Consider the following 54,953-nt stretch of genomic DNA (forward strand, 5'->3'; position numbering starts at 1 on the left):
TGAGTGATAAGGGTTGGTGAGACAAGTGTTTACCTGATAAAGTGTCAGTATCCAAGGTCTGTTGTGCTTCATCTTAAACAAGATTTGGAGTGTGTTCCATGATTCCAGCTGTGTCTTGAGAGTGGCTATATGTAGTTGCTAGTTGTGTGAGATTGGGAAAATCATTTACAGGGAAATACACAACATGAAAACTTTCAGAAAGAATGTTAAAATCTCTTTTACTCACAGACTCTCTTTTGTTGAAGTTTGGATCATTTGAGAAGGGAAATGAATTCTCATTGAACTTAACACTAGCTGAAATGTAGATCCTACCAGACTGACTCATGCATACATATCCTTTATGTGCAATGCTTACTCCTAACAAGACACATTTGGAGGTATGAAAATCGAATTTATGTTTGTTATAGGGTCTTAGGTAAGGAAAACACTCATAGCCAAAAACTTTTACTTGAGAGTAGTCTGGTTTAAGAGAGTACAACAATTCAAATGGTGTTTTGTTTTCTGTTACAGGTGATACCAGTCTGTTGATGATAAAAATAGCATGTGTAAAAGCTTCTTGCCAGTATTTCATGAGCATTTTCACTTGAGCCAGCAATGTAAGACCAGTTTCCACAATGTGCCTGTATTTCCTCTCAATTTTGTCATTTTGTTCATGTAGGTAAGGGCAGGAGTGTCTTAGAGTTATTCCCTCTCTTTTAAGATATGGTTCAAAGATTCTAAATTCTCCCCATATATCTGTTTGTAGTGTTTTGATCTTTAGGTTCAGTTGGTTTTCTATTTGTTTTTTGAAAGTGATGAATGTATCAAGGGCCTGAGATTTTGTTGTTATGGGAAACAGCCATGTGTATCTAGTTTTATCATCAACAAAGGATATATAATATATGTGTCCTTTGATTGAGGAATTGGTGCTGGTCCCCATGGGTCTGTGTGGATCAATTCCAAGGCTGTTTTGGTTTTGGTCTCAGTGTTCTTAAACTGCTGTTTTGAATGTTTTCCATATTGACATGCACAACAAAATGAAGGAATGACTATTTTATTTCTCTTTAACTGATTACAAGACAGCAGGGTATTTTTCAAAGCAATAACATTGGGATGTCCTAGTCTAAGGTGACAAAGGTCAATCTCCTCTGCAGCTTTTGAAATACTGCTGCCTGACTTATCAGCTATACTAGACTCACTAACACTAGCAGACTCATTACCATTTAAGCTAAAGGATAACATGGACACAGGATCACTAATGGATCTTATTGACTAAGACACTGAAGATGCAGATAAACAGGTAGCATTTGAAAGTTTACTTTTGCCCAAGTGAGCAGGTAAGCACAGCAGTTCATACAATCCATTTCTAGCCACTCCTTTCATTAGGATTTTCCCTTGCTTCTTGTCTTTGACAAAACAAACAGATTTGTGAAACTCGACATTAATTTCATTATCATGTAATAATTTGGATATGCTGATAAGATTTTTAGTGATGTCAAGAACATATAGGATGTTGTTTAGTGCAATGTGTTTGTGTGGATCACAAGTGGGCAGAACAGAACAGCCAATATGAGAAATTAAGAGTTTCTTATCATTTCCAACAGAAAGTTGGTCATTACCTTGATACTCAGAATTCATGCTGATGTTTCCAAGTGCATTTGTGACATGGTTGGTGGCACCACTGTCAAGGTACCAAGCTCCACTGCTTTGATCATCAGTTGAGGCTACATATGCACCTCTTGTCTCTCTTCTTCTGTTTGGCTGGGGCACAAAGTTCTTCTTGAACCTGTGCCAGCATTCAGCAGCTGTATGTCCCATCTTCAAGCAAATTTGACATGGTCCTTTTGAGTATGAACTGTCATTATTTGCCACAGTTTTGCCTTTTCCCTTATCCTGAGGGTTATGACTTCATTGGTTATTTCTAGCTCCACTGCCAGGGTTTCTGAAGATTATTCCAGGTTGATACTGGTTTCCAAATCTGTCATTATTACTTTAGTTTCTTCTCTCATTTCTCATTTGTGTGTAGTTGGCCTCAATAGCTCCTGAGCTCAAGTTTTGTTCAGTTCTATTCTCTTAACTGAGCAGCATGACATATACTTCAAAGATTGAAGGACTCTCTGGCATGGAGTTTATATTGGTAACTATCGAGTCATATCCTGGTCCTAGCCCAGCCAGCACACACATGACAAAGTCATCATCAGTCATGTTATTCCCAACAGCTCTAAGTTGGTTTAACATTGATTTCATTTTGGAGTAATAGTCATGAATGGTGAGTGAGCCCTTTTTGGTTGTTTGAATTTGAGTTCTAAGGTGTAGTATCCTACCTCTAGTTCTAGCATCAAACTGATTTGCAAGGGTTGTCCAGACCTCAACATGAGGTATAGCAATCAACCACTGTGCCCAACACTCCCTCACTCAATGATGACAACAACCAACTTAGCAAAATGTGGTCTTGTTTTTGCTAGATTTGGTACTCATGGTTAAATGTGTTTATGGTGGTTCCATTTGGTCCTGAATTTGTGAAAAACCTAGGAGGGCAAGTGTAGCTACCATCGACAAAACCTTCAAGCTCATTAGCCCTGATGCTGGAAATCACTTGTGATCTCCAGAGCATAAAATTGTTTTGTGTGAGCTTGATAGGAGTTGTGAAAATGTATGTGTTGCTGGTCATATGTTGTATGGGAGACTGATTAATTACTGCTGAGTTTACGGCATTTTCTGTGAGTTTTGATTTGGATTCAAGTTTTCTTCTTGATCAGTTGGATTTATTTGTAACCGATTTACATTCGTTTGTGCATTACTACTGCTGCTTGCCATAGCTCAAACTTGCTCTGATACCAAGTTAAACTTTGCTAGAAATTGCTTATGTATGGCAAGCAAGCACAAATCACAAATATTTCATTAAAGATAAAAACTTGATGAAATGAAATACAAGCTCACGTTTGTTTATATACAGAGAAGAAAGACAAAAACAGCTGGCACAGAGGGTAGCAGAGTAAATGAGCAAATAACTAATTCATGAATTCAGCCAATCATATTAAGCTTCTAGAAACGTAATTCCTGCATGCATATGTACTGAGATTCCTCTGCATATCCATTTTGCCAGCTTAGCAAATCCATCTCATCTTCAACATTTTCATAATATAATTGAGTGCAGCTGAGGTGGCATGCCAGCTTATCATTGAAGTCAGCTGTTGGCTTTTCACAATCACTAATTTCAACATGATGAATGTTCCAAGCTGCATGTAGATGATGGACCCATTTGCCTGGATAAATTCGTGGAGGTAACTGCACCTTTTCATCATGAAGTAAATCAAACGGAAGCCTTTTTTAAGGATATTCAAGTTTGGGATGACTGCATTTACATGTAAGCATAATAATCTTAATTAATTTTATCTTAATCTATCAATGTTTTTTACAAGCATACTACTATAGTAGTATAAATACTATAATAAAGAGAACATGCGCCATCCCTATCCCGAAGCTTCCTTTGATTTGAATGAATGAGGAACGAAGGCGTTTTTCTACTGTCTTGAACTCATTAATTCTATACAAGATAGACACGTACAATCTTGCAACAATGAAGAATATAAAGAAAAATAATCAGAAATTAGAAAAAAACCACTAACGCTGCGAAGAGTGTCTTGGGTGGTAAAATGAGAAAGCCAACTCGCAAAGACAGTTCAATAAGGGTCACCAATGATCAGTGGCAGACTCATAAATTTAAATTAGGGGGAGGGCTTAGTTCAACAAATTTAAAAATTTAAGGTGTTTTTTTTAATGTTCACTTGAATACGTTTTAAGTCTTATAAACTCAAATTTTATTACTTTCTTTTAAATTCTAAATAATAATAGTAATAAGTTATTTATTTTAAATGCGTGAAAATATCATTTTTTGAAGTAATTTCCACAAAATATTTAAAAATAATAATGTGACTATTGAGATTTGAACCAAGACTTTATATTTTAATATATAAAAAATGTGTACAAATTTTTTTTATATAACTTTTTCATAAGGAGTTTGAGATACATTTAAAAGAAAAATTAATGGCTCAGAAGGGTCTGAAGCCCCTCCTGGACCTTAATTGGGTCCGCGCCATGCCAATGATGACCTTGGGGATCACCAAGGGTCATTTGTGAAAGATTAAGACTAAATTGGTAAGGATTGGGAATACTTAGAAAGTTATGGGAGGGTGAAAAGGAGTGAAAGATAGAAGTTAGTAGATACAAGAATCCTACAAAGGCCCCAAGGCACGTTGAGTAATTTTTAAATAGCTTTATTTGATTGGTTATTCGACTTTAAATCTTGAGGAAGATAAGAGGTTAAAAAATAAATTTGAACTTTGCTAATCCCTTACATTTTATCTAAAAAAATAAAAAATAATAAAAAGGAGAGAGAGATAGAACAGCAGAGGAACAATACTACCACCTTGAATTGGATGATACGACTCGGCACCGAATTTATAGTCTTGTTTGGGAAAAGCTATAGCTGCTGTGGAAAAAAAATTATAATTATGAGACAAAAATTAATAGTATGTAGTAAATATAATTTTTAAATAATAATTTTGACAAAATTATTAAAGATAGAATAGATATTTTATCATCACTTGAAAAATTATATCAGCATAATTCAATTACAGCATTAATATTTACTAAACACTTTATTATTATAACTTTTAAATTACAGTTATCTAATTTCAATTCCAAACAGACCCTATGTTATGCCCACCCACCGACTGCAAACTTCTTTTAGACAATTGATCAAACACATGTATGAGCTTATAAGATTTTGAATAATGGCTTTATTGAGGATGTAGGTTTGAATAGACAAAGGGAAGTTGGGTTACATGGAAAAACTATTGAATAAAAAATACATGCGATAAGAAAGTGAAAATTTTTAGTTTTCCTGATTGATATATACTTTTTGTTTAAATAATTGTTAAAAATTAATACAAATAATTTATATACTTTTCATTAATTTTATTTTAATCACGTGTAATAAGTTTAACATTGTGAAGCGTAAAGTTGATCAGATTTTTTTTTTTTTCTTGAAAAGTCTCAAGTCTCATTTTAATTACGCCTTTGACATATGCAATGTATCAAACAGATTAGTATAACTTATATTTTGGACTTATTCATAAGCGGACGTACACGCTTAATAGTATTGAAATGTTGGAGGAAACTGAATTACACTATTGAGTAATTGTTATTTGTTACGCTAATTCTTTAGATTAATTTAGATGTTCTAGTATTGACATTCACATCAATCCTTTAGTTAGTCTATTGTCAAGTCTCAAAATATCAAAAATATTTGCTATATTAATCACTTGAACTATTATAGTATTGATTGCCGCATTAGTCCCACTACTATTCTATGATAGACCCCAGTAATACTTAAGAGTTTAATTTTTTGAATCTTGGACGTCAAAGTAACATTGTTGAATGTCACATTGTATTTTCCCTTAATCTGTACTCATTGTATTTAGCATTGAATGTCAAAGTTGTTGGGAAAATATGCTCTTTAAAAGCATATGTGTTTATTTAATTGTAATAAACAATTTTTCTGATTAATAAAATAAATGAGGTATTTTATTCAAATATCTTAATTGCATTAATATTTGTATTAAAGTCCATTTAATCATATTATATGTATTTATGTGATCACCATGTGGATTCACAGAAGACATAAATACAAGTTATCTTATGATTAAATAAATTTAGTTCGCAGTTGATAAATAAAGTTGGGCACTTTATTTAGGTATAGACTGTAATAAATTCATTGAATGATTTGTCTTAATCATGTATGAATTTATTAATGTAGTACGACTACATTGAACAGGATCACATATGAGATTTAATTAACTTTGTAATAACTGTCAGACTTATTAAATCTCATAGGCGTTGATTTTACTGTAATCTTAATCTTGAGTTAATTATGATTTCATGATTGTAATTGTTATTCCATTTGAGTTACCAATGGGCACGACACATTCTTGTGGTCAAGATTACCCGGTATCTTGGTGGGAGCAATTATGAGTATTGGAGTTATGGATTAACAATATAGAATTTGTACAACACATCTCTTGATGGGTTTTCGGCACTTGATCATAGAATTCTCTGGCCAGAGTGTGTCAACATATTTAGTATGTTGAAAATGATCATTAGAGAAAACCAGTAAGGATCAAGGAATAAGATGTTATTAAATTGATTGGACAGTTGAGATATCAATTTAATTAACGATGTGGTACAAAGGATTGTGCAGTAAAGAAATCAATGTGGCTTGGGACGAATTATTATTCGAGCATACAATTATGGAAGTCAGTTCCAATCTTTTAGTGGAGTAGATTTGGAATTAAATAATTGGGCTAGTTTAATTACAGGCCTAATTATTGTAGCCACTATTGTATGTTCTCAAATGATCCCTGAGTTAGCTCATTTAATTGACTGCACCACTACTGGACTAATAAGTAAGATAACTAGCGATTTGGGTCAAAAGCCTAAATATATCATTTAGTGGGAGGCTCCATTTAATTAGCTTTTGTATAAGGGGTCTTATGTTATTTTACAAGGTGGGTCCCCTATTGAAAAAGTAAATAAACGTGAGTTTTATTTAGGGCATTATTTGGAGCCTAGGGTTTTCACTAAAGGGAGATATATAAGGCTTATTTTTCCCTAAAGAAAAGAAGAGAAGCCACTTTTTATACAGATCAGAGAAAAAGATTTTTCTCTCCATTGTTGAGAGAAAATTTTTCTCGTGCTAGTTGCTTTGGTAGTGATAAAGGCGCCCACACGTCAAGTGCAGATCGAACCTGAGTCATAACCTGGAAGATCATTGGAGACAGTTCGTGATCTAACAAGCGTGGTGGTGACGGATCGTGATCTAACAGGAGTGGTGGTGGCGGATCGTGATCTAGGAGCCTAAATCACTTCAGCGGAAAAAGCCAACTCAGATTTTCAAGGTACGATTTCTGAATTACGTATTCCTATATATTATATGAGAGCGGTCCTTAAAAGGTTTTATAAAAATTTTAAAAACCTGATTTTTCCCCAACAAAAGTAACATCGTTGTCAATAAATAAATAATAATTCATAAAATGCGCTTACTTTAATTTAGTTTACATCTAAAGACAAATTAATATAAGCAGATAGTTCAATTTATATCTAAGAAAAAATTAATATAAGTAGATTGGCTAGTGTTACCATCGAAACAAACAAATGCATTAGTGGATGAAGTTTGGAGGGTAAAAGCTCATTTAGTCCCTATATTTTAAAATTAGTGTCCGTTTAATCCTTATATTTTTAAAAATGCCTCGAAAAATCCCTGCTGTTAAAGTATTGATATCCCTACCGTTACTTTTTATTTCTTTTGTCTTACTTTTACAATATTACCCTTTTATAATAATTTTTTTGTTTGGACATTAATAAAAATAATAATTAAATTACCAATTTAACCCTAAAAAATAAAATAAAAATTATATTAATTTTTTTGCAAGCACCATTTGCACACTTGGAGTTTGCATACAATTTTTGACAATTAAAAATAATATAATTTTTTTATTTTTAGGGTTAAATTAGTAATTTAATTATTTTCTTTTTATTAATGTCCAAACAAAAAAATTATTATAAAAGGGTAATATTGTAAAAGTAAGCCAAAAATAAAAAGTAACAATTTAATTTTTGACAATTAAAAATTAATATAATTTTTTTATTTTTTAGGGTTAAATTGGTAATTTAATTACTTTCTTTTTATTAAAGTCCAAACAAAAAAATATTATAAAAGGGTAATATTGTAAAAATAAGCCAAAAGAAATAAAAAGTAACGGTATGTGTATCAATACTTTAACGGCAGGGATGTTTCTAGGTATTTTTAAAAATATAGGGACTAAATGGATACTAATATTAAAATATAGGGACTAAATGGGCTTTTACCCGAAGTTTGAATGTCTATTTTTTAGATAATGAGATCAAGAATTCAAGATCTTTATTGTAACCAAAAAAAAAAAACATGCATCTTTTATTCCATCGTTCAGTCATATAAAGTGTCATAATTATTTTATTTTATTGTTTTTTAAACTATTTTTGAAAAACAGCTCCTACTTGCTTCCAAAAATTGCCGAAATGAATAATGTTCTTATTTCAAATAATAATAATAATAACAACTCCTATATACTTTATGAGTGAGACTATTGGCACTCCTCCAAATGCCTCTTAAAACCCCTTTAATTAGTTTACGATTTTAACCTTTATTAAAATTACATAATAGGATAATTTCTAATTAAACCCCCACTCAAAAGTCAAATAATTTTTCCTTAAAAAAATCTAACATTTTAGAAACTAGAAAGGTTGCCTTTTCCTCTAGTTTTCAAGTGAAAAATATATCACTAATAACTATAATAGAGAGAATGAAAATCTATTATTTTTTTCTTTTAAATGAAATAAATCCGGTTGCTTTCTGTCCGTTGCAAGGATAGTAATATCCACCATGCTTAGGAGGCCCTTCGCCGTGCTAAGTTCAAGTTTCCTGTTCGTCAAAAAATTATTGTCAGCAGGAAATGGGGATTTACCAAGTTCAGCTGTGCTGATTATCTAAGGTGGAAGTCAGAGAACAGGATTGTCCCAGATGGTGTGAATGCCAAGCTCTTCGGATGTCATGGTCCTTTGGCTGATCGTCAACCTAGAAGAGCTTTCCTGGAAGCAACAATCTAAGATATTTGCTGCCTCAAAATAACAGAGCCATGTCTAGTTTATTATTTTCAATTTCGTACCTTTTCTCAGTTGAATTGGATTTCTCAAGTTGAAGTGACATGTTTCTTTGGTTTAACTATGTGATCCTTGCAGTTGTCTTAGTGAATTTGCAATTTGCACTCTTAAAAAAAAAATAAAAAATAAATCTCATTGTTGAAATAGAGTTTAATAATAAAAATTAGAGAATGAGGTTTACACAATAAATTTTAATTAAGGATATTTTTGTCATTGATGGAGGTGTTAAAAGAATTTTATAATTTTTTAAAATATTTCAATGGGGTTGATTAAGAAAAAGGGTGTTAAGAGATATTTAGATGGGTGCTAATAGTCCCACTCATATTTTATTTATCTGTAAACTCTACCTTATAGATCATCTAGAAATATTTTAATCCGGAATTTTAAAATGCGGGATCGTTTGGGAAAACATATAAACCGTGCAGTTTAAATGTTTTAAGCCCTTAAAACTCCGCAGTTTTAAAGTTTTCAGAAACTTTTTCCACACTCAAATATCTTGGACCTGAAAACTACTCATGGATCATTACCTTGATTTGTATACATCATCACTACCCACAAATTAATTAGTCTCTAACCAGATAGATTAAATTAGGAAAGATATTAGACATAAGTCTTCTCGTTAATCATTAAGCCACTAAACATAACGACCGTGGAAAATCTTCCCGGTTCAATAAAATTGAATAACAAATATGAAATAACTCATTTGATCCGTTAAATAATTGACAGCGTTCAAACAGTTTCCTAAAAAAATGGCGAGAAAAGTCAAAAATGAAAGATTCCAGTAACTATTTTTCATACTTATTTAACTCATCTTTCCCAAATTTAGTTCTGTCTTTCCTGTTAGGGTTTCTATTTTCATTCTCCCAAAACAAAGGGTAAAAACTAGAGAAAAAAAAATAACAAAAGAAAAGATAAAAAACACGATTTTCTTTTTCTTTTCTTTTTTCCTCTCCGAGAAGCTTTTCTCTCAGCTTCCCATGGGATGTTCTTGTTCTTGCTCGCCTTGACATAAAGCAAATTTGCATTGAGAATTAAGGGAAAAATAATAATAATAATTCTAAAAACCTTCTTTATGGGAAGCTGCATATCTTTAGCCAGAAAAGGTGCCTTCTTCTCCAAGAAAAGCCAAGCTATTGGCAATATTGACAACACCGCCAGCACCAACAACAAAAGGAATGATGCCAGCAGCAAGAAACCATCTCCATCTCCCAAGCATGAAAGTGTATCGAAACACGCGTCCAATGTAGACAAAAAATCGATATCTTTCCAACTGAGATCTGTGGTTTCGAACCCCGCTGAGGGAAATATACTGGATAAGTATACGTTCGGGAAGGAGTTGGGTCGAGGTGAGTTTGGAATAACCCATCAGTGTTTCGAGATAGAAACAGGCGAAACATATGCTTGCAAGAAGATCGCCAAGGAGAAGCTGAAGACGGAAATTGATATCGATGATGTGAGAAGGGAGGTGGAGATTATGAGGCATTTGCCGAAGCATCCGAATATCGTTACATACAAGGAAGCCTATGAGGATAAAGATGCAATTTATTTGGTGATGGAGCTTTGTGAGGGAGGAGAGCTTTTTGATAGGATTGTTAATAAAGGGCATTACACAGAACGTGCAGCAGCTGCAGTTGGCAAGACCATTTTACGAATTGTTAAGGTATAATTATTTTTGTTTGATTCATTTTAGATGTTCCTTTAAATAATTTTTATTACATAAAATTGTGATCATTGCAGGTATGCCATGAAAATGGAGTTATGCACAGGGATTTAAAACCCGAAAACTTCTTGTTTGCGGATGGAAGTGAAAACTCGCAATTGAAGGCGATTGATTTTGGCCTCTCCATATTTTTTAAACCTGGTATGGTTATATGTTTAGCAACCTGCTGATAAAACTTTGTTGAGTACTATATCTATCGCAGCCGCAAAATCTGGCCATTTCATTCTATTTTTGATAGGGGAACAATTCTGTGAAATTGTTGGGAGTCCATATTACATGGCGCCGGAGGTCTTAAGGCGTAATTATGGACCAGAAATTGATGTGTGGAGTGCTGGTGTGATTATCTATATCTTGCTTTGTGGGGTTCCTCCATTTTGGGCAGGCAAGTTAAATGTGCTACAAAATATCATTCGTGTCTGCAGGAAAAACTTTTCATTAACATTTTGATTTTGCCATGAATGAGTGCAGAAACTGAAGAAGGAATTGCACACGCAATAATTAGGGGGAAAATAGATTTCGAAAGGGATCCATGGCCAAAAGTTTCTAAGGAAGCTAAAGAACTAGTGAAGAATATGCTAGATCCTAATCCGTATAACAGGCTAACATTAGAAGAAGTCCTTGGTATGTAGTGAAATCGAAACAATTTTTTCAAATTCAAGTAATGAAACCCCTTGCTTATTAATCTGTTTTTGAATGTTATGTGAAGAGAATCCTTGGATTAAAAATGATAATCATGCTCCAAATGTCTCCTTGGGAGGAAATGTGACATCAAGGATTAAGCAATTCTCCATAATGAATAAGTTCAAGAAGAAAGTCTTAAGAGTAAGCTTTTGAAAATCCTTTCGTATTACAGATATCTGATTTTGCATCGGGGTTTCTTGAGAGTCAAGTAACAAAAGTCTGCTGATTTTAAATTTGATTCCAGGTAGTAGCAGACAACTTGCCGCAAGACCAAATGGCACAAATCAAACAAATGTTTTACATGATGGACACCGACAAAAATGGGGACCTGACATTTGAAGAGCTCAAAGATGGCCTCAATATGATTGGACAAAAAGTTTCTGATCCTGATGTCAAAATGTTAATGGAAGCTGTAAGTTCCTCAATTTTATTTAGGATTTGATCGGACTAATTTTACTTAGCATTCGCAGGCAATATTATACATTCATTCTACAAAACTAAAAACCTTGTCTAATGCTTTCTTAAAGGCTGATGTTGATGGAAATGGCCTTCTGAGCTGTGACGAGTTTGTGACAATGTCTGTTCACCTGAAAAGGATTGGAAATGATGACATTCTCTCACAAGCTTTCAGATTCTTTGATAAGAACCAGAGTGGATTCATTGAGGTTGATGAACTCAAAGAAGTATTGTTAGAGGACAATGCCGGTCCCAACGGTGACCAAACAATCAGGGACATTTTGCGCGATGTCGACTTGGACAGGGTAATCCTTTTTTCTTTTTTTTCCCTCTTTTCTGTTTAATTTAAATTTTAAGTTTTTGGGTGATCATGGTTATCTTCAATAATTTATTTTTTTTTTTTGGAAATGATTAACAGGATGGTCGGATCAGTTTCGAAGAGTTTAAGGCAATGATGACAAGTGGCGCAGACTGGAAAATGGCATCTAGGCAATATTCAAGAGCAATGATGAGTGCATTGAGCATCAAGTTGTTCAAAGATAAATCTATGGAATTAACCAAATCTATGGAATTGAATAAATCAATGGAATTAAAGAAATCCGTGGAGTTAAAGAAATCTGGGCAACTAAGGATTCCCCATAATCAAGGTTAGACAAAGAGATGTTGATCATTTTAAGTTACATATGTTATAATTGTAAGATTTTTATGCGCGCAGTTGGTTTTTTTTTTTTTTTTTTTTTTTTTACAAATCTAAAAGGATGAATAGAGGAGACCATCTTGAGGGGAAAGAGGAAAAATATATATATCTATTTGATAATGAGGTTGTTGCCATCAGAAGGATCTTGTTAATTTGTTGTTTTTGGATTGTTTTCATTTGTAAATGAGGCACTTTTTCTTTAGATGTTGTTTTGTAAATTGTTTTGAAGGGCTTGGTATGAACATGTTTCCTTGGCACTGAAATTGAATTAAAGCTCGCATTTTGTCCTCCATACATATATCATTTTCAGTTCATACATGAAAAATTACATAGAATAAGTTTGGCTACCTCATGCAGAAGAAACTTTCATCAATTTTTTTCCCCCTCTAGTAATTGCTACTTGAATGCTCTTTCATTTCTTTTCTTATTTATTTTTTCCCATTTTTTCTTCAAGGACCCTCAAGCATTTGTTCATCCTTTCATCAAAAGGGACTAGGAGTTTATTTATTTATTTATTTATAACTAATATAATACCATTTATTAATAATATAATTAAAGTTTTGTTTGAGATTTAGATTGAAAGTTAAAATGATTTAATTTTACAATTGTATGTTGAAAAATATATTATATATTTATTAATTTTATCAAAATTATTATTTAAAAATAATATTTACTGCATATCATTAACTTTTATTTTGTAGTTACAATTTTTATTCTCATTTATTATCATAGAGACAATACAATTAAGGTTGGCTTTTTGGATGCCATTTGTTATCATGGAGACAATCAGCTATTCAGTTCAAGATGAACTAATTAGTCTCTCTAAATAAACAAAAATAAATAAATAAAAAGAATAATTATCCTCACAAGCTTATCTAGTGATCTTCAAATAGCTTTCTTTGCTGCCTAAATTCAAATTCTGAGTGAGATAAGGAACTAAAGATTCACTTACGATTTTGCCCACCCTACCATAGTACCATTTAAAATGGGAAAAAACGGTAAAGAAACTGTAATTGAAGCTGAAGGTTGTGACTTTGGTATGAAGTTCTCTCATCTAAAATTTCACAATAGCAACCGCAAGCATCTTACATGTAGTTTGACTATAACTCATTTGTCTTTCCATTAGATGCACATCAATATTTTATATCATCACAAGTTGTAGGAGCTCGTTATTGAAAATGATAACTTGATATATACATTAAACCACATAGAGTTACAGGCTCCACAAACAAGAGTTCAAGAAAGGCTGTTTTTCTTTTTCTCCATAACTTTTGGTCCTTTAATGTCCACTTACCTTGAACAAGTTAAACAAACAGCCTCCAAAAAGAAACTTAAAGATACAAGATTACATACGGAACCGTCAGACCTGTACCAGACTTCGGCTGAATTCACATGTTAACAAGAGAATCCCCGAAATGGTTTCCTTTCAACATAGATCCCACAACGCAGACAACTGATTTTCCGGGACAAAGCTGACACAATGATATGTACTGAGCAGCCCTCAAACCAAAAGAAGGGACTACAGTTGTGAGATCATCTGCCTGCATCGTGTGAACCACCAATTTTACCACTTCCTTTTCCCCTTCCACTTTTTCCCTTGCTAGCTCCACCCCCTCCGCCATACTTAGAGTTTGTCGTCTTGCTACAAGCTGCATGGGAGTCTACATCTGCTAATCCATTCTCTAGAGCTCTAACAAGGTTCTCAAAGTAATTTTTGGTAACACTGTTGCAATCAAAATGAAAGACATAAAAATACGTCCTTTTGACTGCTTTTTGCTATCTTCTAAGAATATATTTCCATTGACCACTGTATCATGAGCAGCAAAGTATATACATAACTAGATTCCAGACATTTTTTACGTTATTCACACAACCTGAAATAAAATTATTCATTTATTTATCAGTTTATTACAATTTGGATGCAATAAATACCTCGTCAATCCAGCTAGCTTCGTACGGAAATCATTGAACTCTTTTGATTGGCTCTCATCGTTTAAGAATTGTAGTAGTTCCTTCTCCGCACATTGATGAAGCCTTTCCAAACCCGACTCTGCTTCACCTACAAGAAAGCAAAGGCCATTATATCTCTAATGTTAATATCCACAATAAGTAACATGAAATTTCTGCAAGAATATTTGAAAGTATAAATACCTTGCAGGTACTCAAAAAACTGTCTCTTGGCATGCTCGTGCTCAGGTAGGTAATATCCATAAGCATAGGTCCATTTCAGAACTCTCCGACATTCAACTATCTGCAAATGTATTAAAAGAAGACAAATAATCAATTTACAGTACTTGACATTTCATACTCAAGCAGTTACAAGCATCTGCAAGAGAAATGAGTTTTGATGACTCAGTTACACTTTCCTGATACATATTCCTGCTAAGGTGAACGAATACCGACCATGACAAAGGATTCCCATAAATTAAATACCAATAATTATTAGGAAAGTGTAATGTTCAAAGAGATTGATCCCTTGAGAATGTATATTTTTTGGATGCCTCAGGAATAGGTGTCCTTGTGTAGATGTGTCTGGTGCATACTTTTAAGTCCTTTCAGCTTAAGTGTGAATAATTAAAGTACAATAGCCATCAGAATATTATGGACCCCAAACCATGGAGATTTTCCATCCAAAAGTTTTTGAGGTATTGTCGAGGGACAGATTATAGTGTATAGAGAGTCAGAAAACTCAGAACGTGAAACGCCTCAACAGTGAACATAACCCCTTTCATGTCCATCACTAAACCACATTTATAAAGAACAAAGACAAAATTAATGAAAGCTATAACTTTTTCTAATTAAACCATAAAAGTGCATGCGGCATCTATCTAAATTACAAGGTATTCTAAGAAAAAATAACCACAGACCCTGAACATCACTGACAATGAGTGTTGGATTTACCTGAAGCCACGCATCTATAATGAACTTGAGCTGAGACTCAGGCGTGCACTGGATGTCACTAAGCTTCTCGAGCTGGAAAAAAGATGGATAAAAAAAAAATTATTATTTAGTAAAACCCAAGTAATTCAGAAACAAAAATATCAAATTATCAAAATGCATAATGTAAAGACCTTCCTACACTGCTTTAATAGAATCTCAAACCAGTATTCACTTTGGTTTAACCAAGCATGCCAAAAACAATGCTCACATATTTCAAAATTCTCTATTGTTTCTTTTCTTGGAACTCTCAAAATAGCAGTGTAAGCCATCTATCTTTCAACCACCAATTCTTAAGGAATTGCATCAGCGTAATTTATCCAACGTATAATAAATATATTACTACAAATATATGATAATAAATTAATATTCGAGTTCAAATCAGAGTTCTATTAACTGCCAAAGTACACGTATATTTATTTGTGTGTGTGAGTGTGTGTGTATAGAAGAAGATCACTTACATGCACAGTCTGCATTTGGTGTAAATCTGCCAGAGCTTTTTGCCTTGACTGCAAGGTATGAAAAAAGATAACAGATTAATAACAAGTAATTTACATTAAACAAATGCTTTAAATTTGATAATCAGAATCACATGCAAGAGTTTCAGGAGAAAATGTATCATGTAGTGGAGTACAATGCCACACATATTTCTATAAAAGTTATCTATAACCATCTCCGAAGATCCTTACAAGCAGTAAGAAGGTATTAGTCAAAACAATTTTACTTTATTAGGATAGAAGGAACCAAAAGCTGAGAACTAAGACGGGAATTTCTGGGAAGCTTGTAAGATTTGAACTGGTTGTCTGTTTCAAACTATAAATTATTCCTTTTTTTTTCCCCTTCCGTCTGCCCAAATCCGATTCTTTGATGAAAAGTTAATACCAGATAATAACAACTAGAGGAATTCTAGCAATTATCTCATGCAGGCCTAGAAGGTTATATTAAAACATTGTCAAACTTTTCTCTGCTTTAGAGTTGCCTTCTTCTATTTTCCCTCTTTTCTGCATTTTCACCCAATTAATTCAACTTCAAATGATAAGACAGTCAGACATACACAGCATAATTTTTAAATATGGTCAAAATTTATTAAACACACTATGAACTAGTTGGCACATACACATGGACAAAGTTAATTACTACCATCTGTTTCAACTTTCAAGGACTGATAATTGCCAAAGAAGAACCTTTGGTACAAGAAAAGTGACAGGTGCAATTATTTCGAGCATTAAAAGTTATTTAGTTTTAAGTCATACTAAATGGTTCATAATATACTACTCCTATTCAGAACTGGCAAGTAGAAAACTTAATGACACAACCGGTATGATCAAAAAATCATGAACCAACCCAGAACGAATTCAGGAACCTTCTATGGAGGAAAATGAATGGATAAAAGCAACAAGACAAAAGTTTTAACTTAGAAAAATGGTGAATAAACTCCAGAACAGAGCACAGAAAGGGAGATGACGCAGAAAAAACAAATCCAACATACCGATTGATTGCTCGCCCAACGTTCATAATAATGAGTGTATTTCTCCAGAGAATTTTTGGCCATCTCTCTCCTTCTCTCAGTCTCATCATACTAAAAAAGATGATGTGAATGTCAAAAGTCAAAAAGCAAAACTCACAAAACAATAGGCAAAATTAAAACAAAAGATCAAAGTTCCTCTTACATCTCCCTGTTGCTTAGCAGTCTCATAACGGTTACAAGCATAGAAACCACCAGTTCTCTCACCATGATCTGACCATGCTCCAAGGCATAGCCTGTATTTTTCAAATGACTGGAGTTACAAACTAAAATTACGTGTCAAACAATAATTACTGAAGGGGAAAAGAAAACGTTAAAAATCCAAGTTTTTTTAGGATCTTGTAGAAGTCAAATTTACAAGGATACGTGTCTCAATGAGCCGCAATCCAGTGATCAAAAATTCATTTAAGATACAGAAACTAACAAATTAAGTTTGTCCTAAGCAGAAACTTACCAGCAAAATTCAAATTTACAAGGTGGAGAGCATGTCATGTGCATACACCCTTGATTTTTCTCAATCGGTCGCTTGCACTTGGGACAAGGTTTAGAATTGGCTAGTATCCTGCAGTTTGTTAGATTGAAGATTGAAATGGCAATCAAAAAGTACAAAATCAACATACTAATAATTCCACTATATCTCATTAAAGTTGTGTAATAAACAGACAATTTGAAATATCCATTTAAATTATATCTATAGCATTTCCTTCTTGATTATCTCTAACCAAGCTTGCAAGAGAAATCATCATATATTTTTTCAAACTAAAAGCAATTACCAGATAGTCTGTATCAGAGTTTTTGCTGACAGAAACAAGGGGGAAAAATACAAGTAATAAAAGAAACCAGGAACCTAAAATAAGGTTCCAAACAGACACTGATATAATATGGTAGGAACCAGTCAGTGTTGTCAGAAGCTGAAATCTGTCCTGGGTTATACAGCAGGCCAGAGAAATCTCATCACAGAATGCAACAAAAGATCTAGGAAAAGTACATATAGGAGAGTGGGGGAAAAAAATGCAACAAAAGATCACTCATCATATGGAGAAAAGAAATAACATATCCAAAAGACAGATCCAGGCAAGAATAATCACAAAACAACATAGAATTCTAAATGCACAAACATATATGTCCTACCAATTCATGTTTTCAGACTCGGCACAGTTCTTCAAAATCCACTTTGCCACAGTGCCGCAATCCACTGGACGGTGAGCTTCCTCAGTGCACTGCATTTCAGATCCAATGCAGCTCATCAATCTGGTCTGACATATAGCTAATAATTCTTACAGAATCTAACCATGACAGTTTCAGAGAGCGAAACTTACATTCCAGCAGAAGTTATATGAGCATAAGCAGGAAACATCAAAATTTCCACTTCCAGCAGCAAAATCAATAGCATGCTCGCACCCTGGAGCAGGACACCACTTGGTCTAGCAGTATGCAATAGAAAAGGAGGGTAAGAACTACATGGCTCAGAATTACAGAAAACATGGAAGGAAGCAAATAAAGTTACATTTTGGGTGCCAACAACTTGAGTAGGTTAGCACCTCTTCCCCTTATGCGAGGTCTCCCTATGATTGTAGGAGTAAACTGTTTTCTCTTTTTTTTAAAAAAAAAAAGTTATATTTTTTGTTATAAAAGATCCAAATGCAGGTTTGACATTCAAGACTGTACAATCTCATTAAAAGAATAAATTACAGAAACAATATTCAATTCAACTTTTCAATCTAATGAAAAGATATATAATAATAATAATAATAATAATAACATTGGACTCCAATCTCACTAATGGCAACAGAGGGGTTCACAATTTGAATGAAATCTACGACAATCATTGAGAACTTAAATGTTTACAATCATTCTCTATACTGCAGAATCATAAAGAGACACGAAAAGATAATAATTTTCAATGAGGAAGTGTGAACTATGTAATTGAAATGGGGTACTCCAGACTCACTTGTTGCCTGAAAAATAAAATAACATAAATCTAGGAAATACAAAAAGAGAACAATATCATAAGCATAAATGTCCAACGTAAACAGCACTGCAACATTGGTTTATAAGAATTTTTAATTTGCAACTACTCTCATCAGCATAAGAATATCCACAACAACTGGATCCTTCAACACAATAAAAAATCAAAATGAAATACCTAAGACAGTCTGTAAAGAAAAAAGAAAGGTGAATCTAAGAAAGGCGAATCTTACTGATATTCTTCATACTATGACCCAAAAAGAAGTAAAATCCTCAGAACTTTCATTTGAAAAAGAAAACCCACACAACTCAAAGTGACATGATAACAGATTCTAGTTAGTTCTCAATATCAACCTCAAATATACATATTATCTTTGCCAACCAACTCCTCTGATATATAAAAACATAATCCAGAAAATAAGTTTTCAACTCCCAATCTACAACCACCATCACCAGAACATTATCACCATGCACACTCTATGCATCCAAATCTATCTACTTTCATCTCTAACTTCCAATCAATTTCTTCGTAGAGGGAGGTGGAAGAAATGCTTTCTCGAGACTTCTTTGCCCAATCAGAAATCTAATATAGAGACCACTGCTAGGTTTTATAAGTTTTCTCAGAGAGATCAATCAGATTGGTTCAATTTCTATTAAAGCTCTTTCAATGACTTTGGGCATGGCTTCATAGTCAACAATGCTCAAGAGACTATTTCCTGGTTTAAACTTTTTATCCTTTGCTTCTTCAAGTAGAATATAGGTTTTGACAAAACATAAGCCTCTTTTGCAACTTATCTTTCTCTATCTGAAACTGCGTGTTTTCCCTCTAATTTCTCTCTTAAGAACTTCCAGTCTAACTCCATCACCAGCATTGAGCCTAGTAAATTGTGACCATAGAACTACATTTGGACTGATTAAAGCGACTCAAAAAATAATTAATCAAAATAAATCAGTCCAAAATAAAGGGAAAAGACAGATAGATATAGAGAGGATTTATGCTGAAGGTTTTGCTAGCCTGGACTTACTTCAGACAGTTCTCGCTAGTTTTTACAAAAAGGGTGCAAGAAGAAGGGTCTAATGGTATACTTCTTCCTGTTCTGTTCATGGGTTATATGGCCCTAAAAAACAGTAACTACAGAAAATGTCCATGGGTTAAAGTACAAAGAGTCACAGTTTACCCAAAAATAAATGGCCCAACCTCCAATTTAAGTTGTCAGCCAATACATACAAATGGATGATTGATTATAATATCATCAAGGTTTAAAATCCCATACATACCTTTCTATTGTCTTCGACATAAGATCTAAGAAGGTAACGAGAATACTTTTTCTTGTCTTCATCAGAGGCCAACATATCAATCATGTCTTGACCAACAGCAGCACAGCAAGATGGATCAGGACATCTAAGCATCAGGCACCCCGGACCATCATTAACTGTCGCACCAATATAACCTATGGTAGAAGATGAAATGTAGCCAGAAAAATTCATAAAAAATGTTGGTGGTAGTCAAAAAATTGAGAAGGAAATGTTATGTCAGGAAGATCAACTGCCCAGAATGTATTGGACATCTGCATATGAGTAATAAACAATGTATGCCATGCATTCAGGCAAGGCAAACTACAGATTACCATCTAAACAAACAACCAAGAAGTCAAATATAAAGATTAATACTACAACCCCAATTTGTAACAGAAAAAAAAAATGGTCAGGGTTTAATTGGGTAAGATAAATAAATAAACAGCCATTTAATATTGATGAACATAAAGTTCAGACTTTGAATATTAGTAACAGTTTATTTGTAAAGGATGAAGCTAAACTAAAAGGTATTAATAGAACCGCAACTCAAAAATATGAAAATTTGAAACCTTAAAAACCACCTAACATGAAGGTAGATAAAGAACAAGAGAGAGATCAGAAGCCAAAGTAGAAAAGGCATCAAAGACAAACCTCTCCAGCATGCACGGCAAAAGGGATGACCACAAGCCGCTGACACAACTTTGTCACATGAATAGGTATCAAAACAAATCCCACAAGTTGGCTGGCCAGGAAACAATCAGAGTATTATAAGTACAACACAGAAACACGAAAGCAATAAAACAAGACAATCAACTCTAAAATTTCACAACCATAGACCCAAGGCTTACTTCTCTAGCATTGGAGAACTCAACAACTGGTTTGTCCAAAAAGCCAACTGATTTCCGAACTGCATCTTCATCAGCGAACCATGCATCATGCACTTTACTAACACTCCTGAAATGACAAATTTCTTCAGAACATCAACTTGAACAGCAAACATAGCAGACAAGCACCAAATAGTGAATTGCTTACCAGTTATAATGGCGGAGTAGGATACTTGCATCTACTCTTGATATTGAAAGGACAGTAGAAACTTTTGTAATATCATCCTCCTGCTGACATTTTATATCTGCTTCCCTCAATACGGTGTAACTATGCTGAAACAGTAAACACCAAGTTAAAATACTTACAAGATACAAAAAGAATACACCAGGGCCAATCAACCACAAAATATGAGAATTTGATAATACATGAAAATGTAAGGCATTCTCTAAGGATCACAGTTATTGATCAGTCAAATGTTTGTTATAATTTTGCTCAACCTGAGGTTCTTAAGTGTGCATTCAGTCGTGCCAAATTAGCTTGCAAGTAATCTGGAGTTGAAGACATACAACAAGTCTAATAATCCAACTTCTTATATTTCCACTGGTTGTTTGTGGATGTACTTATACAAAACATTGTGCTTAACATCCTGTATCTTCAGATTGTACAAGCAAAGGAAGAAAAATGAGGGGGTTGCAAGGTCTGGAAACATCAAAGGAGCTGTCAACTCAACACCAAGATAAATAGACTGGTACCAGCTTAAAAGTGAATGTTTCGAATAAATTGAATCCATATCCCTTCTAAGAAAAACAGAAAAAGCAAAGCAATAACTTCAAAACCCTAAAACCTAGTTTCAAACCATCAGCTCTATTTATGATTTTCATGCAACTGAGTCCAGCATCAGAACTTGGCTTGATTTAGCTGATCTCTTCATTAAATTCAAATCAAAAACGAAATCACCAGAAAACTACTAATTGAAAAAAACCAAATCATTGGTTCAAATTCCCAAAATTTCCTAGCATCCAAATGAATCATTGCAGCCAAGCTACACACATACATTGCACCTCCACAGCATGCTACATTCATGGAAAAGCCTTTTCAGCTCTCACAATCCAATATTAATCTGTAATCAACTGTCTCATTCTATTCAATCAATTTTCCTGAGTAATCAAACTGACCTTTTCTGCTCTCACAACCCCAACACCAATCGATCGGTAAGCCACTGTCTCACTCTATTCAATTAATTTCCTAAGTAACCAAACAGACTTCTGTATGAAACCCCGGCTGTCACTCTAAGTCAATTTCCTCAGCAACTAACCAAACCAACACAATACTCCGTCATTTCATGAGAAAGAAGAAAGCAGAAACTATTTAAGCTTAATTAGGCTGCTTCGCATGGAAGACACATGAATAAAACACAACCACAAGCAAAAGCATGATTTAAAAAAAAAAAAAAACACAAACACTGCATATTACAATTAATTAATCAAATATAGAGGACAAATCACAAGACCACTTGATCAAGCAGGTTCTGATACTAAGTTAAGTTAGCACCAAAGAATTCATATCTTTCAAGTTCCTTATACCTACAAAGGCAAAACACCAACCCTCAATGCTTAAAAAAACAACGATATTTCTATCCTCACTCAATTAGTCCAAATAAGCATCATCGAGTACAACAATTTCTCCACAACTCGAAGCAAGAACCAAACAGAGAGCACAAGAAATGAAAAAAGCTAACAGCTTTTATGACTAAACAAAAAATCCCAAAAGAAATATAAATTAATAAACTAGATGAACAACTAAAATTGAGCAAAAAATAAACCTGCTGGCGACGGAAGGAGGCATTATCGAAATCATCATGATCAGGATCCTCCTCGATGAACCCGTAACCGTCGTCGTCGTCTTCGTCATCTTCGACGCCGTAATCGGCGGCGGCATCGTCGGAGTTGTAGTAATCGTTGTCATCGTCCATTGCCTCGCCGCTGTAGAAATCATCCTCCTCAGAATCCATGCGCCAACTCGAAAACCCTAGCGAAGGTCTTGTTTGGATGGAGAGAAAATTAAAAAGAAAACAAAAACAAAACAAAAGGAAAAAGAATTTGTAGCCCAATGAGACTCCTCTCGGCTCTCGCTTTACTTGGAATTAAGAGAATGTTTTTACTCCTCTTTTGCTTTTCAATTTCATTTGAAAAAATAATAATTAATTAATTAATTAATTGAGATTTTATTGTGTGTTATTGAAGTATTTTTGAGTTGGTAGAGGGCTGGAGCCTGGTGGCCGTGTTTAGTGACCAGTGTGGGTTTGTAAGCTCAACTACTTTTAAAGTGGGAAAGTTGAAAAAGGATTGTAAGTGGTAGGGCACTTAAGTAATTTTACCCACAAAGGTGAGTAATTGAGTTTGATATTTATTTAAAAAAAAACTTAAAATTAATTAATTAATACTTAATGGCCGAGTGGTTAGGACTGTTGCCCTCAAAGTGCAAATCTCCACGAGTATAATGTAGAGGTATTTAATATTAATATGGGTTAAAATTTAAGCAGAATTTAATGGTTTTTGGAGACTATAAATTTAATATACACATTTGTGGAATGAAAATTTACTTCCTCTCATTAAGTTAAATATCTATCTTGTCCACATATATGAGAGGAGAAATATTTGAATTTTTGTAAGAACTCAAACTCAATAACTTGTGTCTTTATTAAGAGGCATGCCTAGCATTAGACAAAGACATTAATGGCCTAATTCCGGACTTGGAAAACACAATTGCTGGAAGGGAAAGTTAACTATAACAATACAAGCGTCGTATTCTTGAGAAAAGAGTTGAGTTGAGTTTTCTTTTTTTTTTTTTTTTTATAAGAAAAAGAAAAAAAATATCAAAAAAATTATTTTCTACAAAATTAAATCCATAAAATCAGTGCAGGTTCACCTTTATTCTTCTTAAGTTGACTTGAGCCGGCTTTTAAAGAAAACAACATCCAACTTTAAATAGAAACAGTTGAGTGAAAAAGATTTTTCAAATTTGTGACGATGAAATTGTCCAAGTTCATGATGATTATTAATAACTATTTGGTAAAATTATTGTTGATTGAAAAACCCCAAGGATTCTTTTGTAGAATTTCAGTCATCCAATTTTAAGAAAGCTATATCGTGTATCAAATAGTTTGATTTATTGGTCCAACTGAATAGTTATTTATTAGAGGGAAAGTGGTAGATACGCCTCCAAAGTTTGAGGAAATGTTTATAAAGATTTCAAATTTTAAAAAAGAGACATTAAAACCCCTTTTTGGACAGGCTTGCTAACCTTCGGGCATAGTGACAAGTGATGAGAGGAGTTGCTCAGGAACCTACGGAACTAGCGACCGAAGCAAAGTCAATTCATATTAAAACCCTATTTTTAACCATTATACTTTTTGAATATAGTAATTAAAAAATTTGTTTTAAAGTTTTTTAATTAATACAAATAATATATTCTATCTAGCAGGGTAATAATGTTAAATTTACTTTTATATTTAAAGTACTATTAATTTTTTAAATTATTATATTTATTTTAATAATATAATTGTATTTATTATAAATATTTTAAATAAATTTTTAGCTTAAATAATTTTACAGTTGATAAAATATCTCCCTATTAATAATATTAAAATTATCATTTACATAATATTAAAAATAATTTTAATTTATTATTAAGAATTACTTTAATATAATAAAATAGGTCAAATGTATTGTAAAATATAAAAAAATAAATATTAAAGTTATTTTAAAATGTATATATTATTACATTTATTTTAATGTCATATCTCTATTCATTATAAAATTTTGGGATCAGTTCTTTTGAATTTATAGAGTTAAAGGGTATTATGATAAAAAAGGGTTTGGGCGTCATTCATTAAAAATTTAGAAGTTTTTATAATCATTTCTCTAAACCTTATGGATGTAAGCATCTTTTTTTCAATATTATGGGTGTAAGTATCCCTTTTTCAATATTGGAAAAAGAATAATCACACGGTTCGTTGTTTAGTGAAAACAATTACATCACCATGTACAGAGGCGGATGCAGCACATGACCAATGGGGGCTTGAGCCCCCATTGGCCAAAAAAAAAAAATTTTTTAAATTAATTTTCTAATTAGCCCCATTAAATTTATTAAAACAGTCACTATAAAATTTAAACTTTGACTTTTAAGAAATATAAAAATATATTTTTTAATTAAAAATAATGATAGCCTACTACTCGAAATATTTTCTATTCTAAAAAATATGGTTAATTCTTCCAGTTTATATAATAATAGTAGAACGAATATTTTCAGTAATAAAACTCATGAAAAATCATCTTTAAAATCGGATGGGATAAGTGATAGTTTGGTTGTTTATATAGGAAATAATAAATTTAATAATATTAATAATTAGTCTATTGCATAACATTTTTTAAAATATAAAAATGCGTAGAGACTAATTATAAATATTTTATATATTCAAAATTTTAATTTTTTATATTTTATTATTATTTAATTTAGCCCCCAATAAATTATTTTTTTAAATCCGTCACTGACCATGTATATTGTGATTACTATACTTTTAGGGTACCATATCCTAAAACCTAAACATCATTGGATTACCAAATTTTATTTCTAAGAGTACCTAGACTGTACGGTATTGCACCTTTAGAGTATCATAGTTCGACCCCACCATGTATATAAGAGAATTTTTAATATATAAATTTCTATTAATTTCTCAAAATCTTCGACTTAAAAAAAAAAGTGAGTTTAAGGATCTAAAAGACTACTTATTTGGGCTAGCCCATGTGCCAATTGCATTAGAGTACAGCTATTTGCACCCATTAAAAGTCCTCATAGAATCCTTTACTCAAAATACCCCAAACCATATCATTCAAAAAATACAATACTTCTAAACCCACGAAGCTTGATTCCAAAAAAAGTACCCTTGGCTTACACCCCAACTCCATTTTCACATTTTCGTCTTCTTCCGAATAGTTTATTTTGGAGTCCAATTCCACATCAGATGAAGACCATCTTCGCAACTTGAAGTCTTGAACGACAAATCTGATGGCTTCGGCTTTTGAATAATCAACATCTCTATTAAAGCTTGTACTTGTCATGGCTGTTGCCATAAACCCCTTCAATGGAGTTTATTATAAAAAAAAAAACCCATTATTAGTTATTGACATTTTGAGATTTGATCTTAAATAACAATAATAAAAGAATAAACTTGTATCAAAATTTAAAGAAATACGTTATAGCTTGGTTAATGAGGAATGTTAACCAATTATCGTTAAAAAAAAAAGTAGTAAATTGTTCACTTGAATTTTGGTTTCACAAAATTACAGTTATGGAGACAAGTGATTTGATTAAAATTTAATTTTCTTTTATCTATTATTGTAAATTTAAATATAGATAAACTTGTAATTATAGGAGAGGGGTTTGATGAGGATTTTTTGAGGGTGCCTATAATGCCACTCATTCTAATAACTTTGTCAAATTATGAATCCTTCAAAGCTAAGAGTGGAGCTAGTGGCACGCCTCTAGAACTTTGAAAAAAACTCTCTTTTTTTGGAAATTTACAATTTTAACCACTAATTAAACAAGTCTAGTTAAACCTTTAAGGGCTATTCAATATTGTTTTTGAATTAGTATTTTCTGAAAACAAAAATGAGAATGAAGATGGTATTTTGCAGTTGTTATATTTTGAATTTAAATATGCGTCTGATATTATTTTGTGTATCATTATTTTAAAATTAAAAATAATAATATTTATTCGGTGGAGACAATTAAAAATGATAAAAAACAGTAAATATATGTTTGGTGGCACTAATTTTAAAAACAGTTTACGAAACATTTAAGTCATATTTGTAGCTAGAAAAAAACTGTTTAACTAATATATACACAAACAAACCATAAATAAGTTAAATATAATAATTATAAAAAAATTACATGATGATAAAGTTTTAGTATTAGTATTAATAAAAACAAGTTTTATATTATCATTGTTTTATACACTAGAATTAAACAATATATTACAACGCAAATGAATTAAAATACGGGATAAAACTTTTAACAAATTATACCATATATGGAGTAAGCACTACCAATATGCACATTGGCTATAATCAAGCTATATGTTTTTGTAATTCCCTTTCATATTCTATTAACAGATACCATTTACTTCGTTTAGTTGATCATTTCCCAACCATGGTCTATATCATTCCATTTAAGGAAATTCGCATATGATAGTTCTTTTAGTTTCGCTGGTTCTGATCAAATCATGCTTGTAAAATTTTTTTTTCCATATCATGTGCATTGCCACGGATGAGTTTTGTTGTGATTTGTTGTTACGGCATCATGGACGGAGTCAAGAGGGCAGCAGTAGCAATTCAGAGAAAGCAGTAGCGGCATAGGTGAAGACGAAGCAACACCAGCAGCAAAGTTGAAGTAGCAACAGTAGCAGAAACACATTGCAGCAGCAGCAGCGGAGACGGAGGGCAACAGCAGCCTATTTGGGCATGGAGAGAGAGAGTAACAGCCACTGTGGTTAGATTAGCAGGAAGAAGTAAGAAGAGAGAGTCGTGCACAATTAGATTGGGATAATATTTTAGGGGAGGGGGAGAGCTTTTGGATTTTGTTTTGTAATTTATTTTTAAATTTAGTTTTGTAATACACAGAAAACATGTTAGAGATGTTCTCACTTTTTATAACTATTAAACTATTAAAGTGAATCTTAAATTACATGTTTTGTAATTTATTTCTTGAATTCAGGCCGTCGAACATGTATTATATTTGTATTCTCAAAATAAAAATGAAAACAAAGGCTCACAAATGGTATCGAACAGACCTTAAATCATCATTATTATACTCGTCCATAAATCTTAAACTAGTAAAAACTTTCTATAATAAATGAATTTTATTTTTATGCCATTTTTAAAGGAAAAAAAAAAAAAAAAGATCATAGGATTATTTGTGGAATTGATTTTACAACGCCGTTCACTCTTGTATTTTATGTTGAAAATTAGGAAGGCTAATCATCTAAAATTCAATCTTTAATCCCCATTCCAAATTCTCAATATTTTCATCAGGGGTTTAATTAGGCTTATTTAATCAGGGTTAAAACTATAAATTTTAAAAAAAAATTATGATAGTTTTTTTTTACATTAAATTATGAGAGTTTTAAAAGGGTGCCAATAGCTCCACTCTAAAACTAATTATGTAGTTCTTTTAGCGGCCTTCCAAGTATTCAACAGCTTTATAAAGTTAAATAAACAACTATACTCTGTACCAAGCAATTTAATGATTTTTGAAGCCATGACTTTTTATTACACATGTTTGGCTAAACTAATTTAGTTTGGTTGTTTGAGTGCAAAAGAGATGAATTGAAGTCGAAAATGAGGCATCAAAAAGATTTTCACCGAAAATGAAGCACTGTATAAATCAAATGGTTGGAATTAGAAATATTAAACGTTAATTTTTTACTTTAAATATCTATTCTTGAATTTGAATTTTATTTTTTTATTTTTTTAGGGTGCAACAACGAATCTGGGGTTGGCAAAATTTCCCTAATCTTGATCGGATTCAGGATCTAGCTCATTCCGAACAAGATTTAGGATAAAATTCTATACAAATTTACTATTAAAGTTGGGATTCCAGATGTATGAAAATTCTGATCGGGATCTTAAATGTCCTTAAATCTAGTTTTTGAAAATGTATCATAAGTGTCGATTATATTAGTATAACATGTCGTTTATTACATACTCTACAATGTATGACGAAAATATTATACTATGACACATTCTTATTTTGATTTACTGTACAAAATAGGATCAAAATGGGAAAATCCTGACCTGTCCCGTCTCGTTGTCAACCCCTAAACGGATCACAATAGAATTTTTTAGCTTATCCCTCTCAGACAAAGTGGAAAGACAAAGTGAGTTGTGTGCTTATTTAACTCTTGTGCAAAATTTAATGTTCTTACAATATATTATATGGACATGGCTACGGTGCAGAAGCTGCAAGTAACAGCTTCGAGCTTTCCCATTTCCATCACCTTGCATTGGGACCTCTTTGTCTCTCCTCCAGCACCCGTGGAAGTTCCCCATTAGCTGCTGTTAGTTTACAGAAGCCGTAACATAGACTTCTCCTATAAATAGTGGACACGTGGCATAAGATCAGTTACTTTCGATAGAGACAAGTTAATAAAATTTTTTCTTTTTCTAAATGAAAAAGGATCATGAAATGAGTTTGATAATACCGAGCAGGCCATGGTGGCATGGAGAATCCGACAGGGTTGGCAAGAAGATTTGTCATTATATATGTAATATGCATTAATCTCATGGAAGCAAAATAGATATAACACAATTTTATTAATAAAGTGACTGATGGTTAGTGACTGATGATTCTTCTTATTATAATTTGCCACGCGTCCTTATCCACTTGAGGTTGTCATCAATTGTTTGATACTTGGGATTGGGGAATCATATCTGTACATTGTAATATTAAAACTTAAAATTTGGCAATATTGGGACTCATTTGGATCAATTTTATTACGATAGAGTTTAAATTTTTAGTCTCATTAATTTAAAGAGATATACTTATTCTATTCATAAATTAATAAAAAAGAAATAGATAAATTTTAAATAATTTTTTATTCATTAATTATTTTCAAATTATTTTCTTTATTTTTATTATTTTTATATTTAACCAGAAGATAATGAAAAAAAAAAAGAATGAGTTGATGAATATTTTTAGTCTTCTTAATAAAAAGAGAAATTATCATTACACCACTTTTTTTTTGTCTTTTATTCATCCAACTATTACAAAATTCTAACATATTCTTTACACCACTTTTCTTTTTAAATTTGTATCAATTAGCCACTTTTACACTAATATCGTTAAATAGTTTAAACGAAATAACAATTTTATCCCTAAATAAATTAAAAGATCATTTTATCTTATAAATATTTTGAAAAATAAAAAAAGTATAATTATAAAAATACCCTTAAATTTTAAAAAATAAATCCAAAATAAAGGTGTCCGGTTGATTTTCATTAAATTTAGATTTTACAAAATTTTAATAATTATTTTTATTAAAAATTTATAATTTTGCAAATTTTAATAAAAAATAACTGGATTTATTTATTAAAAATTATAATTTTACAAAATTTTATTAAAATAACTGAATTTATTTATTAAAAAATAAATCCCAAAATTTTAATAATTTAGGGGATTTTTATTAAATCCCAAAATTTTGTAATTATTTTTATAATTATAATTTTTTATTAAAAATAAAATTTCTAATTTTTGGATTTATTTCTTTATTAAATGTAGGGGTATTTTTATAATTATATTTTTTAGAAGTTTTTACAAGATAAAATGATCTTTTAATTTATTTAAAAATAAAATTATCATTTCATTTAAATTATTTAACAGTATTAAAGTAAAAGTAGTTAATTGATATAAATTTAAAAAAAATAGTGTAAAAAATATATTAAAATTTTATAATAATTATATGAATATAAGAAAAAAAAAGTGATGTAACGATAATTTCCTCGATAAAAATAAAGAAGATAGTCAATATGAAATTAAGTAAGGAGAAATTTACGTCGACTTAATTATATTGGAAGGAGAAAAGAGTCCCAACTTTTAAGTGTTAAAGTAAGCTTGCATTATTATATTGATTACGGAATGGAGTCAACATGGTACTTGAAAGACGCCAAACAGGTGGCAAAGCCGCAAAGGGTCGGTGAATTTAGTGGTGCATGCTCGCGCCAAGTGTTAAATTGGCAGCGGAAACCAACTTGTCTTCTCCTTGCGCTTTCACGTGCAGCGAAAGCCAAGTTGTCTTCGGTCTTCCCCTTACCCTTTCACATGCAACAGTTTGTTTTCTAATGTGGGATGCAGAAACTGATGGCGAAAAAGCCAGGCCATTTCATTTTCGAAGCAACCACCAAATTTGTACAGAAAAAAGTTTGAGCAACTAATTTCATGGTTTCTTCTTCTTGATGGTGACTGCGACGAAAAGAGATTCACTGTTCGGTGATTAATTATTTCTCTGATTAAAGAAAGAATCAATGTTGATTGATAATCAAGGAGAGGTAATGGAGCAACGACCGTCGTCCGATTACGCCAGACTACCCAATTTTAGTCAAAATACGATAATTAAAGTCTAATTAAGATGAAAGCCGATCTAGTTACGTCATACGTGACTATCATAATGATGTTATTGTCTATGCTTAATAAAATAATTTTTGGTAAAATTCATTTTTATTTTGGTTGAGAACTTAAAATGACATGATTTATAAAATTGAAGGACCACCTTTTATTTACGTGGCCTTCCCATTGATAGGAAGAGAATTAGTTGCAATTGATGTGAGGGCGTGTCTCCTTCACTTTATTTGAATATTACCTTGGACAGTGCAGTACAAATAATTCAATATGTGTGTTGGGACTTAAAAAGCCCAACCAATGTGTATGTGCTGAAAAATGATTTATTTAAATTAAAACTCAATTAAAAAATTTAAAATTAAAGAAAATAAAAAATAATATGTTCTTTATACATTTATAGAAATTCGAATAATTAACCTTAAATATAAGATGATGCAATAGTAATTTTACTTGGGAGTTTATTAATTTTTGTTTAGAATACGTTTGTGCGTGAAGAATAGTATTGTACACTCTAAATTTTTTATCTTAAAATTATCATAAGTAATATGATATTTATAAATTTATTGGTAAAATAATATAATTAGTACACTTAAATATTATAAAAAATTATTAATTACTTAATAAATAATATATTATTTAAAATAAAATTTTGTCATGTGTATCATTGCTTTTTGTGTAGGAGTACGTACGGTCCGCATTAACTTATCCTCAAGTAAATGAGAACATTTCGTGTTCTTTTTAAAACCCAATTTGCAGCCACAAATTTCGGATCATGCACAAGTGAACCAGACGCAAAACCTCATAACACGGCGCGTGTAGCACACAGAAGGCGAAACACTTTGGAGTCCCAAGACTACCCTTGCGTGAAACAGCGACCCAAGGCTCAGCGAACCCGAAAAGCGAGTATCAAAATTAATGATCTAGCGCCAGGAGCGTGTGGGAGTGTTATGCCCTCGCGGAACTCATTGTCCTGAAAGCTTTATCTTTCTAAAATTCCACGTTGTCATTCGTTACTCAAACGAGTTGCTAAACTCGTAGACCAAGAACGCTGGAAAGACCTGACGTCCGGGACAACTTGTCTGGCCAAATGGTTGAAGCTCATTGGTCTGTGACTCACAGGCAGGTAATAAAACAATATCAATTTCCAACAAAGCTGTCTCCAGAAAATAGCCTGTGGGACACCTAATATTTTATGATTTCGCAAGGAAGGACATAGTTTGTCCATTTGTAATAAATAGGTACCTGACCAAGTGACCCCTAATGGCATAATAAAAGAGTAACACTACAAATACAAAAAAGTTAGAATATATAACATTTAATTTGTCATTTAATAAATAAATAATTTCATATCAATATTAATGCATCAATGATTGGATAATAAAATTAATAATTATTTAACATATGAAAATTTCATATTCTAATTTTAAATTTTTTCTAATTGTGCATTTCTAATAATTGTAAATTTTTAAATACACATTTATCTAAGAATCTACTTTTTAATTATATTTGGGTCCTCAAAATTTTTTCATCAAAGAAGACAATTGTTGAAGATAAATAACAATATACTCCTACCTAGGGGGAGATACAGTAAGCCTTATCTCTCAAAATAGCTAAAAAAACTACAACAACAAAAGAAAAGTTGAAAAAATAAACAGTAAAATAAGAAAAAAAAGTAAAAAGAATAATCTTAAGAGAAACGATAACTAAGAACTCAATTAGTATCATTAGAGAGAAATATAGAAATCTCATGTGGTGGATTATTCTACTAAATGTAAGTAGAGCATTTTAATCGTAGGTTCGCCAAATGATCTGTAACATAATTAACTTCACGAAAAGTATGACTAATTCTACAGTCCATCTGACTGAGGAGATGATAACAATTCAACCAACGGTTTTGTAAAATTTAATAAAGCTGAAGAGACTTATTATTAAAAAAATGTAAAACTAACATAAAATTACATTCTAGCTATAAAGTTCTCTAACATTTACTGTATGCAAGCTCAATTGTAAGGATAGCTGCAAAATTCTCAGCACAATAGGTTGTATGTTTGAATTGTCGAATTATTATTATTAATACATTGAAAATTATCAAAGTGATTGCTGAGGAATCGACCACATTCTCAAGTATGTCCTCACATTGTCACGGCAAAAGTTACATAACAAAACGGGTAGTATGGTCATTTCGGAGAGATAGGTGACTGATTTGATACAAATGCGTAGACTATGCAGTTATTTATGAAAACGCATAACAATGAGGATCCCAATCTTATTGCTGGCTGCCCACGTACCGTTTCCAAATTTTCTTTTAAATTTTCTCGCCGTCTGGCCTTGCTGTCTCAACAACCACTTAACTTTGTTTCCATTTCCTTCAACACAAGTTTCTCGGAAGGAAAAATATTCCCCCAAACCTTCCCGAGAAAATTTTTACGAACCAAATCAAATCTTTTCCTGCTCGCTTTACAAAGTTTTAAAGCCTACAATTCAGCTCCCACTTAACGGAAAACAAAAACAGAAAACCTTCGTCTCGGTTTAAATCGTTTAAAATTTTTCTATTCCTTGACATCGTCACTGTATCACCACCTTCTCATCTCAGCATTTCAAAATTTTACTGAGTTTTTAATAATTTCCTTGAGATTTTTTTCATCAAACGGCAGAAGTTCAATCCAATTCACTTGGCCTTCGGTCCATTTTGAATTAATCAATCTCGTCCGTACGATTCGAGAGCAAAGATGACGTTGACGTTAGAGTCAATACCGGGAAGCTCAGGATACTTGGACTTGTTTCCCGATAGGAGGATGTCGTATTTCAGTAATATGTATGTTCTTGGATTGACTGTTATCGCAGGCATTGGCGGTTTGCTCTTCGGATATGACACTGGTATTTTTTAAATTTTTATTTCTTTTCTTTCTTTTCTTTAATTTTTATTCGTTAACTTTCTTCTGTAGATGTTACGTTGGTGTAAATCGTGAGCGAGCTATTAACCTTTATTTAAATAAGATATTATATTTTATGTCATGTTGTATTGTATTATATTATATTATTATATGATAACCATCATTAAAGGGGATTGAATATGTTTATTCGCTAGTTTTGCAAGGTATAAAGTTTGATTATGATGGATCCATTTTTCCTTCAACTGCTGATGACTTTTAGCTGCTGATTTTTTTTTTTTTTGGGAATTTATCGTATATATTTGTTTGTAAAAAGATTATTAGATTTGGTCCTTATAAAATTCTTTTTTTATTATTATATGCGCACAAAGTTTTTTAAAAATCATTTGGTTAGGGGTTTCGGTTTACAGTAACTTTTTTTAAAAAATAAAAAATAATAGTAACCCCAAAAATAGTAAAAAAATCTAAAAACGACAACTTTTTTATAACTATTTTCTGTGAGATTTTCTCCAAATTATATTTAAAAAATCTAATTGTATGCTAATTTCTAAAAAATAATTTTGGATGGCAAATCAAGCTTCCCCTGAGTTTTATTGTTAATATATATTTTGTCCCATCTCTTTATAGTTTTAAAAATGGTCAACCTCATGTTCTATACAAAATACACTGAGGAATTTTTGTTCAATAAATAGGACTGCAAATCAAATTCTCCCTGGGTCAATAAGTCATCTTTTGCTCTTTGGGCAATGGAAATTGTCTTTAGCATTGTTATTTTAAGTGCACTTTAGATATCATTTTGGCCTGCCCTACAAGAATAAAATATGCTCCACATGATCCTCTTAGCACTACTGCTGATTTATCAGGAGCAATATCAGTTGTTTATGGATGCGGATTACTTATGCTTAGGGATAAGAGGGGAGCCATTCTGGAAATCTTTGTTCCTGCCTAAGAGAAAATTAGAATGGGTACCGAGTCTGTTAGGAACCGAACTGCAGACAGACTTTTTTTTTTTTCCTTTTACCGGCAATCTTTAGTCAACATTTGACTATTTGAGTGTAGTCCTAAAATGTTTCCTGTTGCAATTCCTGTTGCAGGTGTCATATCAGGAGCCCTTCTGTATATAAAAGATGATTTTGAGGCAGTAAATCAGAGTAGTTTCCTGCAGGTAACAAGCTAAGAAAATTTATATTTTAGCTCTCTTGGTGTGGATATGAATATATTATTTGTTTCCTGGAAAGGATCACGAATAGTAGATTAAAAGAGTAAGAAGGAAAGAAATAATTCACTTTTAAGAGTGAGTTTATGGTGGAGAAACAGGCATTGGTCTTAATGGTCAAGATAGCACTTGAATTCCAATCACTATAGCGGGGGTGTATGGGATAATTCTTTTTGGAATGGAAGAAGACAGGTGAGGGGTTTATCATGGGTTGCCAGACAAGCATGACTGCATGTTTGTGTGTGTGTTGGGGGTGGGGCAGCTGGGAAAAAAGGAGGGAAGAAAGTTTTGATAATTTTTTATTTTTTGTCATGAAACTTTGTTAATGTTATTAGCTCCTTTTGAAATATTGTGATCCTTCTGAGTTATCAGGAAACAATTGTCAGCATGGCCTTGGTTGGTGCAATAGTTGGGGCTGCATCAGGGGGTTGGATTAATGATGCTTATGGACGTAAGAAAGCTACACTTCTTGCTGATGTTGTCTTTACTGCTGGAGCCATTATAATGGCTGCTGCTCCAGATCCATATGTTCTCATACTGGGACGGCTTTTAGTTGGCCTGGGAGTAGGCATAGCATCTGTTACTGCTCCGGTATATATCGCTGAAGCATCCCCATCAGAAGTAAGGGGTGGACTAGTGAGCACAAATGTACTTATGATAACCAGTGGACAGTTTCTTTCCTACCTCGTAAATCTTGCTTTTACGGAGGTCAGATTTACCTAGCTTAACTGTTTGCTTTGCTTTCATAAACTTGCGATACTTGTGTCCTGTGTAACATGGTAGTAAGTAATAAAAACTTTTGTGAGATTTGGGTCTCTGGTTTAGCTATAGATCAGAAGATGAAAAGATGGATTTACCTTCTATTCTTATACATATATTGGTCTTGCTTTTAAGAAGTTCCATTGAAAAGCTATAGTGAATTGCATTTTTTCAAGAGAGAAGGTCTTATAAAAATAAACTTAAACCGGTATCTAAGGCATATTGGGACAAATATTCGTTTAAATGGTCTATTCGTGGGCCCTTCCCACTTTCTTGAAACCTCCTTTTGTAGTTCTAGATGGAAATTATTTTGTACTCTTTAGTTAAACAATAGAATTGTGAAAGGTGTTAAATATCTAATGGTGAATAAATTAGTTTATGTGGTGAATAAGAGTTTTATCTTTTTCTTCTTTGGAGTTTCTTCCTTAAACTCAGTAGTTAAAGGATTACCCTTTTCATGAAGTAAATTCAGTTGGCTTTTTAAGTGATGAATTGCTATGACGATTGTACTTCTATTTTACCAAAAAAGTTCTTGCAGGAAAAATTGTCATATCCTTGCTCCTTATACATCTCAGCTGGTGTGAAAGGTTTCTCTTCTGCAGTTTTGAAGAGGCACCACCATGTTATATATTGGGGTTTGCATTTTAAGAATTCCCCATAGACAAATCACTAAATGAATCTGTCATTTTTTTTTTGGCATAATTTAGATGATAATGGCAGTATGGTTGTAAATAGCATCTGATGTATTCAATATTTTAGTATAATTCTCATATTAGAGAGAAATAACATTTGCTTACTTCTGATTTTTGGGAAAAAGCAGCAGTGAAAGGAACTTGCAAAATAATTCTAGAAGCTTTTCTCTAAAAAACTGTGTCAGTAAAGGTGCAATTTAGTTAGCATTCTACAAGCACTGTGTTTTCTTGGAAGCAAAAGACAAGAGTTACTTGCTTTTTGAATCATAGTTTAATTTATTTATTTCTTTGATCTGTTTGTGATAAAAATCCTAGTAGCATTATTAACAAGTTTTCAAACCTCTTCTCTTGAGAAGGGTTATATTAACCTTCATTTAATACAAAATTTTCAAGATTTTTGGTTCCATAAGAACTTTTTTGACCCTCCGAATACTTTTGTGAACTTAGAATTAGTGCTCTCTACATGGGTCATTGACGGTAATTGATTGACCCCGTGGAAGAGTGCTTTTCCTTATTTCACAATATATTGCTAATGTGCTGTGTTTGATGATGCTATAAATCTGGTTCCGACTGCCTCATGTTTGGGTAATGGTATCTAAGGCTTCCACTTTAAGTATTTCCTTAACTCTTTTGAATTGTAGCTTGGTTGATTCTCTCTCCTTTCTGTCAAATATTTTACTGCCCCGATATCTCAAATTTTACTTTGCTGCAGTTTCTCATGTTCCGGCTTTGGCAGCTTTTATCTTTCTCCGCCACCATGGAAAAATTATTCTGTCCTGAGTCCTAACAAAGGTCACACTTTGTTGGTCTTCTGTATATGTGTCTCAATTCTTAAAACTTATTTCTGGCTATTCTGAAAGAATATGCATGGAATTGCTGCTTTCAAGCATTAATAGGGAATGCATTTAGTTTGGCTGGAAGGGAGTGAATTAGTTAAAATATCCTTGTGGTGTTCCAATTTGTTGTACTAATCTATTTAGAGATTTGATTTAATTATCTTGTCCCTCTTTTATTATTATCACACTTTTTTATGCTATTTGTCTGCATATGCTTCACAAAAGAGTTTTTGAGGAATGACTTGATCCAGTGCCCCATTTTGGAGTTAGTTTTTACAAATTAATGGATTTGGCTCAACTTAAGATGTAATGTCGGTAACTCTAAGATCTTTCATTGACAACTAAATTATAGAAATATGTTCTACCAATCAGTATTACCTGGTCGGGAAGTTTGGCCGGTGGTCCAATTCTTAAGATGTGTATCTCTAAGGATTTTATGATTCTAGGGTTGAGAGAGCGAGTAGTGAGATGGAGCCTTGTTGGACGATTGTTGGCTTTGAGAACACTTTAGCTTTCTGAGCATCTTTTAGGCCATTGTAGGTCTTAGATTTTCTGTTTTGAGGGTGTTCACATCCAGTTTTGTGTAGCTTTATGACATGTATTTGCTTGGGCAGGTCCCTGGAACATGGAGATGGATGCTTGGAGTATCAGCTGTGCCAGCTATCATTCAGTTTGTCTTAATGCTTTTTATGCCGGAGTCTCCTAGATGGCTTTTCATGAAGGTACACAGGTTATCTACCATCTTTGAAGGTTCTGGCTTGAGCTCTCTTTTATTTTTGGGCATATTATCATGTTAATACTCTTCATGTGCAGAGTGACAAAGAAAAAGCCATTTTGGTTCTTTCTAAGATTTATGACATTGCTCGGTTAGAAGATGAAATTGATCACCTTTCAGCTGCTGCAGAGGAAGAACTCCGAAAAAAGAAAACTGTCAGATACTTGGATGTTTTTAAATCCAAAGAAATCAGACTTGCATTTCTGGCTGGGGCTGGACTTCAGGTATGAATTGTCAGATTGATTTTTGGAGATACACTTGTCTCCTTAAGCAATGATGCTATTTTTTCTATAATGACCTTGTTCTGTCATCAATAATGTACTTTTCTGCTGCTAATTCCAGTCATCAGCATATATAGTAGCCCTTTTATTTCCTCTTGGGTGGAATTCTATTGCAATTATCATTCATTTTCTTCTTCTTTAACACAACACAATCCCCAATATGCTCTCTCAACTACGGTTTTGTGGTTGGGACTGTGACTATGGTTAGGTGGGTTATGTGACATTTGAAATGAAAAACAGCATAATTCTTCAGGGAAAGCCTGTCAAAAACATAGAAAAATTTATGTAAGATGTTCCAAGGATGATGCAGAGATTCTCCTCTGCCTTTCGAATGCAAGTAAGAAAAATGCTTTAGAGAGGTTACCTGCTGACTAGTAATGAACGTTGAAGTTTGCTTAAAATGACCTATCTTTCATTTTCCATATTTAAAGACTGCTTGCTCATTAGCATCATGTCTAAATGTAATTGGCCTTGAAGTAAGCAACCTTTGGGACCTTCTGTTGAACTTGGATAGCTCAAATGAATGATATAACTGATTGTTTTGTGGCCTAAGCTCAATGTTGGGACTTCAGTTTTTGAAGTTGAAAATAAGAACAGCCTTATTTAAAAAACAATATAGGACATATAATAGTACAATTAATTGACTGGTATGAACTCTAGAGCTTCTGACACCAAAAAGTGAAAAACAAAAATTTGATATTCCTTTCAGCTAAAAACAGTAAAAGAATTTCAGTCTTCATTCACAAATTAAATAGCATAATGAATAAAAGCTAGAGACATTACAGTGAACCATTGACTTAACATTTGATGAAATTTCCATTGGGGCTATTAATAACATTGAAGAGGGTCTTAAAGAATTTCAAACATTAACCAAGTGAGACTGAATTGAAATATGCAAGCCAGAGTAGGCTGGAGATAACCGTTCCAAATTTTGTTATTATAACTTCCTTGAGTTGCTGAGTTCAGGTTCATAATTTTCTTGAAAAAAGTTGTCAGTTTCCAATACGTGGACACGTGAATGGCACATGCAGGTACATATTTACTTGGAAGTAGGTGGAGTGGATAGTTTTTCTATTGCCACTGTAAGACTGACAATTTTCCTTTTGCCTTACCTGATCAGCCACCAGTCTAACCCCTAGTTTTACTCCCCAAAGCATTCTAGATATAATTTGTGCTCTGTATTTATTGTGGTGAATGGCATTAGGATTGAAGCTGAATGCCAATATTAGATATTGACTCAGAAATATGTGACAATGCAGGCATTTCAGCAGTTCACTGGTATCAACACAGTCATGTACTACAGCCCGACAATTGTCCAAATGGCTGGCTTCCAGTCCAACCAGCTAGCGCTTCTCCTATCTCTTGCTGTTGCTGGTACAAATGCAGTTGGCACAATTGTTGGAATTTATCTTATTGACCATTTTGGAAGGAAAAAGTTGGCCCTCTCTAGCTTAGCTGGTGTTATTATATCCCTCGTCTTACTCTCTTGGGCATTCATCAGTGGATCATCTGCTTCTTCAAGTGGAGTCTATGGTTGGATTGCAGTCATCGGGTTAGCCCTATATATTGCTTTCTTTGCACCTGGAATGGGACCTGTGCCATGGACTCTGAACTCTGAGGTGTATCCTGAGCAATACCGTGGAATTTGTGGAGGTATGTCAGCTACTGTGAACTGGATCTCAAATTTGATCGTGGCCCAAACCTTCCTGACGGTTGCTGAACTAGTGGGCACTGGAGCCACTTTCTTGATTCTTGCTGGCATTGCTGTACTTGCAGTTGTGTTTGTGATTCTGTTTGTGCCAGAAACTCAGGGACTGACATTTTTGGAAGTAGAGCAGATGTGGAAAGAGAGGGCATGGGGAAGTAGTTGCAACACAGAAAGCCTTCTCGAGCATGGAAACATTTCTTGAGACTCGTTGGTAACTTATGTAGCTTTGGAAGACACTTTCTACCTGTTTTTACATCATCAAATTATATGCCTATGTGCATTTACGATGATGTTTTTACAAACTCAAATACCCATTCCACTGAAACTATGGAATCCTCTTTTATATTCCATGGTTTAAGAAAAGTGGTTCAGGGGCATATAAACCTTTTGGGGATGCATTAGAGAAGAATAGTTGTGCATATTATGAATTATTTTTTTTTTTATAAAGTCAAAATATTTACTTTTTATTTATGTTGCCTAGCTAACAGTTTAAACACTTGAATGACAAGCAATTTATGAATGTTAGATCATTCTCTTCTCCCTACAACTTACAGGTACGCCTCTAGTCTAGATAACTTACCCATGTATAGTAGAGGTGTCCAATTAAGTTTTGCAAATTAACACTATTTCTAAACGCAAATTTTGGGAATGCTCTTATAGTAGTTCAAGTTACTGAGAAACTTCTTGAATAAGTTCAGTTTCTATTTTTATTTTTTTTAAAGACCATTTAGGTCTCTCTTAAAAAGTTAAGTTTATAATTTACTAGTGTGTTAAATGGTAGATTTTAATTCTCATTAACACATTCCTAGTCTAATGTGACGGTCAAGTTCTGTTCAAAAAGTTTGTGGCCTTTCTGATGGATCTTCTCCTTAATGATGGTGCTAAGAATTTTCGTCATACTGCAAAATCAGACGTTTTATCTCCTCAATGGCATCAATAATACTTTTATGATGGAGTTATTTTGACAATTTGTGGATTAATAATTTAACGAATTGTTAGTGGTATGATGGTATCTGGTGTGTGCAGTATATGCTAATTTTGCATGTCAAAATGTTGTTTTTGCTACAACTAGCAAGCAATAATTTGTCTCCCACCCACTTATTGTCTCATTAATTTGTTATTATCATTCCTAACCCAAAATTATCTTATTATTTTCACGAAAAGACCAAAACAATGTTTCACCCATGATTAATAATGAATCAAAAAATAAATTAAAAAAGATTTTGATTCTAACTTAATTAGAAATTTTTAATTTGGGCATCCATATAACAAATCTTGCAAATAAGGCAATAATAATTTTTTTAATTTAAGATTTCTCTTTCTTTTCCTTCCTCACTTTTGCTACCAAATAAACATTTATTTTAAAGAATAAATTTGTTTAATGAATATATATATATATATATATATATACAAGCCATTAGAAATCAATTAGATAAGATAGAAGCTGCTTCTTCCTCATCTAGCAAAGTTCAGATAGCCCCTGATACTCCTCAATCTACCAAGATTGGAGTATTAGAACAAGACCAAATGTCTATAACCTCTTATGATATAGAAGCCTTCAAAGAAGAACCTTCTACTCCTAAAGCCAACAAAATTCATTGGGAATTAGCCCTTCTCACTGTCAAGACTCCACCGGATCTAGCAATAGATAATAGACCAAGTGTATTAAATCAATCCCGATACAATGCATCTTCAGTCTATGAGTGGAATATTGACGGTATGTCCGAATACAATATCCTAGAATTGTTGCATATATATATATGCGTGCCGCTTGGTTTCCATTGCCATGAAATTCTTTCGACGGTTAAGATTATCAAATTTCACCCTAAAAAATATTATAGGTTTTAGAAAAAATTAAAAAAAAAATCAAACAATAAGTATCATATAATTCACTTTCTTTTGTGGTGATCTCTTTATTTGTTCACGAAATTACATTGATATATATTTTCTCGTTTTTCTTAAAAATCCTACGTAGACGAATGTCACCCTTTTCTAATATATAGAGAAGAAATTAAATATAAGTTACACCATTGTTGAATATTGGACTTGAGAAAAATTAATGTCTTACTTGCTGCAATGGATATAATTTTTATATGAATTAATTTAAGTGAAGTTGTGGGGCAACAGAACCGACGGTAGATAAGAACATCATAAAGCAAGCAAAACTAAGCCCCCCTACATATTCTTTTTGATCCATTAGTAGTATTAGAGTAGAGCTTTCAACACCCCTCTAAAATGTTTATAACACCCTCATTTTAACACTTGAAAAATACCCTTAGTTTAATGAGTTGGACTATTGGCACTCCTCCTTAATTCGTTTAAAACCCCTCTTCTATTATAATTACATTTTAAGACAAATACTCTAATATATCTCATATCTATTTTATCTCACTTAAATTATTTAGGTAATTTCGTGCGGAGTGTCAAACGGACTATTCTGAGCGCCATTGGAAGGCATATTCTTCATTTCTTCTTGATCCATTTCAAGTTCCTTAAGCCCAAAACCAGCGGAGGCCTGTCTATATAATAGAGATCAATAAGCTTTCGACACCTCTCTAAATTCTTTGTAAAATTCCTCTTTAATTGAAATTATCTAAGTAATTAAAGATAAATTAATTCTTTTTTCGTTTTGAATGAGAATTCAATTAAACAATTAAATAAGTTATCCTTTTAATAAATTTTACACCCACCCCATTTCATAATTCATACTTATATTTTAAAATTTAATTGATGTGGTTTTTTTTTGGAGAAACTTTTAAGAATTAAGAATTGTAAAGATAGAATTATGTAATAAGAAGAAAATAAGATTTTAGTACTTGTATATGTTTATAAACGAAAACTTAAAAGAGATTCTCTATTTAGGGTGAAATATAATGATAAGACGATTGATTTTACACATCTCTCTCTCTCTCTCTCTCTCTCTCTCTCTCTCTCTCTCTCTCTCTCTCTCTCTCTCTCTATATATATATATATATACATATATGTATAATTGATAATTGAAATAAATTTTTTTATTTCATTGGTATTATATTTTATTTTGTTATCTCAATATAATTAGTAATAATAATAATAATCTATTCAAATTTAATTATTTTATTTCTTAATTGAATAAGTATAGTTTTTTATTTTTATAATATATGTGAAGATGCATGTAATATTATATTAAGTATAAAATTAATTTTCAAAAAAAATTGAAAAACTATTCCTTAATTTACCAAATATGAGAAACCTGTGGTACAGCCGTTGGATGTCTGTGGATCCCACTAATTCAAGTGCATCTAATAACTGAATGTAATTATGGTACGGTACCACAATTGCACCGTAGCCTGATCCCAAATACAAACATTAATATTTAATTTTTTAAAATTGATCCTAAATATCTCAAAAGTAATTCTAATAAGACCTTTAGTATTTTACAAATTAAACTGGCGTATTTAAACGAACAGAATTTAATGGGGGGTGTTGCAAGTGGGTGTCAAAAGCTCGTCGTGAGATGATGCTGCGGCAACACACCTAATCAAACAGCGGGTCCCACACGTTAATTAAAGCTCACCAAAAATGCTGAATCCTGTTCTGCGCGAAATTATTGAGCCGATAAAGACAAGCCCGCCAAATCGGTTGTTGGCCCATTAACGTTATAGACTTCCACCGAATTACAGCCTTCCACGTGGCCCAACGTGCATCACGTCATTCATGCATGGGAATATGTCATGTCTTGAGAAATTTTTACATGCATGCATCGATAAACATCGTATCATGGCCATGTTGATAACGTGGATACGTGGGAGAAGGTGATTGGACCACTAATCATGCGAAAACTGAAACGCAAAGCTCGGCTGGCAGCTGGCTGATAGATAAGCAGAAGCATAAGCCACTCAAGTTATAAGCTGGAAAACGACATGATTTATACGTGTGTATATGTGGAGAGTGGATGCCAAAGCAAAAACCTGAAAAGAGATATTTTATTGGCTATCTCGTGCAATACCAAAAAAAATAGAATAATTAATAAGAGTTTTTTTTTATATAATATAATCAGAGCGCTATTGATATTTATAATAAAAAATCAATCAGAATTCTCCTAAATAATCTGATTATAGTACAGTTCGAATGTCAACGCTCACTTAAATCTGGAGGCCTCATTATTAATATTGAAAGGAAATTAATTTTACCCTAATGTGGGGAGTCTGCTAACTCCCATTATACAAAAAAATCAAGTCCCAGCACTGCGTGCCAATGCACTACTGACCCATTGACAATAATTAATAAGAGTTAGTTCATTGAATATTACAACACATTTTAAATTACGTATTGAAATTCTTTTACACAAATTGATATATTGTACTATTGTGTGTTATTAATTTCCAAGTGTAACTCGACAGTCATGCATGCATACGGCTCTTAAGTAATCATGAAAGATAAAAATTATTGGTCCACATTTTAAATAACGTCTCGTACACTATTTTTCATATATTAGCGGTTGAAATTAATATTTCCCACGATAGGCTAAGGAAATTTTAACATTAATGCCCCCCCCCCCCAAAAAAAATGATGCATTTTGTATTTCTTTGTTACTGAAATTTTGATAGAGCACGACATGTGCTGTCCGGAAGCGAACTATGGATAATACTCTACACGCATTCTTATCTTTTTTCCATTTAATTCGTTCTTATCTTTTTTGGCAATGACCAAGTCCATGCTAATGATTGAGGGAAAATCACCTGACTTTATGGCTTATATTTAATTATTTAATTAAAATAATTGTTATGATTAATTAAATTAAAATTCACTTTTTGTATCTGTTTCACCATGTCATCTATACAAGAATCACAGGACATATTGTTGCATATATATATATATATATATATATATAATTTATTTTTTGAAAGTATCAAGGAGCACATGCATAGCATAATATTATTGGAGAATCAATTTATTAGACTAAAGAGGACATTTTGAACTTTTTCATGTTAGTGATTTATACATAATTTTCTCTCTTTTTATTGGTATTTTTGCTGTGGAGGTTGTGGATGATTTCATAAGTGGTTCATATCCATGAAAATGAAAGTGGACCAAAAAAGATAAGGATGCAAGAAGAACCTCAATGAGTGGCCCCATATATATCCCAAATGAGAACCAGAGATAAATATTGCAGCACCTGAAATTTGTAATTTTTTTAAATAATAAAATTGTTTGAAATATTTTGTTATTGCTGTGATTTGTTCTTTTCAGAACTTGAAATGCTTCGTTGTTTAGAAAGGTATAGACAAAAAGAAGAAGATTCAAGAACCTAAATCCTTTCCAATGGTTTGATTTAATGGTGCTTTTTTTTTCCAATAAATTAATATTCATTGTGTATCATTATTACAATAACGACTACAATTTTGTACATTTTTTTTTAAGGAACACTACAGTCAAAAGAGGGTGTAGGTGCCATCCCGAATGAAAAAAATAAATATTTTCAAATTATTAGTTGTTCGTATTTGTAAATTTAATTAAATTATTAGTCATATAATTGTACTTAAATATTTCTTACTAATAATGTTATGCAAGTAATACAAGATGTCTCTCATCTATATACCGTGCGGTTTATAAAACTCACGAGTTTTAAAGCTCTCTTGAACTTTCCTACACTTTAAACTTCCCGTCCAGAAAGTTAGTGTGTGTATACATATAAACAACTAAAACCACCTAACACATTAGTATTTTTTGGATTATGATAATTTTCTATAGGTGACAAGACAAACTCTATCTAATATTTATGATGTTTCATTTGTTCAACACATTACGACTATCATCTATAAAGATGTATCTCTCATTCCAGTCTTTGATATGTCTCACTAATTAATTCCATGATTGTAACAAGCAAAAAAATATGCATACTATCTATAATACACAGCAAAAGATTTTCAGAGATTAATGTTCAATTTCGAGTGCCGTCGCGACCGGCCAGCAACTTGCATTAATAACATTGAATAAAGCAAGCAATTTGCCTCCCACCCATATATTATAATAAATGAGCTAGCTTCATTAATTTGAAGCTCAAAAAAAATCTATTTCTTTGTCCATGAAATTGTATTGATATGTCAATTTTATTCCTAGAGACCCCATGTGGAAGATAGATGAATGTCACCCTCCATTTATTAGATAGAGAAGAAGTTATACACATGGTGAACAAAATTCATATGTTACGTCACTGTTTAATGGACTTGAGAGAAATTATTGTCTGCTCATTGCAATGCATATAATTTTTATATGAATTAATTAAATTGAAGTTGTGTACATGTGTGTGTATGGCAAAACAAAAGAAATGACGAGAGCCATGCAAGATGAAGCAGGCAAGCCCACCTGCGCGAGCTGTTTGATATGAATTGAATGCCATGCATGCATCTTTTAACACAAAGAGTGAACGTATTTTCAATTAAAGGAAAGGCTCTTTTAGCCTAATATGTTATTAGCATGATCATGATCATACCCGACAACGCGGCTTATTATATCGTGAGAGCTCGATTGGACATGAAGATTTTGTAATCTTGTAATGATTCGTAATTGTGAATTAAATGATCACCGGAAATCACCGAATGATTGTTTATTAATTAAGTTATTACTAATTAACGAAAGAATTTATTGAAGAAAAAAAGAGAAAGTTGGACGCTTGTTTTGAAAAAAAAAAAAAATCAAGCATGTAAAGATATGTGTTGATCCGTATCATTCCATTTCAGTAAATTAAAACTTTGACAGAACAAATACAAAGTTGCAAACTCCTATTTTGCTTTCAACCAAAATTGAACTTATCCAAATTTAGATGAACTCTCATTATCTAATCAATAATTAGTCTTCTACACCACTTGTACCCTCTTTCTTGCGGATTCAGGAACTTATTATTATCCAATTAAAGACGCAACCCTCTTTTTGTCTAATTAATCAATTATTAATCTACACAAGGCCGCCAATTGCAAGTAAGAAAACAAAGAAAAAAAAAAGAATTGTGAATATTCTATTTTTGTGTTCTAGAAATCTTGAGAATGGGGAAGAAATCAAAGTTGACACTCAACAAGTGCAAGCAATCGAAGTATCGAATTAATAACAAACAAAATGAAAAAAAAAAAAAACTTTATTAAATAATAATTTTAGGCTCCTAATTATCATCTTTCGGGTAATCAGTTAACTGAGGCGATATCATAAGTCATAACCAAAAGCTCTTATCATTCCTCATTCATGCATCGTTTGATCAATCAATTTCTTGTTCTTTATTTCTACCGTCCTCAAATCACAAGAATAAATCATATCATATTTATGGACTCAGAAGCAAATATATGTTGTTTTTTTTTAAAGTGATTTAATTTGCAATCCCTATATTTAATTTCATCCGATCTTCATATATTTTATTCTGATTCGATCTAGCAGCTCATCGCATCAACCCCACATCACAAATAAGTTTTAACATCTATGAATAAACAAATGGAAGTATAAATAAATATTGATTTAATTCTCAAAATATCACAGCAAATCTGAGGTGTAACTTAGCTTTAGTACTTCTTGAGAGATTTCGTGACGTGCGGGGACATAAATTAAAATAAAAAACAATGATTGATTTGTTGAAAAGGTAACCCTATAATCTCTTTCTCTATCTAATTGCAGGTAACACAATTATTGATAATGATACAATATAATATATAATAAAGGATCACAATTGAGATTAAATATGATGAAAGGATTTGGTCAAGGCCACGACAAATTGATCAATGTTGTCTTTGAAACATGGATAGACCATTGGGGCATTATTATTACCACAGATGCCGGATCATAAGTTGCTTTCTATAGAAGCCAACAAAATAAATATTAATTTTGCGTTCTGAAAATTATATAGATCACTGATTTTGAATGAACCCAAGATCTATCGTACTGTCACATTCTGCATAGTGCTACATACATTTCTTAGAAAAAATGAAAATGAAAATGAATTATTGTTTTTGTTTGTATATGATATAAACCAATTTTATGGTGACCAATGCTTTCAAGGTCTCCCATTCTTTTATTCATACTTACCATACTCTATATAATTCTATATATATATATATATATATATATATTCATAATAGAATTCAGGCTAATCCTATTTATAGCTAAGAAATACTTAAAATAATGCCATTGTTTATCTTTTAATTAATTTTTATTGGAACTTTATCTTGGTCCAATAATAGTGAACCCCACATGGATTTTTTTCTTTTGGCAACTTTCGTGAGATCATGTAAGAATATTATAATTTATACATGTCAATTTATCAATATTATTATTATTTAAATGTTTTAATGCTTTTATTCCATTTCAAGAGTTCCAACTAATTAACTGCCCTTCATCAATCATGCAATCACATGCATTGCAGAGAAGAAATGAAAATGTCTTGATGCTGAGGATTCTTCGATTCAAAATATCTTTAGTGGGTCCAAAACAAATAAGATACCATGCACTTCACAGCAGTTTGTGTGCAGTGTCTGTTTTTAGTTTCTTGTTCTATGTATTCTGAACAACTAGAATAAATTTTATTTTAGTTTTTTTGGTTAATCAATACATACATAATTTGGAATTAAAAAGCAACCCAGAAAAAAGAGATGGGGTTTGGGTCTCAACTCTCAAGGGAATTATATTAATTCTTTTCTAAATCATTACATTTTTTTTTAATTTTAAGAATGAAATACAATTATCACAATTATTTTTAGTTAATTGTTAGTTTCAGCTAATTATTATTAAAAATGGTCATCTGGTAATCATCAAAGCCGTCACCACCATTGTGTGAGAGATATCATTTTTATTATTAAAATTTTTCATGATGATCTAATAATAATAATAATAATAATAATAAATTTTGGCAATTTAGTCTCCCATCACAAATTTATTTCTCTGAAAAACTAAACCACTGGTTGTGTGTTAGACTTTATCCACTCCATAACAAAAGGGTAAGGTTTCTGTGCATATACTGTTCTTATCCTTTTACAAACCACACGATTGCATATATACAATAATATATATTTATATATATATATATATATGGTCTTCAAAAGTTTGCATATCCTTTTTCATCAAACGAAATGTTTAACATATGTCTTAGATTGTGTTGCATATATAATTAACCTTTTCTCTATAATAGTGTCCGGTGCCATTGTCTTTTTTCTTTTTCCCACCCTATTATAGAGCATATAAGGTCCACTTACTTTCCATTATTACATTTGATGGATCATTTTATTCTACCAAATACGCTTTTTTTTTTCTTAATAAAATACTTAATATGCTTTTAAACCTTTTAATATCAGTAATTTTTAATTAAATTTAAAAAATAAGGACGTGGGAAAGTTTAATTCATTTTTTAGCCTATTATTTCTTTTAAGAACTAAGTAGAGACGCAGTTAATTAAATAAAAATAATTGAAAACCATTCAACCATGATTTAGATTTTTTTTTTTTCAATTTTCCTTTGAAATCGACCGAGCGACGCTCTATCAATCCGATTGATTTAATTTGGAATTAAAATATCTCTACTCTACGCTGCACAAAAGCTTTCACACCAAATTATAGAACATGATAGAAGAATGAACATGGTTTGTTGGGGCTGCTCAACCGAACCAAGCACATGACACGACAGTCCTTGCATTTTTGCACATTTTCTAAAAGACGAGTATTAGTTGATCAAATTGATCAAATTGGCCCATAATTGGTTTCAATTATAAAACCATAAAAACTAAAAACTATGTCCTTAAGTGAAAAGTAGCGAATACCTAGAGATCCGAATGTTATTATCGCATAACTTATTGGTACCCGGCTCAGTTGCTTGTTCACACAAAGTCTTCTTTCTTTCAAACAACTCTCTTCTGTTTTGCGTTCACATTTTTTCTTTTCTTTTTTTCATTTTTGGTTTGAGGTACAGACAAAAATCAAGGAAAGAGCATCAAACGCGCACGTGGTGGGTCCCACGCGTTCAGCCCCACCTTCGTCTTTTGTCCACTTGCCGAACCGCCTACCACCACGCGTCCTCTTCTGATTCTTGTCATCATCGCCCCACCACCACCAGCACAAATTGTACAGCTGTCCCTATCCACGTCATCGACCCCCCATGTACGCCCCATGTGCATTTGTGTTTTAATTAATCTCCATCCCTTCTAGGCTTCTAATTTCTATTTGTTGTAATAACAGGCTAGTCCCCTTATGTTTTGAAATATCACTTTACTCAAAGACTGGGTAGATTTTGGCCTGTTGACCCCTATAACTTCCCGTTGACCATTGAACACTCACAAATTAGTTTTGATATTACGGAGTTTTTGTTAAGTAACGTTCTAAAAGCTATGAAAACCTTTTTTTCTTAACTTTTGAAACTTTGTTACGTAAATAAGGATTAATTATATAAATAAATATTTTGATCATTATGACAATTGTCTTAAATTGACAGTATGATTTTACTGACTAAGATTTTCTATTCATGTTGACTTATATCTTAAAAGTATATGATAGTGATTGACGGTTGATAAAAATAAAAATAATGAAAGAATACATATAGATCATACATGAGTATATGACTAATCATCTATATGTGGCGAAAATTTTTAAAATGTTGCCCAAGTGTTATTTTTCTTATTTCAAAGTCTAGTTAATTTTTATTGGTTGTTGTTATGAGCTGTTAATGTTGGGTAATATATCAAACTTAAGAATAATGAATAAGCTTTAAGTTTAAGAAAATGAAGGTTTGACTGTTATTATGATCAATTTGAGGGTCCCAGTGTAATTTTACCATGTTAGAAATATGTATGAGAATATCATGTGTTCATGTTACATGCATTTACATGTACATAACAAAAGTGAAAAAAAACAAACAGAAAAAAAGAGAAAAAGAAAGTGCATTTTTCCTGTCTGGACACAACTTTATAAGCACTTTCTCCTCTCCTCTCATTGGCACTTAAAGAGAAACAGAGAGAAACTCTAAAAAGAGAGGGGGGAGAAATGGGACGCTTTTCTTGTGAAACTGAATCTTGGGTTGATTCTTCTGAAGCCATAATGGAAGAAGAGACCCATGATTTGAATCAAGAACCTCAGTTTTTGACCATAACAAGGAGTGGGTTTGATGAAGAAGAAAGTGAAGAGCTTTTAAAGAATGAAAATAAGAAGAAGAAAAAGAATCAAGTTTTGTTGGAGGGCTACGTGGAGACAGATTCAGAGGATGATTTGAAGAGAACAAAGAGCTTGACAGACGAGGATCTTGATGAGCTCAAAGGGTGTTTGGATCTTGGGTTTGGTTTCAGCTATGACGAGATTCCTGAGCTCTGCAACACTCTGCCTGCACTTGAGCTTTGCTACTCAATGAGCCAAAAGTTCATGGATGAGCATCAGAGCCAGAAGTCTCCTGAGAGTCATGGGAATTCTCCTTTGTCGACTGATCCTGTTTCCAGCCCCATTGCCAATTGGAAGATCTCTAGTCCTGGTGAGTTTTTGAAATCACCTATACATTTCATGATTCTATTTGTTGGTTGTACAGAATTGTATTGACTCAATTAGTCTGAGATCAAGCGTAACATATTCTTTTAGAAATGATAAATTGTTTCAATCATACTTTTTTTTGGTTAAATCCTGATATATTGTGACACTGCCACTAAGGCCTTGGCCTAGTCACCATGGGAGCTCAAACATTTCCTCTCCCACAAATGTGTGTATGGGTAGATATCTTCCCCTATATTAGGAGGTGCAGATTTCTGAGCTGATCTTGGTAGACGTCTGGGCTATAATAAGTGTATTTATTTAGTTTTGAGTAGACTTTAGATTGTAATATTTGTAGATTGTGACCAATTCTTTAAAAAATGCATAATATTGTGTTTGATGTATTGGATTGATTATGATTTTAAAATGTATTCAATTGGTTGTAGTTGTGATTTAAATGAGCATAGAGAATGTTTTGTAATCTTTTGTTGTCTTTCATTTACTTGTTTAGGCGATCATCCGGAAGATGTGAAAGCGAGACTCAAATATTGGGCACAGGCCGTGGCATGCACTGTTAGGTTGTGCAGCTGAGAAACAGATTTTAGGAATTTGTGGATTCATCATTTGAGTCAGTAATGAATGTACATTTTCTTCGCGATTATTCAAAATCAAAAAAATGGCCTGGACCTTCATGTAGAGCTTTTGATCCTGTGATCTACTTCGGGACAACTTCTTGTGGGAATGAAATTTCCAGCTATTATTTAGCTGGAGATAGACCTGCCATAGCCTGTCTATGATGGGCCGGCTGTTCAAATAGTAGAAGAAGAGGAGCAAAGAGAAGAAATGTCTCAGGTTTGAGATCAACCAAATACTCATATGAGTCTTGACTTAAATTTCCTGAGGCTAATATAAACTACTAATATTTTGTATCCATGACATTGGATAAAAAGTTATGTTATTGAATAAAGTTGTCTATGTTATTTTTGCATGTATTCATGTTATCGCTGTCTTAAATTTTTTGGAAATAGCTATGGATCCCAACCTTGCTGTTGGTTTTTATGCAGTGGTGAGAGCCTCCTTTAGAGCTTCACTAACTAATTGGAAAGAGACCTCTGCATTTGCTGAGGTAACTAATCTAACTGAGTTGATTAACATTACTCTGATTCCTCTCGTGTTATTGCTATCGATGAATGAAAGTTGCACGATCTTCGTACTAACAATGCGTTATAGTGCTTATGAGTTAACAGACTTGTGTTCCAGTCGTTGAATATACAAAAGAGCTGATTGCTGAGGCAAGTGTGAAGGGGGGAGAAAAATTGTGAAGGAGTAGATGTAGGAACATGTATATTTCTCGACTGATCACTAAAATTTCTCTCCCGATTCCTTTATATTGTATAGATGCTTTGGATTAAAGACATCTTGATATTTTGCCATGAATGATTGGATTTGAGGAATAAGAAACATTGCTTCCTTAAGGTGGTGATTGATTGGAAGGAGAGGATGGAGGAGCGAAAAGTAATTTAATTTAATTTTTTTTTCATTTCCGGTGGTTTGACGTAATGTATAAGAATTTAATTTCTATTAGTATTTAATATCCATCATAATGTAAAATTTGAATTTCACACTAAGGAGTGAGGAGTTTAAATTTCTCGGCCGTTGGAAACTAAAGTTTTAAAAAATACTCCTTTAAATTTTTAACTTGTTTAATGTAATCAAATAATTATTATTTATGATTTTATTTTATCAATTTTACATTATAGATAATTTTACATAAATTAAATTTAAGTAATGATTTAAACAGCTTGATAAAATAAATTTATTTAATTAATTAACTTGAAAATATAGAAATATAAATTTAATAGTCACCAAACCGTTGGACCGCCACCACCACTGCTGTCACCGAGGTGTGCAGTCTCACCACCAATACCATTGGACTTGGCCTTTTTTGTTGGTTTCTAAGTGAAATTTTAAAAATTATAATATGTTGATTAAGAAATTTTTTATATTATATTATAATTTATTTAGAAACATTAAATTAATAATAATTACTTAAATTAATAATAAAATGACATTATGTTAATAAATTTTTTAAAATAAAATTTAATCATAAATAAAAGTATGTTATTTAAAATAATTTTTATTAGTTATTTATGTAAATGTATTAAATAAACTTATTGTTTATTTTTTAAAATTATATTTATGATAAATATTGAAAGTTTTACACTTAAAATTAGAATTTTCTAAATTAAAGTTTAGAGATTTCTTTTCTTTGTATGATTCTGTAACAAATTAAACATTAGAAAAGTATTTCACGCTATGCTCCTCCCCTTTTTTTCTCGTTTCTTCCACTTTCCTCTCTTCTCATTTTCTCACATTTCTTTAAACCAAACATCACTTAAGAGTATTTGGTAGCTTGTAACTGTTCTGTTTTCCATATACATTAATATATCAGATTATATATGGTCTAGGTCTACCATCATGGTTTTGAAGGAGAGATAGGAGTCCTCATACGGTATTGGAATTTGGAAGTATATACATTATTTATAATTGAGGGTTGTTTTAACAGTTGACGTTGCTCATGACATACTGTTAATCTATGATTTAAACATTATTCTTAAAGTTGTCTGTGATTGAAATTGAAACATATGTATGTATACGCTCCTCGTACACTATGTAAAATTTATGACAATAATAATTTTATAGGTTGTTTTAATGGGTAACATTATGTATGTTATGGACAATAACTCGATGGTTGTTTTAATGAGTAACATTGTGTATGTTATGGTAAACGTCATTGTCACACAACAACACATTATTAATCTACCTAATACCATTGGACCACGGTTCTCACCTGGTACAGAAGCTGGTTTTGCATGGATTGTAAGGATGGATGTACGAACCAGCCGGACCAATAGATGAAAGTTACTTAATGCAAATTTGGACCTTTTCGAAGCCATTTAATATTAGAGTCTATTGGCAGTTTCTCACGCGCCATAGAATTTTCTTCACGAGTTTTTAATGTGAATTGGACTCTGAACAACCGGCCTCTCTTTCATTTTCAACAAAATGGGAAAGAAAATTCTCCTTCAAAAAGAGAGTTGTGCTTCATCTCCGTCCAGCTTTAGCGTGGAGATTTGAGGAGTTTGTGGACATTTTAAAATTGGACAAGCAGTTGTCGCAGTCCAACTTAGCTGAGCTAACAATAATTAAAGTTTTCAATTAAAAAAAATTATAAAAATAAAGACTTCGGAAGGAAGCTTCTTCTTTGAAAAGTCGTCACTCGTCCGCAGTGAAATTCATTATTCAATTGCTTTCATACGAT

The 54,953-nt window shown here is 32.4% G+C and overlaps 4 protein-coding genes across 8 annotated transcripts; 3 read left to right on the forward strand and 1 right to left on the reverse strand.

Moving 5' to 3' along the window:
* Positions 1-9,598: 9,598 nt before the first annotated feature.
* LOC102624859 (calcium-dependent protein kinase 24) lies at positions 9,599-12,713 on the forward strand. Its single transcript, XM_006494136.3, has 8 exons — positions 9,599-10,399; positions 10,477-10,600; positions 10,698-10,841; positions 10,928-11,080; positions 11,166-11,281; positions 11,385-11,552; positions 11,668-11,901; positions 12,015-12,713. The coding sequence occupies exons 1-8, from the start codon at positions 9,812-9,814 to the stop codon at positions 12,246-12,248; spliced, it is 1,761 nt and encodes a 586-aa protein (XP_006494199.2). The 5' UTR covers positions 9,599-9,811; the 3' UTR covers positions 12,249-12,713.
* A 749-nt stretch (positions 12,714-13,462) lies between these two features.
* LOC102619087 (probable E3 ubiquitin-protein ligase ARI7) lies at positions 13,463-23,114 on the reverse strand. The gene is made up of 15 exons (XM_006494116.4): positions 22,667-23,114; positions 21,052-21,176; positions 20,868-20,973; positions 20,671-20,761; positions 20,002-20,174; positions 18,075-18,179; positions 17,887-17,975; positions 17,210-17,317; positions 16,901-16,991; positions 16,720-16,809; positions 15,692-15,739; positions 15,195-15,266; positions 14,445-14,544; positions 14,226-14,352; positions 13,463-14,016 (listed from the first exon to the last, which is right to left on the reverse strand). Exons 1-15 carry the CDS (start codon positions 22,853-22,855, stop codon positions 13,827-13,829), a joined length of 1,704 nt encoding a protein of 567 aa, XP_006494179.2. The 5' UTR covers positions 22,856-23,114; the 3' UTR covers positions 13,463-13,826.
* A 10,195-nt stretch (positions 23,115-33,309) lies between these two features.
* Positions 33,310-40,642, forward strand: LOC102619380 (inositol transporter 1). Of its 2 annotated transcripts, none has more exons than XM_006494117.4 (6): positions 33,310-33,894; positions 35,003-35,073; positions 35,497-35,832; positions 38,026-38,133; positions 38,225-38,410; positions 39,727-40,642. In XM_006494117.4, exons 1-6 carry the CDS (start codon positions 33,747-33,749, stop codon positions 40,375-40,377), a joined length of 1,500 nt encoding a protein of 499 aa, XP_006494180.2. In that variant the 5' UTR covers positions 33,310-33,746; the 3' UTR covers positions 40,378-40,642. The 2 variants fall into 2 exon arrangements, with proteins under 2 accessions (XP_006494180.2, XP_052292964.1); XM_052437004.1 differs by lacking the exon at positions 33,310-33,894 and adding an exon at positions 34,593-34,873.
* Positions 40,643-51,049: 10,407 nt separating this feature from the next.
* LOC102619684 (hypothetical protein) lies at positions 51,050-53,106 on the forward strand. 4 transcript variants are annotated; one of them, XR_008053302.1, is made up of 4 exons: positions 51,050-51,638; positions 52,143-52,483; positions 52,696-52,757; positions 52,862-53,106. XR_008053302.1 is itself a non-coding variant. In XM_006494118.4 (2 exons), exons 1-2 carry the CDS (start codon positions 51,161-51,163, stop codon positions 52,220-52,222), a joined length of 558 nt encoding a protein of 185 aa, XP_006494181.2. In that variant the 5' UTR covers positions 51,050-51,160; the 3' UTR covers positions 52,223-52,619. The 4 variants fall into 4 exon arrangements, 1 of the variants encoding a protein (XP_006494181.2); XR_372593.4 differs by having other exon boundaries at positions 52,879-53,106; XR_001506711.3 differs by having other exon boundaries at positions 52,696-53,106.
* Positions 53,107-54,953: the final 1,847 nt, after the last annotated feature.

The sequence above is a fragment of the Citrus sinensis genome, chromosome 3 (genome assembly GCF_022201045.2).
Source record: "Citrus sinensis cultivar Valencia sweet orange chromosome 3, DVS_A1.0, whole genome shotgun sequence".
Classification (NCBI taxonomy): Eukaryota; Viridiplantae; Streptophyta; class Magnoliopsida; order Sapindales; family Rutaceae; genus Citrus; species Citrus sinensis.

Coding starts and splice junctions, on each gene's coding strand:
- LOC102624859 (XM_006494136.3), top strand. CDS start 9,812: ATGGGAAGCTGCATATCTTTAGCCAGAAAAGGTGCCTTCTTCTCCAAG. Junction 10,400..10,476: donor CCATTTTACGAATTGTTAAG/GTATAATTATTT, acceptor TGATCATTGCAG/GTATGCCATGAAAATGGAGT. Junction 11,282..11,384: donor TCAAGAAGAAAGTCTTAAGA/GTAAGCTTTTGA, acceptor ATTTGATTCCAG/GTAGTAGCAGACAACTTGCC.
- LOC102619684 (XM_006494118.4), top strand. CDS start 51,161: ATGGGACGCTTTTCTTGTGAAACTGAATCTTGGGTTGATTCTTCTGAA. Junction 51,639..52,142: donor TTGGAAGATCTCTAGTCCTG/GTGAGTTTTTGA, acceptor TTACTTGTTTAG/GCGATCATCCGGAAGATGTG.
- LOC102619087 (XM_006494116.4), bottom strand. CDS start 22,855: ATGGATTCTGAGGAGGATGATTTCTACAGCGGCGAGGCAATGGACGAT. Junction 20,175..20,670: donor TTGCCGTGCATGCTGGAGAG/GTTTGTCTTTGA, acceptor CTTCTACCATAG/GTTATATTGGTGCGACAGTT. Junction 17,318..17,886: donor GAGTCTGAAAACATGAATTG/GTAGGACATATA, acceptor AACAAACTGCAG/GATACTAGCCAATTCTAAAC.
- LOC102619380 (XM_006494117.4), top strand. CDS start 33,747: ATGACGTTGACGTTAGAGTCAATACCGGGAAGCTCAGGATACTTGGAC. Junction 35,074..35,496: donor ATCAGAGTAGTTTCCTGCAG/GTAACAAGCTAA, acceptor CTGAGTTATCAG/GAAACAATTGTCAGCATGGC. Junction 38,134..38,224: donor CTAGATGGCTTTTCATGAAG/GTACACAGGTTA, acceptor CTTCATGTGCAG/AGTGACAAAGAAAAAGCCAT.